The following is a 71,872-nucleotide window of genomic DNA, read 5'->3' as shown; positions in this document are numbered from 1 at the left end:
TTTAATTTATATTCTTATTCCTAAAGTCTCTTTTGAGAGAGAGAGAGAGAGAGAGAGAGACCTGAGGAAACAAGATATAAACACAAAACATGGAGTCCCATTTTGGTCATACGTTCAAAAATAAAACCCAGTGGAAAGCAACAGTCATGCGCCCAAGCCCCCTCAGCTGGTTTCTCCGACTGTGAAATACTCTGAGCTCTGTTTAAATGCATTAGCTGTACTTACTTTAAGGTAAAGCCACCTTTAGGAGGGGAGGAAATGCTTTGTAGCGACTTTTATCAGTGATCTCAGTTTCAGTTACAACCAAAACCTCATGACCATGGGTAAAAGTTATTTAGATCAACTGATAAATCCAGAGTTTTACCCTCTACCTCAGCTCTATCTTCACCACAATGGCCAGGTATACAATGCCAAAATTACAGCTGTTGCAGCACCACCCATCTGTCCTGCCATAATATATCTTGCATCGCCTTTTTGAGTGTGTCATAGCCTTGAATAATAATGATAAATAAATGAACAAAGAGGATTGATTGTACCCTTCCTTTAACCTTGTATTTGTTTCTATGGTAACACTAGACTCTCCACTAATCTCTATGAGATTATTGTTCTTGAAACCAAAAGTCAGCCTTTTTACATGCTAGCTGTCGGCTGCTATAGAGATATTGTGATTGGTACAGGTTATTAATATGCAATGAGAGAATAACATATAAACTTTGACTTTTCTACAGCAGTCTCCTGTTTGAATGTTCTCTACCAAATGTGCTTTTACTGAAAAAAGAAATAACAAAAACAGTGGAAAACCGAATGGGTAATCTAGGAAAAGATAGGTTGCTCTAACATTTGCCACAACATAAACTGCACTAGCTGTCTTGACTAACACACTGTGGTATAGGCGGCAGCATTGTGACCTACCACGTTGGAGGAAAGAGTTACTGTAAGTGGGATTTTTTTATTCCCTTTCATTGATTTTTATCTTTTGTATCCTGTTCAGGGTCAAAGAGTGTGTTGGTGTCACTCCCAGCATGCACTGTGTCATCAGCTCATCACAGTGCCGTCTTTTATTCTTCCTCTAAAGTTCAGGTAGGAAACGGTGCAGATGTGAAAGCTGCTTTCGCTGCCATTGTTAGTCATCCTGCACTCATTTGTTATTGCCCTGTGGCAGTGTGCTGATAGATGAGGTTAAAATACAGTGAATAACCACTGACAGTTGTTTCCTCCATGGGAAGAAGACATACAATGAGCTCCCTGATTCTGTTGTTCCCAGACTTGGTACAGATTGAGGTGATGACTTCCTATGACTCCTCTGACTCACTTCTGTCTGCTTCGGAGATCCACAGTATGTCAATCCAGACCCCATGTGTGTGCCGCAGAAAAACATGGAAGAAAGAAAACCTTTTAGGGTTATTTTTTTAGCGTAACAAAAGGACCACTATACTCTTGTTGCTGCACGTTCACAATATATTTAAAGACAACACAGCCAATTCCATTTTTTATATCCTATTCTTATTTGTCTCATGTTTTTTACTTACCAATATACCTTTGGATACCCTGAGAACCTTTTTTAAGTCTTAATAAAGCCTACCTAATCGATAGATATAGAAAACTGGCTCGTTGTGGCGAGCTCAGAAGCTGTTACGATAGAAACTGTTGTGTTCCAGTTTGCATGTTGCATTGACTGTGTTCATCTGGAAAATTGTTATCATTTAATTTTTACTTAATTGATCATTTAATAGTTAAATATAGTCATATATCAAGATAAAACAAGATCTTTTATGAGCCACAGCTACTGTCAAACAAGGGGATGCTAGCATAAGCCATGTCCATATTTGGCATTTGGTCTTATACACGTTACCAAAGGTAGACAAAAGTTTGTAGCTAGCACTAGTTTTGATAGTTATACTGTAGAATTTACTTTGCTTACTAACGCTAGCTCGGTAGTGTTTTAATGCTAACGATGTTGTCCAGCTTAAATGTTGTCAAACATGTTATTTTGACATGAATATGGCCACGGTTCCCACCTCATTCATTATTGATGGGGTTTTCCCCCCAGAAGACCACGGTAGAACAGCATTATGAGAGCATAGGATCTCTCGTTTCTTTAAAAGGCGGTGTGTAATGATGCTAAATATAAATCATCAATACTTCCCTTTCAATAAATTAAAACAAAAGTTACCAGCATCTTTAGATAAAAAAATACTTATTATATTGAGCTTGTTTATGTATTCCTGTTGTTGTTATTTTAAGAAAAAACAGGAGTATGACATGACAAATATCTACCCAAGTAAAGTTTGTACTATTGTACTTGACAGTTACAAGTGCACAACACAAAAAAGGTGCATTTCATTTTTACAATTAAGAGACATGTCCACATGTAATGTTTGTATGTTAATAATTTTGGAAACAAGACAACTTTATTCATCAGTCCCATAATGCTATTCAGGCTAGTGTGATGAATGCACTTGTAATTGTGTGTTTTTGTCTACATGCACAGGCATGTTGCATGCAGCTGCAGAGTACGAGGCCTGTAATTACCTGCTAATGTGTCACAGGCATTAGACAGAGCCATGACCCCTGATCGTTTTTTAGATTCCCTAGAGAGCAGCCCGAGGCGCTCTCACAAGCTGAACTTTCAGCTCACATCAGTAACACAAAGGATAATGGATACACACACACACACACACACACACACACACACACATAACCATACATATACCCATATAGGTCTACGCATAACAGCATTCACAAAGAGGCTGAAATAGTATGCACACAAGAAGGATTACAACGGTTATTCAATGAAAATGTTGTCATGTTGTCATTTTTTTGATCAAAGCAAGTTTTACACAGCACAAAACGCTGCATTTTACATCAATGGTGAATTTGTTGTCAGACATAAAGCAGTTTCCTTCACTTGGTAAATGCAGTTCAAGTATTGATTCTTCTTTTGGTCTCTATCCTCAGGGAACTCTCTGGCTCATTAGCAGCTAAATGCTCCAGAAAGATCTCAGGCTATAGTCATTAAATCTCTTTGCTTTTTTTAGTGCAAGAATCTAGTGTCTAACTCATCTGAGGTGAAAGGATCTGTAAAAAAAAAAAAACGGTGACTTTTCTGTCATTTCATCACCAGCCGAAATTTTTTCATAACTTTTTTTTCATTTGAAAAAAAGAAAAAGAAATACCAGTTCAATCAAGCTAAAAATGTTTGTTTTGCAATGTTTTTAATGTAACGTAATTCAATTATGCAGTGTCATAGTTAAGTTGAGTCCTGAATCAAAGTTTTGTAGCCATTGATGAATTGCCGTGACAAAAGAACTGAAACAAAAAATCTGGACCTCACAATCATGGTAATGATATACGTCAGTGTCTGAACCCTTAAACCAGTGGTTCCCAAATGGTTTGGCCTCAGGACCCACCATCTAAGAAAAAATCACAACCCAAATGTCTGACATTCTTCAACCAGTCACATTCATTTAATGAAAGATGCCATTTCGACCTCAGCCATTTCCAAAACATGGGACAAAACAAATATACAGAACAAGAAAGAGTGTTTAAAAAGCACTTCATGGACTTTTTGATTGGATTTTCTTTCCAGGCACTCATTTGTGACTCACTGTAAACAGCACAGCAACCCACATGCAGGTCCTGACCCACCTGTTGAGAACAATTGAAATGTCTATGTGGAGTCCAAATAGACATCTTGAAACTTTATCAAATACATCTCAAAATAAGAAGTGTGGATGCAGGCTAATTTTTTTTGTCAACAAGCTTCTCATTTAGATGCATTGACCTGTCCCTCCAAATAATCTATTAATCTATTCGTTATTGCAACCAATACATTTAAATCCTAAACTGTAGTGCACCTGATGTTACACATTCACAGTGCATCCACTGCACAACATTCCTGAAAACCCTCTCAAAATGTTTGGGTAAGCTGCATGTGTGAATCCAAATGGCCAAGATGTTCATCCTGACCTTTTCTGGAATATTTCCACTTTTAAGATTCAAGTCCTCAACTTATTTATGCTTTGACACAAAAACCAGGAAAAGTATGGCCTAATCAAGAAAAATCCAAATGACTAATTGAATATATTAATGGATTTTTAATGTTAATTTACAGCCAGAGCAGATACTTCGCTGTGATTTATGTTGCAATAACTTGTGATGAGCTAATGAAGAAATTCCCCGTTGTCCCTTAAAATGCATCAAACTATAGAAGATCCCTGAGACTGTCCCTGGGGGATTTTGTTCAGAACTCGAGACCAGGATGAACAACCAAAGGGACAGTCTTTGTGGCTCTATATGTTTGGTCACGTTCGTCTGTTTAGAAGTAAACTTTTGTAATAAGAGAATATGTCAGAAATGTGAACAACTCACCAAAAACTGTTTCACTTTTTAACCTTAACTCTCTTATTTCTTTGTATCATACAGAAAAAAAAGTATCTTTGTCTTCAGAATCGACTCCTCATCATTTAGCACCCTTAATCTCTTCAGGCTTGTTTGACCCTCTGTGTTAATTCCAGCTACTCAGCCGTCAGGTGTTGTGTGTCCGACAGCTTTATTCATGCAGTAACACCAGCAGTGAGGTTCACGCAAAGGTAATTAATGTGGAAACCTAAGGCTGCTCCCCATTCACAGCACACTGGGTGGATAATTATAGCTACAGGCATTTGGGGGCACAAGGCCAATGAAAGTGCTGAAAGACCGGCTTAAATGAGAAAATGGGGGAGTGAAAAGATATATAATTATTTTTTTGTTGTCTAGCCTCCAGAGTTTCGTTTGCTCCTTTAGCAAGTTACCCTTAGAGGACATCTAATAATGTTATAATAAAAAGAAAGCACCAAACAAATGTTCCTTCAAAAAACATTAAAAAAATTCACTCTTCAAAGCTGCAATTTAAATCGGGAAATCTGATGGACGTGGACGTAATGGAAAAGTAGAGAAAATATAAACATAGTGAGGCGAAACGGCACATGGACAGCTTGTTCCTAAACAAGTGTGAACCTTGGTTTGGCTTTCACCCCATACCCAAACCTGGCCTGCTTTCTGTTGGACAGGCAAGTGCCAAACACCGTTGTTTAGCTTGGGCTAACGTGTTCTAACTTTTAATGTCGGTACAAACAGTAAACATATGTCCTACAGTGAGTGTGTGCTTCTGGTAGCCCAGGAGAAGGGGCTCGGTTTGTTTACAAGTTGCAACAAACAAAGCTACTGACTCTTCCTTCAATCTGATTCAGCCACACCTGTATATTAAAGTGGATCATGTCACCTGGCATTAAACATTGTTTTTATGTGCCTCCTAACAGAAACAAAGGCCCCTTTTCCCATCAATATTTTTTACATTAAGCAATTAACATAAAGAGAAACAGTGGTTATCAGACAGGACAGTGGATTTTAAAAGCACAGTTTAGAAACAAGTATTTAACTGCCTGTTCTCAAAAAAAAAACAAAAAAAAAAAAAACACAAAATGACTGATTACTTAACTGCTTCCTACTCCTACTGTTTTTGAGTTTTTAGATATTATCTGTGTGTATTCAGGGTGAGTCACACAGTGAAAAACTACGCACCCACAACCTGTTCAAATGAATATTTCCTATTGCAAGGAAACGTCCTCCTTGTGGGTGTTTCTAACATTTCTATTTGAGTTAGCATTCCCATTGTTACATGTCGATCTATATGAGTTGCACATACAACATAAATTAAAGGAAATAATGATGATAAATAAGGAATATACTTTTAAAAAAAAGAGCTTTTGCCAAACCAGAAACAAGAGGCATATTGAACTGTCATGAGCAGCCAGAGTAATAAGACCTCAAACCCTTGAACACGAACAGAAAAAATAATGATCTATTTTGCATCCTAGAAATGCCTGCTTATATATTCTCGCGCACCATGTTAATTATTAAGATTGTCATTGAATATCATATCTCTACATTCATGAAGGAGATTAGTCTTATCACCATTAGTGATAAACCAGCTCTGCAGGGTGTCTTATTGTGAAAGTTCTCCCTCCTTTGGTCCTCTGATGAAAAGCACATCTTGGCGTCCTGCTAATACTCTAATTAAAGCCAACAGCCGCACAGCATGCTCCATCACATAATCAGTCACCCAATCCACCATGGCTCATTTGCACAACGGCATGTATTATCTTCCTTATTCTGTCTCTATATGGAGGTTATCAGTTAAAACAGCAGTGAGATGATGTGCCTCATACTGTAGGAAGGCTTTGCTCAAGAAGGTCAAAGGAAAAGGGTTTTGTGTTTCTGGAAAATAATTCATGTCTTTAATATGATATTGAAGATGATGTTATTAGAATAAGTGTAACAATAATATATTTAACATCTTATAAGGAGCTTTATGACTGAATGTCAGGCCCTTTACACAAAAGGGTTACACTTTAAACATAGGGGAAAATCTGGTGTTGGAACTCTTTTCAAACAAAGAAACTCCACATATGTTGTCTATCTGAATGGGAAAATGCACTTGTTGAATCCAACCAGCTGCAAAAGCAATCAGCGGAGGCTGTTACACGACTCGACAAGACGTGCCAAAATTGTGAAAGCTTTTAACAGGCTTCAGCTGAAAAATGGTTGGAGTAGCAGCAAATTAAACCTGTCCATGCAACTGTATCAGACCAACACATCCTCAACAAAAGCACCGCTAGGTGTGTGCATACATCAGGTTATTGTGTTACTGCTGGGGTCAAGTTATGCCACATTTATACCTTATTATTATAGCAACATAAAAGTCTCCTGCATCTTTCAACGAATGTTATTTATTTGTTTATTACGTCTGATTAAATAACAAGTTAAAATCAATCCAAAAATGTAACTGGTTTATACAAAGTACAGATTCAAGAATTAATTGAAAGAATAACATTTATATTACACAGAGGTCCTATTGCAGGAAAAAAAAAAAAAAAAAGTTTTATATAAAAGGAGCAATAAAAGCTGTGAAAAACACATGTTCAGCTCTCACCATTCTTCCTTTTTCCCACATGTAGGTCACAAAGGCGCTTGTACTTTGGCTTTGCCTCGATTAATTTTGACTCCCTGCGTCCGAAAAAAAAATCACATTAAAAAGGAAGGTTTTAAAATATTAACCTTCTTTCCTCATGGACTTCTCCACAGTTAGAGATGCATGCTTCTTGTATGTTGCAAAAAAAGCAACATAAAAGGGGGGGGGGGCACTTGAAAAGGATTTCTCCAAAAAGTGTATTATAGAACCGTTTTCCTTGGCCTTATATCATCAGCTAACCAGGCAATAAAAAAGTAAACAACATTATTGCAGTGTTGGAATATAAAGTAAAAACCAAAACAAACAAGGCTACATACTTCCATTCAAATCAAAGCAAATCCAATCCTAAACTCTTGAAGAGAGGGAAGAACTCCAATCGTTACAGTTTGCTTGAACGCGTTCTAGTTTGCGGCATCAAAACAAAATGCAGATCTATATAGTTCAGTAAAAGCTTGAGGGACTTTAAGAACAAGCCACCTCAACCGGTAAGTTCCCAAATTCCACTCTTCCACTCCTCTGTGATGTAATGTGGAAGTTTACCAATAAGAGCGTCAAAAATATATAAAGACCAATGTTTGTTGCGCATCCTCAAGAGAAGGCTAACTGACCTTCTCATACAGCTCACAGCGATGAGAGCCAAATCTCAGGGCAGAGTGAAAGACAGTGTCAAGAGGCTTTAGTGTTGAAGCTGCAGCATGTCTATAGATGACGTCACTGTAATCTATCACTGAGAAGAAAACAGCTTCAACAATCCTTTTTCTGCACAATAATGCAAAGTTTGATGTTTGTTTCTGTACAACCAGCCAACTTTCTGTCTCAACTTGGAGAGAAGAGATTTAATATGGAACTTAAAAGTAAATTTGATAACTAATGATTTACTCAGTAAAGAACTTAAGGGGAAGATTTCACCATCATGGGAATTGTGCTTATCCCTTTCTTCCAAAGCATTAGTAAGGCGCTGGTTAGCTTAGTGGGGAGAACGAAAGAAATGCTACCCTGGTTATTTATAACGGTAACACAATCATTTGCAACTTAATTGCAATTTACAATAATCTGGGACATCAAAAGAGGCTGGCTTTAGAAATATAGTTACCTTCTGGTTAAAGTTGCTGATTTCTTGCTTTCTCTGCAAAGATAAGATAGCAATCTGCAAATTGTTAGATGGCTTTCAGTTTTCATCAAACTCATTGCTACAAAGCAGGTGCATAATATGTCTCACTTCCTGCCTCTTTCTAAAAGTAGAGATTCTGTAGCATCAGGCACCAAGCTGTTTCAACCAGTTTCCAGTCTTCATGCTATAGTATAGATCAACAAGTCCACCACTGATAGGAGAACTTTTAATGTACAGACATAAGAGGGATGTTAGTGTTTTCATCCAACTCTCAGACTCAAAGAAGATGTATCAAGGTTTAGATTTTTGCCACTTTTAAGGCCAAGCTAAGCTCCTTTACACACTTCAAGTTTTTATGCTAACTGTGACATGCTTTACTTTACCGAAGTTGAATCAGTTCCATCTGTGCAAATATTGAACTGAAATCCTCTTGTGATCTAATCTATATCTTGAGGCACTTATTGCCATGATACTTAAAGATTGAAAATGTTGATTTTTTTCAATACAATTACAACAAGCTCACAGTGACCAACATATATCCAGTTAGTGTGGGTGACTCGAGGGTGTAAAAAAGCTGATTCATTTAAAGAAGCAAAACATAACATATCTAACGAATGATGCTTCTCTCCTGTGAGCCAATCAATGATCAACTTCCATTTCACAAAGTTGAAATTATCCCAGAGTCAATGAAGCTCCTTACAGTGAAGTTTGGCATGTGCAGACCTCTCCGGGTTGTACAGTACAAAACTCTAAATGTCCTGCATGTTACAAAGTCAGACCCTGACCTGCACGCCTAATCACACAAAAAACATCTCCATCTCCAGATTTATTACCGAACTTCTTTCACAGACTCTCCGAATATAAAGTCTCAAATGGGATATTGTTATTCACAGTTGTACAGATTTGACCGCAATAAACAAATAAAGGAAAGAGAAAAACAACAAGTATACATAAATCAGTACACGATACACAAACAATTCAGAAATGACACAGCCTCCTGTTAATGGAAGTTATGGATGCAGAGATCATGCTTTTCCTGACAACGGCCTTCCTGCACCTCAGCTCTCTTTACGTTCGCCCCAGGAGGCAGAAGTGTGAGGTGCGGATTTGGTCGGTGTGTGATGTCCTGTTCTATTGTGGTTGCAATATGTGTGACGGCTTTACTGTTAAATACAGGCTGAGTGTGAGGAGACCAATTATTTTGGTAATGTGTATGAGTTTGACCCTGTTTGTGACTATCAGCATGTTATAAAAGCAAGTTGTAGGATATATAAAAATGAGCTGAATGATGCTTTGATACACAACAAGAGGTGTGGGGCAACATAGAGACTTCAAGACTGAGTCTTTGGTGGCTCCTTTTGTCCATGTCCTGTGTGTATTGTTCAAAGTTTGTCATAGTGTTATACCAAGACTCAGACTCTACAGACTGTCATAGGTAGGACATAGCAACAAAACCATCTGTAAATCATAGCAGGTGTTTACTTCCTTGCAAGACTAAAGCCCTGTTTCCACTAAGTGGTTCAGTTCGGTTCGTCTCGGTACGGTACGCATTTTGTGGCGTTTCCATAGACTAAAGCCCGGAAAGATTCCCAAATTATCAACGCGTACCGTCCTACTTTTTGGTACCCTTCTGTCGGGGTGCCAAGTGTATTGATCCACACATAGTTCAAGGGAAATAATGAGTCGTTGCACACTGTGCAAACCAGCCTTGATTGCACTTGTGTCTGATTGCATGCTGTTTTTAATTTTTGAAGCAAACCAATAATTTCTCTACCATCCCCCTGCTCAGTATCAAAGTGTTTCAAAGTGTGTCTGAACAGCTGTCTGACTATGTGACTGTTTGCATGCAAGTATTTCCTCTGTGTGTTTGTTTGTGTGTGCCCAATGAAAATGTGTTCATGTGCCAACACTCAGCTGCAGCAGCTTCATTTGTACAGGTGTCATCTTGTCAAGAAAAGCATGTATTAGGTTTCTGGACATTGTCCGAGCAGGTGCAATCATTATCTTGTAGTGCACTTCTTTGTCCAAGTTTTTTTTTTTCCTGTAATCTTCTACAACTCTATTCTTTCTCTACCCTCTTTCCAGCCCCAAGGCAGGATCCTGACTTATCCAAACTGCAACCTGAGACTACACTGAGAGACGCTGAATATGTAGTGATTTGGTAGAACAAGAAGACGACTGTCTTGATTGTCGCGGGACATGGTGGCAGAATAAACGTTAACGAAGAATTCACAGTTTATTAGAAGATTCACAACTGAGCAATGAGTTTATGTCAACATTTCAAAGAAAAGGGAAGTGGACTCACCGCAGTTCTCTGTGTATGTGTTAGGTAGATCAGTCACAGCCACTGGAGAGTAGATTTGTGGTCAGAGTACACATGGTTGCGTGCACTTAAAGTTGGCTTTGACATGGAGGTGTTTTAACACTTTACCCTTATCTTTTGTTGCACTTTTATCCATGCAAATGAGGTTGCTTTCACCAGGAATTTCATGGGGCAGTAAAGCCCAATCACCTTTTTACTATGTAACTCTAGCAGCGGTCCAAGGTCCTCCAACGAGAAGTGCAGAGCTGAGCTTACCCCGTCTCTGTACTGTTTGATACTATGGCTGAGGATACGAGGAAGAGGACAGTGGTGGATCACGCTAAGAAGAGCAAAAGGGAGGCTGACTGAGCAAGCAACACAGTGTACATCCCTGCAGACATTATTCATAACAGATGGATAACGTATAGTTAGGCTGTATGGTTTTCAATGTCATCGCTGTCTCATGTTTAGCAGCTTCAGCAAGTTATGTCTCAGGCTTGCATTCAAATAAATACATAAAAATCCATCTTACGCCTAAAAGTTTTTTCTGTCATGTTGATCTTCATGTTGGCTTTATAAATGTGGAATTTACAAACCAATTTCAATAAGGGTAATAAATTGTCCTCTCCAATCGAGCCATTTTAGCCAAAGCCCAAATATGTTTTATGATGACAGTTGAATACATAGCCTCGAGATACTCAGCATGTAAACAGTTTGCAAACTGCGGGCTGAAGAAGCTTGCAGAGTCATATTTGTATAAAATCCAGTATTATTACTGTACTCTGTCAGTTGACATGGATATATGACTTCTCACAGTGTATTTGCGGGGTTCACACCATCTGTGTGTAAACAAATCCATGTTGTAGAAAAGGGGTAGGTCTGACATCACTGCTGAGCACTCAGAAACCTTCGGTGGGCGCCATAGCAATTCATATTGTTGCTCTAACAAGTAACTTAAAGCTTCCATGCCAGGTACAGTTAGCACAGATACATATTTGCCTGTAAGTGCTGATGAGCCATTTCCAAAATATGTTGATTTTTACCCACTGAAAAGCTATGCACAGACTTCACCCTGTACTGTTTTCTAATAAGAACAACAGGCAGTATGAACAAAACAGACAGCCATGGCTGAGTGTGTGTATAAGCGCGTCAGTTTCTGAGTGTGTGTGCCACTTGTCTAGACGCCGAGCAAGATCCTTCCCGTCATTGTTGTGTGGCATTGAGGGGCTGCAAAACAGGAAATAATCTCTGAGGGAAAATATACAGCTTTGAACATTAAAAAGTCAGACACTAGCTGCAGAGTGCTGCAGTTGAAAATCAGTTCACATAAAATCAGATTTAAATGGATTTTTTTTTTTGTTTATAACCTATGATGTCATTATTTTAAATGATTTTTGGGAAAAACAGGGAATAATGATAAACTTTGTACATTGAGAGCAAATGTACAATTACTGAAGACAAATTGGCCAATAAAGCTGTATAAAGCTAAATTCTGATTCTGCAGTCAACTTCATATGAGGATTTCTCATGTCAGTATAACAGTTTGAATACTTGTGTTACAGAATAACATGAAATACTAATCTACCACCAATATAATAGAAAACATCAACATGTGTCATTCACCAATTTATTTAAAACTATGATTAAATGTTTACATTGAATTGTCTTTTACTGACTCAAGAGTTAAGGTGGCATGTCTTCAGTCAGGAGACGCTCAGGTTCGTTTTCTTTTAATGGCCTCTTGTGCCATCTAGTGGACACAGGTTATATTTAATTTGATTAATGCAGTACTTTATTGGTTATACTTTATTACACTAACTCAAACATCTGCCGTTAGAACATATGTGGTAATTTCCATCTTCAATAGACAATATTAAATAAAACATGAAAGTAAAAAAAATGATTATACGACTCAAGCATACTAGACCAATAGCTTATGTATTGATCGTGTGTTGTAGAGCATACTCAATGTATTGATGTTTGTCAGAATTTTATCAATTTCTTTTTTTTTTTTTGACAATTATTATAATGCTTATGTGGTGGTCTTCGAAATGGTTAGCATAAATTACCTTATAGATGTCCAACCATTAAACCTGTTGTCGTGTTTCCAGGGAGACAGAGTTTACTTAAACAAAATTGTTTAGCTGATCATATTGTACTTGATGTAAGGAATTTAAGGGGACAAAAGATAGCCTAAGAATAAATTAATTAATTAATTAAATGCTTGTAAAATTAAATTAGACATTTTCTGTTTATTACCAAAATTGTTAAAAGTAATGTTAAATTAATATTAACGTATTTTTTTTACAGTTAGTGTCTGTTTATTTAAATTCAAATCCTTTGGATAATAATAAATACAATTTTTAACACAATAGAGTATCAATATAAGGACTACACATTTTGGTGTTATATGTTTGGCATAATCGCTGTGTTGGAGAATCTAACACAAATTTGTGTTAAAACTTTTAACATAGTTTGGTTAAAATTAACACAAAAATCCTTACATTGACACATTACAATGTTGGAAACCGACACAACTTGAGTTGATATTAACATATATATTCCAAGAATGAAAGAAAGAATTTGTTTGTTTGTTTTTTAACAAGGAGTCATTTATTGAATCTTCTGTCAAATACATACATTTTATAATGAACCTTTAATCAAAAGTACCAGAGGTCTTTGATTCTATTATAAAATATATGAAGGCCAAGGTTATGTTGTTTCATATTTCTTGGCCTAGGTTTTTATAAGGCTTAATTTTAGCCTCTAGTTTGCAGGAAGCTGAATAAATATTAAGTATTATAGCATAATATGATACGGATTGTAATATATGATATATGATGTTAAAGTAAGTGGTTTTAATAGTTATTTGTCGCAATAGCCCTGGGGAAAAAAACGAGACTGAAAAAAGATCTGATTTGACCTTTCTCGGCCACCGTTCCTTCGTTGGTCACGTGATCATCCCATTTGTCTCTGCTGGTTAGCGCTCCTTGAAAATCAGCTGCAGCTTTTGTAACTTTTTTTTATATTGAATAATAACACAAAAATGGAAATCGGAACAGAGATCAGCAAGAAGATAAGAGTAAGTAAAATGATGGGCAGCATCTGAGTGAGTTGTGGGAGAAGACTGAAGCGTGTTTATGTGTGGCTTTAGCAGAGACTGTACGAGCTAGCATTAGCATGCTTTAATGCTTCATGTTATAATCACGTTTACAGACCTGTTAACACATGTTTTCATTCACTGTGGGATAGCTTTCTTAGCTAGTATAAGCCTGTGTTTCGTGGTCTGTTTTTTGATAAATGAATCAAACCAGGATGCTGTCTTTATTTGCATATTAATATTAATAGTATTTGTGTTCCCCGTTAGGCTGCTATCAAGGGCAAGCTTCAAGACCTGGGTGCATATATTGGTAAGTGGATAATAAAGTGGTCTCAGCTATTTTAATGTGTTAGTGTCTAACATTACATGTTAAATGTTTTTCCTGTTTTCATGGGTTTAGACGAAGAATTGCCTGACTACATCATGGTGATGGTAGCAAACAAGAAAACCTCTCAACAAATGGCAGATGATCTTTCCCTTTTCCTTGGAAACAACACGATCAAATTCACAGCCTGGTAACTACTTTGAGAAGTCAAAAACACAATGTTTTTTCTCTTTCTAATATAATCTCTTTGTGTGTTTGTATTCGTCTTCTTGTATAAAAAAAAAACAGTGTGTACTTTCTCACAGCTCTAGTCATGACATTGTGTTGTTGTTGATTTCAGGCTGCAGGGTGTCCTTGAGAAGTTAAGAACTGTCGCCGTTGGTAAGTAACTCTGAGCTCGCTTCAGTGATTCTTTTTTTTTTTCTTAAATAAATGATTGATTGAACGATGACCTTTATTGATCCTAAGGGGGTTTATCTTGCACCTAAGAGCATAAAAACACTATACAAAAACATTCACAAGACGGCACAAAAAAATAATAACAGCTCATAAAACACACTAAAACATCACATAACTAAAAGAGGGATTTCAGTGGCAACGGAGCGCTCAGAGAATAGAGGAAGAAATGGTGAGAGAGAGTGGGGGAAAGAAGCCACAGGTCAGAGTTGTAGCCGAACCACCTTCTTGGAGGACTAAAATCTCCTTACATGTGAAGTGACGTATTCACTAAGCCAGCTGCTGCCCATCTTTTTGACTTTGTAGCCTTCTGAAAGAAAAGCTGTTTTATTGTACATTCGGGTTGTTGTTTTTTTTCTTCCCTTAATTGTCTCTCTTGTTTGTTGCAGAACCTGCATCGCAGAATGCCCTCCAGTCTGACATAGGTGCTGTGGCCGGGAGGAGTAGATCATCTGTTAGTGAAGACAGCAGAACAGAGGAGTTGAAGTTGCTGACAGTGTCCAGCTCGCGCTCTGATAGGACTGACGCCCGTGTGTCCAGCTCTGCCCATGACAGCAGGTGCCTCATGCAAAGCGAGAGTTTTTATTTCTTTTATTGTATTATTGTTTTGTTACGGTGACACACACTGACATTCGGTGTTTACATTTCTTAAACAAACAAAAATAATCCTTTGCAATGTTGACTATCAGGAGGAGTACACTGGAGAAGGGTTCCTCTCGTCTTACCTCCACTGTTAAGCCCCTCATGGAGCTGCTCCCCTCCGAGGCTGTGATTGACATCAAACCAGAGATGGATGACGACTTTATCGCTGAAGACCTGGTTGAAACACCTGTCAGCCATGGCAGAACACGTATGGGAGCCAGCAGACCCACTGCTGCAATCTACAGACCTGGTCAGAGCAAGTTTTCATCAGTTAGCTCTGCAGACACTCATCGACATACGGAAGGATCCTCTCATTCCAGGCAACAGGACACCAGAGGAAGTAGAACGTCAAGAGCCGGATCCAGTAAGGTAAAGTGATTTCGGTTAGAGCATTGTTGGTCTTCTTTTAATGTACGGATGTGCTTTACTCATACACCTCTAGAATGATGTTTGTTTATGAGACTCACCGTCGACATACGAGGTCTCTGAGGTTTGAGGTCATTACAATGCTTTGTGTTGTTCATTATCAGGAGGAGTTGTCGCGGAAGCGTAAGGCGCCGGTTGCGAGTTCGGTGGTACGAGTGAACCGAGCTGAAGACGAGGACAGCGATGACGTGGAAGAGGATGACGCCGGCTACGGAGGAAGAGGCATATCGAGCAGAGTGTCCCTACCCTCCAAACCAGAACGCAAGTCCGTGTCCACGCCGAATTCAGCACGATGAAACATCACAGGGTGTAGAACATAAAGTAAAGGGCAAAGCAGGGTCTCTAACATTTCTGTCCTTTCTGTTGCTTCAGACCCACTCTCCCACCGGCAAAGCAAGCCAACAGGAATCTGATACTGAAGGCCATATCTGAGGCTCAGGACTCAATCACCAAAACGACAGCCTTCCCCACCAGTATGTTTATTTGACTTACTGTTTAAATCGCTGTTATTTGTGTTAAAAATGTCTGTTAAGGGAAACAGGGTCCACACGAAGCATCCACACAAACATTTGACCTTTTTTATTTAAGGAAGAATGTGCATATTTTGAATCCAGTCGATGTTGCACTCAAGCTCTGGCACAACCAAAACAAACTGAGGTTTGGCGACACCTTTAAACAGACTACAGTTGGTCTCAGGTCTGACATAACAGCCTGCAGTATTTGTAGAGTGGATTACTTATTACTTAAAATGTCTTATCTGAGTACAAAGTAAAAAAAACCTTCTTTGTTTTTCTAAAAGAGGAGAATTATCCATAAGATTGAAGTCACCGCTGAGCTTTTTGCAAACCTTTCAGCACTTCTGATACTCCGAGGATAATTGATACTGGACCATCTCCGACTCTTTTAAATAAAAATGAAAGACTCCAAATCAGACTATCTGCACATTGGTTTGTTAGGCGTGAGTGTTTCATCTGGAATCGTTGACAGACAGACAGACTGTGGATTATTTGAGGATTTATTCTGCAGAGCTCAGACAGAACAGCAGCAGACTTTCCATGTTGTCAGTCTTGCTTATATTCTGTCAGCAGGTACAGCCTACAAATTCCTTTTCTATCTGGGTATACTCCTAAAAAGATGACCTTACCTTTACTTGTAAATGTCAGACATATACATTTCAGTCTCGGCAAACCCTGTTTCCTTTCAAGCTCACAACATATTCTTGGCCCCTATCCTAATATAGATGTGCTGCTATGAGGGTCTGACACGTACTGTTACATCGACACAGAAGAATTCCCTTCGATGGTCGATACGTTTCAAACAATGTTACCACAAAAAGGGCCAAGAGGAATGAACACATAAAAACACACACTAACATGACGTGTCGTCACAGGTGTATTAAGGTTGTTTCTGTTAAGCTGCTTTATCACAGCGCGCTGAGATTTAGATAGGTAGTGCTATCTGTTATATTTTTAGATAGTATCAAGTGATGAGAATGGGGGGGAAAAAAACAGCTGAATGAAATAACATCCTTCTCCCCCCACAACCAGTCCCCCAGAGGCAGACCGTCCCCGTGGCCCCTCGCACTCGCTTGGCCAGCACTGAAGAGATGACTGCAGCCATCCAGCTGGTCCAGGAGCACCTCCACAGCCTGGCCCCCAGGGTTTCAGCTTACACCTCCTCAGAGCTCCCTCCATCCAGAGCCCCTGGTATGTGAGGATGAACATGTTCATCAGTGTTTTACACACTCACACACACACACCAGTTTGTGATTGTGTTTTATCCGTATACAAACGCTGTTTAAGATCAGTTAAGTTGTGGGCGACCTGCACCTGCTGTGTGCTCGGCACGTATGAGTGGTTACATTCCTCTTTAAAGGCCATGATTGTGATGCACAGTCTCATTGAGTACATATGCGCCGTTGATTTAATCGTGTTGCTGGTTGCTTCGTGCATGACGTTAACCCGTTGCGATAACAGAAATTACATTTTTAAAAATGGGGATGCAGTAGTTTAATCGACTTTATAAAATGTGCTGCAGGTAAAGATTGTGAAAGGAGCAGACTGGCCAAAAAAAAAGCATTCTTTGCCGCTGTATGCATTATCAGGAGGTGATAGTTGCTATTTTGCGAGTTGTTTTGTCTTTTTTGATGATTAAAAAAACCCAAATGTTCCCCAGCTCCAGCAAGATCTCTAGCTTCACGCCTCCAGTTGGACATAGCAGAGAACAATGGCAGAGCAGAGCAGAGTGAATGTGGTCAGTCTTTTTTTTTTTTTTTTTAAACAAACCTTTCATCAGTTTTTAACGTTTTCGTCCAGATATATTTTGTTAATTCACTCTCCGTCCTGTATTTGGCTTTGTTGAATGTGTTTTTTTCTTTCTTTCTTTTTTTTTTGTGGTAATAATGCAGCTGTTGAGGTCGCTGCAGGCAGTGAGGCTAAACCTTTTGACACCCGCTCCTTCATCATGAGTCAACCCCGACTGCAAGAACCTGCAGCAGCCAGAAGCCAGCAGCGCCTCCTGGTCAGAGAGGATGTCCAGTCTGCATTACCACGCAGCGTCCAGCCCAGGTATACACACGTTTTAGAAGATAGTCACTGTCAGTCGTGTGTGTTAGCATCATTTCTGATTCGTCGATGTGCTTCAAATCGACGTCAATGCTCTGGATTTTCTCTCTCATCCAGTAAGGATATCGGAGAGTCTGCCAGCCCAAAGTTCATCGTGACATTAGACGGGGTACCGAGCCCGATGGGGAATTTTGCAGACTGTGAGATGGACCTGGATGAAGTAAGACCACCCACAAGAGTCATGGAGGGGCCCGTCAGTGTGAACAGGGAGCCAAAAGTCAGCGTGCTTCAAAGATTACAGGAAAGAATCACACCAGCAGAAGGTGACCCTCTACTCTATTATGAAATCAGAGTTGAAAAAGCTGTTAGAAAATGCATTCGCAATTTTAGCTCGTGTAGTTACTAAGTGAGACACTGACACTTTATTCTTTTATTGATACTTTATTTCCGGTTACATTTAGTATAGCTGCACTGTTGTTAATTTCCTGCTCTGTGTGCCTTTTGAAGTGTTCCCCCAAATAAAGTGTTTTGTTTTTTTTAATTGAATTGAGTGTGTTTTATCCCATTTACAATCTGGTGTCTTGACAGATGACGGGATGGATGTTGACATGACTGATGACGATGCGGTCCCTTTGAAGAAACAGAAGGTGCTGGAGCGCTGCAAGTTCTGGCCGGTCTGTAAGAGTGGAGATGAGTGCATGTACCATCACCCTACAGCGCAGTGCAAGTGAGTGTGTTTGTGTTGTTTAGTAATAATTAGGGATGTACCGATTCACTCATGATACTGGGTTCATGATACGATTCTCTCACGATTTCTTTTACAAAATGAGACTGAAGACAAATTACTACTGAAAAAGATTCCTTTCTTTACTTTTTTTAATAACAGCTGCTGACGCTCTCCATATTACTGCAATTAATTTTTCACAGCACTGAAGTGAACCCAAACATCTTTGAATCTTTTTTTAACTGCTTCACCATTAATCTTTACATCCCTACTAATAGTGTTTTAATTTCTGAGCTCTGAGGAAATCCTGTTTCCTAACTTTTTTTCTATATTTTTCTTTCCTGCAGGACTTTCCCCAGCTGCAAGTTTGGGGATAAATGTCTTTTTGTCCACCCTAACTGTAAGTATGACGCCAGGTGTACCAAGCCGGACTGCCCATTCACCCACGCCAGCCGCAGGTCTACAGTCGGTCCTCCTTCAAGGCCAGGTACTCTCTCATTATCACTGGAGTAGTACAATTTATGTTTTATTATGCCATAGTCACACTTTATTTTATACATTCAGTTCAGAAATGGTTTAGAATAACCAGATCTCCTTCTTTCATTAGAACTTCTTTATTCAGACGATATTGAGTTGTAGACAAAAGATATAAAACAGTCTCACTAATAACAAATAAACCCTCACAGGTTTAAGGTTAAAGGCCGAGTCTGTTTGCACGCTGAGTTAGTTTTTTTTTGTTTTGATTTTTCTGATGCATTTTTTGGGGGGCGGGGACATTAATCACAGACACCTTACACACTGAGTCAGACGCATTTATCTTTCTGTTATTTGCAAAAATTTGCAGTATGACACTGTCTCATAGTAAAAGAAAAAACACGGTCCGTCCACATGAAAACAGGAGTGAGGACGATGGCTTTCAGGTGTATTTTAGGATGTATGTGTTCCAGTTTAATACGCTGCTTTATACAGTGATCCTGAACAGCAGCTGATAGTTCGGGGGGAATCTACGCACACGGATAAAAGTGAAAAAAGGGATAATGATGTACAAAAGTTTTTTCGGTCAGTGTGCAAACACGATTGACGTAACATGTTTTGTTTTTTGTTTTTTTAACGTTTTTCGTCAATTTCGGATGAAAAAACAGATTTTTTTAAAAGGAGCTGAAGACACATCTTTTTAGATTTGCTTTTGTGCTTTCAAATCATTGAATTGATTGCAATTTCAATTTGTCATATTTCAATGCCTTGTTGTTGATTTGTTATTGTTTTTTACTGATTAATACTTTTAAAACCACTTTGTGACCTTGTGCTGTGAAAGGTGCTATATAAATAAACTTTACTTACTTACATCTGAAGCAGTAATCTGTGGTCTGTGGGAAGTTAAGATCTTCCATTCTGCACCTCTAACTTGACTGTTTGTGTTCACAGCAGTGCAGCCAGTGCAGACTACTTCCGTCTGTCGCTTCTTCCCAGACTGCAAGAAGATGGACTGTCCATTTTATCATCCCAAGGTACATCACAAAACAACTGTGAAAGTCGGTTTCATGTTTTCTCAGTAACTTTCATGAAGGTCACAGGGGGAGGAGCTTGATTTGAAGGTGGCTCTTATATGCGCACACACAGGCCTCCAGTTGATACAAAGTGCTGTCTGACATTTTACGTTTTGTATCCCTCACCTGCAGGCTTGTCGCTTTGCGGCACAGTGTAAAAGAGCCGGCTGTACCTTTTACCACCCAAACATATCTGTGCCACCGAGACACGCTCTGAAGTGGACGAAAGCAACAAGCAGGTAAAGAGAAACAAACTGCTGCTTTAAAAAACTGTAGGTTTGATTGTTAAAGCCTGTTAATAAAATGATATCTGCTTAGTAATTCTCTGCCAAACCACTGAATGTAAGAACAACAGATTCACAAGGGGTTTTTGTTCAGATCTATTATTTAACTTGTCTCAACTTCATTCCCATTTTTCCAGCTTGATGTAGTAAATTAGCTAACTATATTTAATTGTAATACACAGGGATGAAATGTAGCTTGTAACAAAATTCTGTTTTACTTGCTGCTTCTTGTTTCAAACTCTGTTCATCTTTTTTTCTCTGACAGCTAACAAAGTCCTGACAGAAGTCTGACGAGGCTCGACAATGTGAATCTGTGGAAGATGTTCTGGATAACTGATTATAAATGGTCATTCTGAGATTTCAGTATTTCATTCTGTTTAAATGTTTTGTTTGAAAGAATTTTTAAAGAAGTGGTTTTTAAGTTTAAATGTTTTTTTGGGGGGGGTTTTGGGGTTTTTGTTTGGTTGATGCTGTCAGAATATTAAAAAGCTTCACAAAGAACTTTACATTGATCTCATGTGTAACATTTATCTTATATTTTGGTTAATTTAGATACAACCTTCACACTACCTTCACATTAAATCAATACCCTTGCATGGTTAGCAAACCCAAGCTAGGATGAATCCTTTTTGCTGCTCAAATAAATTCCACAGTCCGTGGAAGACTGGGAATATTTTGTGTTGCAGCTGTAATAGCGAGTCCAATTCCCTTAATGCCAAGGAAAGGTGTTTTGGTGCTTCCTTTCACATCTCTATTATGGAAATAAATACTTGAGGTAAATATTGTTATACTCTATTTCAGTATTATAGTGGAGTGGAATCGGTGCTTTTACATCTATTGTGAGGTGTCTGCAGGCTGCTTGAGGGCAGAGTCTGATAAAAAGGAATAGTCGGATGTCTAACCATCGTTAAAAGTCTGAGGCAAATGTCAGTGAAACAGGCTTTTATTTTTATCAGTTATTTCACTTCATTTACCCAATACATGCACAAAGTGTGAATTAAAGTTTTTAGTTTTAGACTGAGTACGGTAAATCGTTTGTGTTTGTCTATGATTTAGGCCGAAATTAAACTTGTGAGAAATAAAACCTACATCAAAAACACTCTTTTATCACTGATGTTACAAGCTCTTCAATATCATTTAGAAATTTATTAATCTGACCTTCATCAGTACAAACTAAAGGTAAACAATCAGCAAAATTACTGTCAGCATCAACAGTCTATGGCAGGGGTGTCCAAAGTGCGGCCCGGGGGCCATTTGTGGCCCTTGAGTGGATTGTTTGTGGCCCTTGACTTCGTTCAAAGAATCAGAAGATTTTGGCCCGAGGCCTCATCAGATGGCATATTTCGTTCTTTTTCTTTTTCATGTTTGCGAGGGAGACCTATAAAAGCCTGACTATTCTTTCCAAAAAATGAGAACACAACAGTTTCCCACTGCAATTAATTATTGTGTATTTACATTATTTTTGAAGTGGTCAAAATACAAAAAGTTCCTTCCAATATTTAAAAAAAACAAACAAACAAAAAAACCCTGTGGCCCGTGAGCGATTCTAACGCGACAATTTTGGCCCGCAAGAAAAAAAGTTTGGACACCACTGGTATCAACCTTCATTACTTCAATTACAATCAAACTTACCGCCACTAGAGGCCGCTGTAGTGTTCGTCCAACGTAATTACGTCACCGTGGTCTAAAATAAAAGCCCTGTGAATGTCTCCGTCTCTCGCCGGGTGCGGTGGCGCGCGCCTGTAATCCAAGTTACTGGGAGGCTGAGGCTGGCGGATCGTTTGAGCTCAGGAGATCTGAGCTGCAGCGGACTATGCCGATCGGGTGTCCGCACTAAGTTCGGTATCGATATGGTGCTCCTGGGGGAGCCCGGGACCACCAGGTCGCCTAAGGAGGGGTGCATCGGCCCAGGCCGGAAACGGAGCAGGTTAAAGCCCCCGTGCCGCTCAGTAGTGGGTTCGCGCCTGTGAATAGACGCTGTAGTGCAGCCTGAGTAATACAGCGAGACCCAGTCTTTTTTACACACAACACCACACCATGTTTCAACACTCACACTTTCTTTTCATACGAACGTCAAACATCAGCTTCATCGCTGCTGCTTCTTCATCTTCTTTAGACCACAAAAACTCAAACACACCTGCAGCTGCGCTGTCTCACACTGCCTCCACCTGGAAGAAACCTGCAACTGCAACAGCACTCAATACTTCTCATCACGGCCTGCAGGTGGAGACAAAATAAAATAATCCTTCATTCATCTCTCAAACGGAGAAATGAACAGTGTTACAGCAGCAAAGCAGGATAACAGAAGAAAATCACAGTGTAAAATTAAATTAGATTAAAAAAAATACAAGAAAGTAAAAAAATATGCATCAAAAAGTAGTTAAAAGAGCCAGTAACTTAAAGCTGTAAGTCTGTATTTCAGTATGAACACTATCATGCACACATCGTGCTTATAAGGATGGAAAGCGAAAGCAAGCATGAAACAGCTGCTGGTATGACTCAGACTTTGGCTTGTGCTAAGTGAACCCGGAATTTGATCGCTCTTGTGATCATCTGCAGAGAGACAAAGGGAATTCCCCAACCTCTGCTCTACAGGCGATTCAATAGAGGTCATGTCCCAAGATGGCTGCCACTTATTCATTACAGGGCCACACACTTCAATTCCAAACATAAGGATAGGTTGAATATTGAATAATTCTTCCAAATCTTAATTGTGGAATTGAGTTTATTTAAAGATGTTCTTGTATGTTCTTTGTGTCTTTGTCTTACCTGTGAGGGAGGTTATTGCTTTGCCAAAGTGCACAAATGATTATGCCTATAGTTATATTTCATTGTATGTTTAAGTGTATAGGAAGTCCTGCAGTGAAACAGTGTTTGGATTTATGACATTTCGCCTTTTTCTGGAATATCATGACTTGTTTTTGGAGGTTAATGTCAAGTGCCCAGTTTTAACAGAAAGTTATCAGTGTGAGATTCTGCTGTAAGCCGTGTTCTGTAGGAGTCAGCAGGACCAGATCACCGGGTTGAGGAGGGTGGAGATAAATTGCATCCCTGATATGCTCTAGACCAGTGTTTTTCAACCAGTGCTCCGCGGCACACTAGTGTGTCGCGAGATATTGTCAGGTGTGTCGTGGGAAATGATCAAATTTCACCTAATTGGTCTAAAAAAGAAGTTGAGTGTCTGTGCTGTCAAGTGCCTGGCAGTTATCATGTAATACTCTTCCATATCAGTAGGTGGCAGCAGGTAGCAAATTGCATTGTACTCTGAGACAAGAGAATTAGTGATGCATTGATGCGACAGGTGGCGGTGACAGTGACATTTTGGCTAGCGAGTATATACGGTAACAGTGATGGAGAAGTTTTTGGAAAGGAAAAATGCTCACTCCGAACTGGACCCTGGACAATATTCGGACCCAGATGAAGGCCCTAGTATAAGTGGAGATCAAAAGAAAGCAAAGACTGTGAGCTCGAGCAAAGTTTTGAGGCAATACAGCGAAAGCTATCTTTCATTTGGATTTACTTAGACCGGGGATGCAACGGCACAAACTCCGCTGTGCTTGGTGTGTGGTGAAAAGCTATCCAACAGTTCTATGGTCCCAAATAAGCTTAAACGCCATCTCCAAACGAAACACCTATCTTGAAAAAGGAGGACTTAAGTGGGAAAACTGCACGAGTGTCTGCACTGATGGAGCGGCAGCTATGGTTGGGCGCACCAAAGGCTTTGTCAGCAGAGTGAAGGAAAGAAACCCAGATGTGATTGTTACGCACTGTTTTTTACACCGGGAGGCCCTCGTAGCCAAGACTTTACCAGCAGACCTAGTTCCTGTGTTGGAAGATGTTGTGCGCATGGTAAACTTTGTAAAGTCACGACCTGTGAAAAGTCGCATATTTGCATCTTTGTGTGAAGAAATGGGAGCGGAGCACAAGGTCTTGCTGTTTCATACGGAGGTCCGATGGTTGTCGCGCGGCAAGGTGCTGGCCCGTGTGTATGAGCTGCGGGAGGAACTTAGAGTTTTTCTCACAAATGAGAGGTCCGATGACGCAAAGCTGCTTGCAAGTGATGAGTGGTGTGCAAGGCTGGCATACCTGGCAGATATTTTTCATCACCTGAATGAACTGAACACACGAATGCAAGGCCGAAATGAAAACCTGCTTACAAGTACAGATAAAATAAATGGATTCCGTTCAAAGGTGCACCTCTGGCAACAACATGTGGAAACTGGCAACCTTGAAATGTTTCCACTCACCAAGAAATGGCAAGATGTAAACACTGCTGCATTGTGTGAGACAATAGTTAAACATTTGAAAACTTTTGAGGAGAAGATGTCATTTTATTTCTCTTCAGCCTTCACTGAATGCCTTGACTGGGTTAGGGACCCTTATAGCTCAGCATCAGTTGTTGGAAAGGACATGACTTTACAGGAGCAGGAGGACCTAACTGAACTGAGACAAAATCGTGGTTTAAAGCTGAGCTTTGCAGATCTACCTTTGGACAGTTTTTGGTTGGCTACTGCCAAGGAGTTCCCTATTCTGGCAAACAAAGCTATTTTGACATTGCTCCCATTTTCCACGACATATCTGTGTGAGGTGAGCTTTTCAAGCTTCACTGCTATAAAAACTAAAAGCAGAGAGAGACTGAGAGCTGTTGAGGAAGAGCTTCGTGTGTGTCTTTCTTCAATTCCTGCCACGATATCAACTTTGTGTTCATCCAAACAAGCCCAGGTTTCACACTGAGTGAGTAGAAATATTTTTATTTGTGTTTATTTGATACCAAATAAACACAAGAATTACTTTATATTGTTAATATGGGCTACATAGTTTCATTTTTTTAACATTATCGACTGGTGGTGTGCCGTGAGATTTTTTCATTGAAAAAAGTGTTCCTTGGCTCAGAAAAGGTTGAAAAACACTGCTCTAGACATTATGTTATTTTTTGTCATATTTTAATCCAGCATTCATTGTAGGAGTATTTGGATTTGATGAAGTCAAATAAAGTGCCACAATAAATGAGTTGAAAGAAAATTCTTGTGTCAAATTGTATCAGTTGCTTTTTAAATATGGGAGAAACAAGACCGTTTTTACAAGTCTGAGGCAAACGTCAGCAAAACAGGCTTTTATTTTTATTAGTTATATAGTTATATTACTAATTTAACCAGTACATGCACAATGTGTGAATTAAAGTTTTTACTTTTCAGATTGAGTAAATCGTTTGTGTTGGATGATGTCGAGTTCTTCAATAACATATGATCATTTCGAAATTCATCAATATGACCCTCATCAGTACAAACTAAAGGAAAACAATCCAGCTCACAATAATCAGTAACCTCCTTCTTAACTTTGTTAACTCAGTTACAATCATACACTCCGCCACTAGAGGCCGCTGTAGTGTGCGTCCAACGTAATGACGTCACTGTGGTCTAAAACAAAAGCCCTATGAACGACTCCGTCTCTCGCCGGGTGCGGTGGCGCGCGCCTGTAATCCAAGTTACTGGGAGGCTGAGGCTGGCGGATCGTTTGAGCTCAGGAGATCTGAGCTGCAGCGGACTATGCCGATCGGGTGTCCGCACTAAGTTCGGTATCGATATGGTGCTCCTGGGGGAGCCCGGGACCACCAGGTCGCCTAAGGAGGGGTGCATCGGCCCAGGCCGGAAACGGAGCAGGTTAAAGCCCCCGTGCCGCTCAGTAGTGGGTTCGCGCCTGTGAATAGACGCTGTAGTGCAGCCTGAGTAATACAGCGAGACCCAGTCTTTTTTACACACTACACCACACCATGTTTCAACACTCACACTTTCTTTTCATACGAACGTCAAACATCAGCTTCATCGCTGCTGCTTCTTCATCTTCTTTAGACCACAAAAACTCAAACACTCCTGCAGCTGCGCTGTCTCACACTGCCTCCACCTGGAAGAAACCTGCAACTGCAACAGCACTCCATTCCAGCAGCCTTCCCCTTCAGAAAGTTGCTATAATGCTTTACTTGTCTCTCTGACAGGTTCTGACAGAAAGGTTTAGTATCTGCAATGTAAGCAAACAATTCAACATATCTTGATTTAATGCAACATGCCAACAAAACTCAGTGATTTAAATATAGATAAACGCAGAGTTTATGTCTCAAGTGAACAACAAGGGTGGGAATTTACCATTGAGTTGTTTCCCAGATCAACACAATTGCTTTTCTTCTTCTCTGACTTTTTCATGATAACCGTTGACATTTGAGGATGACCACAAAACATGCCAGTGGCAGTAAAGTGAAAATTATTTTAGCAATGGGGCTTTTTTTTAAAAATATTCCAAATATTGTTGGGTGCATAAATTAAACTCAGGGTCTTGTAACAACATACACTGTGAAGTCAATATTTAATATGTTCAGTAAAAAATACTGCACTTTTTCCCCCAGTCGTAAACATGCACTCGAATACACTCTCTTTCAATAATTTGTTGCTTATTAGAACCCTCCCACTGTTATTTCCAAGGAGAGAGACCACAAATGAGGGCATTTCAGTTTGCTATCTTATGGCCCTTGAGGGGTTTTCCAAGCATAAGTGAGACCTAAAGCAGAGGAGTATGAATCTTCTCAAGCTGTGAGCTCACACCAAATTTTGGTTTGAATATAACGTGGGAGAAATAACACTTTTTTCGGCAAAAAAAAAAGAAAAGAAAAAAGCCATCTTTGTTTTGATGATACTTTAAATGGATTAGATTAGCTTGAAGATACTGTCTGTTCACTTGGAAAAAAAGCCTTAAATAAAATGACAAACAAATGAGAAAAGGACCACAATCACTTTGACATTTAAAAAGAACCAAATGATGCTTTAGTAAGGACCCAAAGACCCAAACTGAAGGTCATTTGACTTTTCAGATCTATAACCAAACACAGAAATGTAACCACGCTATGCTGAAGATGTAGACTTGTTTACTTTTTCTATATTTGTACTGTTTTGTGTCGTTTGACTATAATCAGCTCTCCTTTCTGTTCTCTCTCCATTTTTTTTACACAGTCTCAACACTCTTGGACAGCGTTAAATGCCAAGCGTTAGAGATGTCTGCCCTTGCCCAAGCTCTTCAAAATTCCTGTGATGGTGGAACATGTTTTTGTGTGGGAGGGCTGTTCTGCCAAGCAAAGCTGTTTTGGTCCTGAATCCTTTTTTTTTTCTCCTCACTACAAAAAAAAACAAAACATTTTTCTTGCATCACCAAATACTACCTTGTGATAAGGGCAATCATACACAAGTTGATGCAAATAGCTGGGTAAAGTTTGACCTGACATAAATGATGATTTTGTTGGATGTTACCTTCAGATTTTAAGTCAATCAGAAATGATTTCTCTATTGTTGTGTTTGTTCACCACCTTATTTACCTCTATTAAGGTTTATTCTCTGATGGGCCCACTGCCCAACAGAAATGTAGTTTTGCTTATGTAAATTATGTAATCTGTATTTTTTTTTGACTTTCTGAAGTCATAGGGTGGAAACACAGACATTTTACTGGTTACCAGCATGCACCTTTCCCAAAACTGTTCACTTTCACAAATCCAGCCTCCTCAAAATGTACATTTTCATGAAGATTCCCCCTGATTCAACTTCTTAACAGAGTCATTTAGACTGAAAAACAACAAGGGAATTCTTGGTGGGGTTTTGGGGAGCCCCTTGAGCTGATTCTCGATGCCCAAGCCCCCTCCTCAATGTTTCGTTTTACAGCAGCTGGTGTGTTGCAGTGAAAAAAATAAGTAAATGACCTTGAAGCGTGTGTTTATTTTTTTCAAGTCAGTCATCCATTTAGATTTTTAGGATGTGCTGTCTCTTGAGGATTTAGTCGAAACATGATATCATGTGTAACGGCAAAAAAAAAAAAGAGGAAGAGGGAATGCCCACAGTGATAGTCAAAAACCTTTTCACCCAGAAACTCCCCCGACCATCACCAAACCTGCAAACACAAACAAATAAGCCAATATGTGTTTTGTTTTGTTTTTGTTGGTTTTTTTAAAAAAGAAGTGAGGCTTTAATTATTATTTACTGGTACCAATAACATAAAAAATACTTTTTAGCATTACATTTGGTGGGACAGATTTTTTTCTAAGGGTGTCAATATCTCTACATTTATTTATTCACAATGTTATTTAGCCTGTCACTGTGTTATTTTTCTGGACTTTACATGATTACCTTAGATGCTAAACTTTCCACCAGACATGTGACTTCCAGTCTAGTGCAACTTACCCTGTTTCTTACCAGAAACCACATCAGACACAGTTAATTAGGCAGACAGTTAGTCTTGCATATAGTCTATGTGTGTGTGAGTGTGTGTGTATGTGTCAATGAGAGAGGGAGAGAGAGAGAGAGAAAGAGAGAGAGAGAGAGAGAGAGAGAGAGAGAGAGAGAGGGAGGAGTGACAGAAAGGGAGAGAAAAGAGGGAAGAAAGAGACTCATTAAGACAAGTTGTTCTCAGCACTCGTTCTGCTACACAGACTCTCTCTTTCTCTCTCACACACACGTATACTCCAAACATTCACTCCAAACACAAAGCAGAAGTGGACAAAGACACAGTTTCAGTCGCGGCGGTTGGCTATGGCTCAGGGCTCTGACAGCAATGACACAAGCTACAAGTCCCCATCACCTGGAAGCAGGCCGGTAAGCATGCTCTACAGTGTACTTTCAAAACTAAGTATTCTATACTGTTTGTTTTTTGTTGAGGATTTTTACATGCTTACAAAAGGACACTTTCAATTCAAAAACATGCAAGTGCTGAATAATTCTGCCAAATCTTTGTGCTTCACACAACTTTGTCAGGCAGAATTCAGCCTATCAAGCCAACAAAGGCAGTTGACTCTTTCACAGTTTCTCAGTGTTTCACTTGCACACATGGGCTGTGGGCATGACTCGACTCCAAGTGTAGGCTTTTGTGAATTACAAAATGTATCACCAAGTAGTGGGAACCCTTTGTTTTTGCATGTCCAAAAACTGAATGATTTGAGAGCTGTCAGGAACACACAGTTTGGTAAATACAGCGTGTTTCTGTGCATGTGACTGCTTTCACGTGTCGGTATGTAGCACATTTTTTGCAACCTGTCTTCTTAGAAACCATTGTGGAAGTCAAACGTTACATGATTGTTTTTAAAAGCTGGGATCCTCAGTTTCTGATTTTCAGCTTCATCTGTAGTTTTTGATCTTCAATGACAGTTCAGAATACGCTGGATTATGAATTTTTGATCTTTGATGAGCAACTGACTCAGCATTTGGAGATGAGATTAGTTATTACGATACCAAGAAAATCGAGTGTGAAACAGGGCGTTTGATTTACCTAACTGATGACTCAGCCCCTCCCCGACCTCGCCCTCCATATTATGTGAAAAGTTAAACCAATGTTCTTCTAAACTGTCAAGAACATTTTCTTGTCAACACTTAAAAGCACCACCAACCACAAGCACCACAAGACTTCTGTTTTAGGGACAGGACAGTGTCTGTTCAATTTGACTCTTGACTCTACATCACCTTAACTGGGATATCTGTACTTCTTTAGAGCTCCTCAGATGATGTAAAAAAGGTGATGCGGAGGGAGAAGAACCGGATCGCTGCTCAGAAGAGCAGGATGAGGCAGACTCAGAAAGCTGACAGCCTACACTTGGTAAGGAGCCTTTTCGATGCAACATCCATTCAACTCATGCAACACAATTTATGTCACATGTACTTCATGTACTTCTGAAAAACACAACCGTAAAGCAACACACAGTTTGGTAAATATAAGGTGTTTTTGTGCATGTGACTGCATTGTATTGAGATTAAAAGCTTTCTTAAAGTTTAGCTCAGTTTTTTAGTTGGGCAATCAAAGATGGAAAACTGAAAAATTGTTTCTCCAAAGAAAAAGCCCTAAATAACATCGCTTTCCACAAGCCATGCTGGTTGCAAGTCTGATTATGTACTATAGGTTCAAGCTCAACGCGGTCATCCTTGTAAAATACTGTGTAGATATTTGTCCGAGTTGTAGTCTGTGTGGCTTTATCTGTGTCTGTGCAGCGCCTTCGAGGCTCTAGGATACAGTTTGTACTATATTTACAAAATGCTACCTGACCATGTGGCGATGTGTCATGGCTTCTGTTGGGCTGCACACTTGGACGCTGCTCTGTGTTTGCAGAAGCTTCAGGAATAAATTAGCACGTGTGGGCAATCACTCCCTTTTGCAGCAAAATCCAAAGCCAGAGACTGCAGCGCTGAATTTCATAACATTGTATGAGGTTGTTTCTTAATCCCCCATCATTTCTTTTCTGCAGCTCCAGGGTTCAATTAAAAAATTCAGCTTTTGTTGTGACTTGGCATAAGAAGATGCTTTACCTTTCTAAGATTAGAAACAGCTAAACATTATTTATGTTCTACCTCCACAAGAAACACCGGATTTGGCTATTTTTAAATCTAAATAAAAAGGATTGCTTTGTGTTTTTGTGATAACTTTATGAATCCTTCATAGTGCAATATGTCTACATGCTGTCACCTTATCAGCAAGCTGTTCTAAGAGGAGCTGTTTCTGTGAACTTTATCAGATTCAAGGAGGAGGTACTGACCTTCAGAAATGAAGCCATTGTGTAGGCAGTAGCAGATCCATAGATTTGAATGTCTCCTGTGAAGTGTACGTTACATATCATTCATCTCTTTAAAACTATGTCACAGTCACAGAGAACACCAGGGGACCACAGACATAGCAGTGTGGTTTTGCTTTCATCGTCTCACTAGATAAACAGGAAGGTGAATTTTCCCTCTCTATGACACTGCTTATTTCCTGTTTCTTCAGTAGTATTTTTTTGTCTTCTGTGTAAACGAGCTTGAAATTGTAATGTCGTGGGCAGCAGGGGAGAAAAAGGCAGTCACTTCTTGTAAAGCCCTGATAGCAGTGGGCTGTATTTGGCTAAATGACGCATGTGCAGGGGTTTGCCCAAAATATTCTATGACAGTAAGGCCCACAGATCGGTGTTATGAACTTCAGGCCATGGTGAGATGACCTTTTGTGTCACCTAAGTGGAAGATTTCTCACCTTCTATTCCCACAAAAAAGAAAAAAAATTACATGCGGCCTGGTTGACTTATTTCATCACAAAACACCTCAGAGAAATTGTTTTGGAAAATTAGATACCAAACTAATGCTCTGTATCTACATTAAAATATGTTTCCTTTCAGTCAATTAAAGCAAAACTGTAGTTTATTTTCCATACCATTCAATATACAACATTCATATTAAAGTAGCGTAGCCTAGCATTGTTTTAATGTAACACTTTTAACCTTGTATACTTAAAGCTAGTTTCAAATAATTAATTACTTATTTAAATGTACTTATCATTATGTTGTAACATTAGAGACATGTAGCTTGTTTGTAGACACTTGTTTAAGATAGCCAGTCACTCATCATAAATAAAGGGCATCATTGTCCCTTATTTTCACTTTTGTTGCGTTAGAGTAGAGTTGAAAGCAAAAGATGCAACCACAAATGAGTCTAGATACAACAAGCTTCAAAATGTCGCAGATTTACAGTCAAACATTAAGTGCTAGCATGCTAACATGCTAATCCTCCTTCAGCACACAGTATTTTAACTACAGAAGAAAGAATATAAAAAGCTGAATACCTTGCATCAAGTGAAGCCAAAAGAGTTAGAGCTCCCACTGTTGACTAGCTGCAGTTTAGGTCATAAAACCCCTCCTCTTCTACGCTAACAGAGAGGAGCTTGGCCAAACTTTAAAATCTAAACGTTTGACACATACAATACATTCTTTTTCTAACCCAGTTTGTCATGATAGTTAGTTATTATCACATCAATTTCTGTTCAAGTCATCTTTTTTTCTGAGAAGTTTCTTCTAAATTTATTATTTGATGCTATTATACAGTATGAAATGCCACGATTGACAGAACTGTTCCTGTGGCACTGTGAGTATTGCATAGAACACCAGAAACGACAACTAGAATCAAATCTAGTCTATGGTTTGCAGGGTCAGATTGCTAACATTTGATAACTAGCATTGCAAAATGAATATGTGCATGTAATTAGTTTCGGCAATATAGGAAAAAGTTGGAGTGAGCAAGGTCATTTGTCGAGAAATATTTATCAAAACCACACTTGTCATCTTTCCATGGTTAGAGATTAAGAGTCGGGGTTTTCCAAAGACTCTATTGTCAAAGCTATTTACACCCTGTTTGAGTAAAAGTAAATTAACATAGCCAAAATGTAATTGTTGCTATAAATCAGTGTGGGCCAGTTGAGGCGCTGCAGGTACACGTTGAAGTCTCTTTGATAAGACACTGAACCTCAAACTACTCCTGCTCCTTCGTCAGTGGTGTCTTAATGAATGAATGGGATAAGTTAATGCTAATAGCCACCTTACATAGCATCCTCTTTCATCAGTGTGTGAATGCTGTGTGAATGGTAGCTTGTGACATATGGTGTAAAAAGCGCTTTGAATAGTCAGAAGACAAGTAAAACCCTTTACAAGTGACTGTCCATTTACCATTTGTTTGGACCAACGTTTTGGACCACCCAACTTAAAGTCTATTGTTGGCAACCATAGTATTATACTTTGGAATAGAATATTCTAATAATTTATTTCAAGGTTGAAGCACCAAAACATGCTAAAGTACATGTATGACAACAGGATGTGATCCTACCAACTTGATTTACCATTGATAAAGTACTACAGTAGACTATCACTTTTATGTAATCTACTTTAACCACATAGGTTAAATGATTGATAGAAAATATTTCTGCTTAACTATCTCTTCCTTTTTGTGTTTTAAGGAAAGTGAGAACCTGGAAAAGGAGAACGCCGCCCTCAGGAAGGAAGTGAAGCAGCTGACAGAGGAAGCCAAGTATCTGTCGTCAGTACTGAGCAGCCATGAGCCTCTGTGCACCGGCCTGGCTAATCACAGCAATTACCATCACCAGCACATCACTGTACCACACTACCAGCACTGATCTGATCAAGCACATGCTGCGGATAGACGAATGACCTCAATGAAGACAGAGACTAAGTGGAGCTGTGTCTAAGAATGTAAATCCTCATTCAGTTGTCAATGTCTGCCAATCAATGACAGTATAGAGTCCACATCCTAACATGCATATTTAGACTATTTATTGTGTTTCTGCTCATCCCTTTGCTTTTCTCTGATAAATATGTGAACTAAGTAAAAGTATCTACCAGTCTATGTTTACATTTCAAGAAAAAAAAACCAACCTATGGTATGTTCAAGGGACCCAAGATTTTATTTTTGTAAATTGCTTGTTTTTGCGTCACTGAGAGCACTTATTCTGTCATGTTTTTTTTGAAATTCTTGTGTTTATTAATGTGTTTTCAATGTGTAAATGTTGATGGTTATGCTCAGGAGCTTTGACAGATTTGATTGTGGACAAAGAGAATGTAACTTAAAGATACCTTTCTTTAAAAAAAAAAAAAAAAAAAAAAAGGCTTAAATTTACATAAAAAGAAAAAAAAAAAAAGGAGAAAGAATGGGCAATTGAGGGAGTCTTGAATCGTGTACTTGTGTAGGCTATTGAAGATGATACTGGTATATGAGAAAAGCCAGAGAAGATATTTATTAAATGTGATGCCTTTTATGTGATTGTGCATGGGCTTATTTGTCATGTATTCTAATGTGTTGATAACATGGGTTCGCTAGATGGCGCCGTCCACCATTATGAGAGATAAGGTTACAGCATGTTGTTGGGGGGCTCTAATAATCATTCATAAACTGCCCTGTTTGGGTAAACACTCTTCATCTTGAAAACTAATAGTGCGTGGGTTTTTGTAACCCTTTATCTATCTCCAGGTTAGTTTAAACAAACAAACAATTAAACATATAGGCTACAATATTGAGAAAACAGGAAGTCAGCAAAGTATGAGTAGCCTATATTTGACTAATCCCAAAGCAGACACATTGTATCCGAACAGAAACCGCAGACTTTATGGACGTTAAAAACGGTATAAACGTGCGATATCGGTCGGCTCCAGTGTGTAGGCCTGCTGATAACATAAAGACAAAGTATAACTCCGCCCTTGAGCCTCAGTTGACCGACTTGTTTCAAGACCTCAAAGCGGTGTCTGGGTCCGAGTGGAGGGTCACAGCAGACGCCCCTACACGTGTTAACAATCTGAAACCTCGACTGACGGAGAAATGAAAGGATATTTGACTTGAATTTATTTCAACTGTAGGCCTACGGGATTTAGGCGCAACTTTGAGTCCTGAAGTTGCCTTAAAACCCGAGGAGGAAATGAATTAACGGGCCCGAGGGGTTTTTTTTAGCCTTTAAAAAGAGACTGGTGAACAGTTTTTGATTCAACTTCTCCTTTTGGCCGACAACATTTATTCGTAGGAGTGTCTGGGGTTGAATGCCGGGTGTGTACTGCCTACATGACACGGAGCGACTCTCTGCTCCGTAAAGTTTCAAGCGTAAAGAAGTTTGGAGCGAAAACTTGACAGCCTACTTCATGAGTATATTGAAAACATTGTTTTAATATGAGCGAGAAAGAAGCTTTAGGAGACACTACACTAAATGGAGAGAAGGCGAAGGGGGACTCTGAGAACCATGTTAAGAATGAGGTGGGTGACTCGGAGGAGCCTCCCGGCGTTCAGTGCGAGCTTGGCGGTCACGAAGGGCAGCGACCCACTCGTCTTTACAAGCGGCGCTGGCTGATCGTCCTCCTGTTCAGCTCCTATTCACTGTGCAACTCTTTCCAATGGATCCAGTACGGCATTATCAACAACATCTTCATGAACTTTTACAACGTGGACGCCTTCACCATAGACTGGATGTCTATGATCTACATGCTGACATACATTCCCTTCATCTTCCCGGTCACCTGGCTGCTGGACAAAAAGGGGCTCCGGGTCATCGCGTTAGTGGCGACAGCGCTGAACTGTGCAGGGACGTGGATCAAGGTGGCCAGCGTCAGACCAAACCTGTTTGCAGTCACTTTTCTGGGACAGTTCTGCTGCTCCTTTGCGCAGGTGTTCATCCTGGGGATGCCATCAAGGATCGCGTCAGTTTGGTTTGGTTCAGAGGAAGTGTCCACCGCCTGCTCCATCGGAGTCTTCGGTAATCAGGTAACATGTAAACACACTGTTCAGTCAGTAACTAGATCAAGTAAAGTCTTTGCCTACTTGATCAACCATTTAAAGTACGTGATAGCAGTCCACTGATCATATGGACATCCTCTCATCTGTTTAGCATTTCTGCGTAATTACGCACGTTCAGGAGACCTCACTGCATCTCAGTTGCGTTCAAGGCACTATAATAATGTGCTGACATTTTAAAAGAACAAATGACAGCAAGCGATCAAGCATGCTTGAAGAAAACTCACTTTACTGTGCTCACTGTGTAAATAACCTACACAGCTAATTGAGATAATGATTTTTTTTTTCAGGCATACAGTCGCTGCAGAGGAGAATTATAGACATTAATCTACATAATTAAATAGAGGAGGGTTAAGGAACATGGACAAGATCAAGCACACTCGGACTGTTTTGATTTTAATCAAGGAAAAAATATTGGTCAATAAGTGTGAACCATTATGATAGGGCCGCTGTTGAAACAGGTGTTGAAGCAGAATGGTTATCTTTATAGTCCTCTGCAAACAGATTTACATCCTGGACCAATGTGAATTTAAATAACAGTATGGAACAGTATGTCCCCGGAACAGTAGCTTGTCTAACAGGTCAATGCCACCAGACTGCAGCTGTGAATACCTTAAAACTGCATTGGAAAGTGTTTGAGAGTTTATTAGGTGTTAACACAAGAGGTGGAAAGACATCTGCTGTCAAGGAGTTTTCTCCATTTTCACTTCAAAGATCTGCATTGTGCCACTGTCGCAGTAACAACAGCTTACAAACGTCAAATTTAGCACTTTAGCACAATAGTTTGCACAAACAACACTTGAGTCAACTTCTGTAAATGTCACTAAAAAGTCATCACTTAGTGCTGGAAATGTTGCCGAGTACAACTGCCTGTCTTCCTGGAGTTTAAATAAGTTGGTACAAACATTTGCTTTTTTTTTTTTTTGATAAACAGTCTGTACATTACTCTTTTTCAACTCATCTCTTATTTTCTTTTACAGTCACTAAGAACATACAAGCTCCGCTCATCCATCATAAATTGAAAGTTTAACTGACTGTTATTTAAAAAGTGTTCATAAAATGACTGGAGTGAGGGAACATTCTATCAACTGTACTAAGAGGTAACAGGGATCTTCAGGTGATCAATAACAAACACTTTGAAAGATTAACCTGTTTTTGCAATCCAAAAATTAAAATGAGTAAGCTTTCACAACAGACTTTATTAAAGTTTAACACAGAAACGGGTTTAGTTTTCTTAGCATACTCATTGCTATTTGGACAGTACAGAGGTCAAAAAAAGGCCTACATTTATAGGAGTGGTTTAGGTGGAATCTGAAGATTCTTTTGTATAAATGTCACATGACGAGTCTGAAGTGAGTTGTGAATGGACTCCTGTAACTCCAGCTGTGCTCAGTCTTTGTACAAAGCATCTTTTCACAACAGGGAGTTTGCAAGCAGGACGGCAAGCTCTTCGGACACGAGCTCTGAAAGTTTAAGAGCTCTCACCTCTCACTTTCTGGGGACCCGCTTAAGGAAGGTTAAAATGCCACAAAACAATACTTTGAAAGACAACCATGCAAATCCTGACCTCAGTGGTGAAGAATGGCCTCGGTCCAAGGCTGCAAAGAATCTCGCTCCAGGCCTCGCATCGCTGCAGTGGAGTCCAGGACCTTTGGGCAGAGCCATCTCCGTTGGTTCACATTCAGATGCTGGGACTTTACACTCTGACCGAACAGAGCTGGTTTCAAAGACTGAGACCAGACTTTACCATCGTCGATGGCTCATGCTGTTTCTCTTTAGTGCTGTCTCAGCAAGTAATTCCTTCATGTGGCTTCAGTACGGCATTATAAGCAACATATTTATGCAATTTTACAACATTGATTCTCTGGCAGTTGACTGGTTGTCCATGATCTACCTCCTCACTTACATCCCGCTCATCTTGCCTGTCCTCTGGCTCCTGGACAACAGGGGGATCCGGGATGTGGTCCTTGTTGGGGCAGCGTTTAATTGCATTGGTGCTTGGATAAAAATCGGTAGTGCTGGTCCAGATTTGTTTCCAGTCACTTTCTTTGGCCAGTTTATTTGCTCAGTAGCTACCGTTTTTATCCTCGGTATTCCTTCTTACCTTGCCTCAGTGTGGTTTGGAGAGAAAGAGGTTTCCACTGCTTGTTCCATCGGAGTTCTAGGGAACCAGGTTTGTCAAAACATCCACACAATAACCATTTCATTTTCTACCTCTTCTGCCTTAAAGTCCTCTAAGCCAGCCTGTCTGAGAGCCGTCTGTAGATTATACAGGGCTGTGCTGAATGCCTAAGTCTTATAAGACTTGTGAAGTCTTAGTGTGAGAAGCCTAAGGAAATCTTTTTAACTGCTGCAAACATTTGCCTGTTTATATATAAACCTCCCTAATTCAATGTAATATGATACATGGGGTTAATGGAGAAAAAAATCGTTTTAAGCCATTTTGATATTTCTTGTAAAACAATACACTTTATTCTATGTGCTCATTTCTTTATAGCTTGGTATTGCCATTGGGTTCCTGGTGCCTCCAATCCTAGTGCCTAATGTGGAAGACAAGGACGAACTGGCTAACCACATCAGAGTGATGTTTTACATGACAGCAGGAGTGGCCACCTTACTCTTCATTCTTGTCGTCTTTGGTAAGATTTGTGTTGTTGCATTGAGTGAAACCAAATTTTTCTTTTTTGGGTTATTTATCTTAAATGTTTGGTTTTGTGACCAGACAAAAGCTGTGGGCAAGTTTTTTTTTTTTTTTTTTTCCAACTGTCCAATTACAGTAGAATGAAATGGATTCAATTTTGCGGTTCCAAGCATTGTATGGCTGCAATCAATGCTCACCAAATGAGAATAGTAGCGAATAGTACCAATGACAGTCCATATCTGAGTCAATTCATTTTTACTTTTATAGAGTTTTTTCCAAATGCAGTTGTTGAATTTCCCTCACCTTCATTATATTGGAGTGGCAATGTGAATTAGTGGTTTGCTAAACTGACCAAATTGCTAAACGTTTATACGTTGGGCCAATAACGTTTAAAAGATAAGGGGCTGGAGCCCCTATGGCATCGATTTCTTGAAACAAAATCAAAACAAAGTAAACGACAATTACAGCCATTAAAACGTTGAGGTTAAAGTCCTTGTGAAAGCCTTTAAAAAAAAAAAAAAGAACAACCTTGTTTAACGTTTAAAAACTAAATACAAAACGAAATAAATAAGAGTGCAAGTCTTTCCTTCAACAGGTAAACGCAGGGACATCGACACTCGCGTCACTCGATGTCACTGTCAGGTGTTTACATTTTAAATGGTTCCCTGGATTCACTGCCTGCGTGCTGTGCAGCTCTTTAAGGATGCTTTGCTGACGTTCACTGAAGAATAGTTGATCTGTGCTTTGTGCAGTGACATGCACATTACCACAAGTTTAAAAATGTAAATAAAATAAATCAGATTTTAACGTTTAGAAGTGCCACCTCTAATAGGGATTCAACTGCACTTTCTGCATGGCTGGAAATTGGAAAGGAAACGTCATGTTTTTGGTCTGTCAGGTCACTGTAGTTTAACCAATGATTTTTGTAGAATACAATGAAATTTAAAAAGTGTTCAATGACTTCATCAGATAATAAAATGAATGAAAGGCTGCATCACATAATTTAACAAGCTCTTCTAATGTCCTGCGTTTTAGTTGTTTCTCAGAAACAATAGTTTGGGTCACAGGCCGGTGGGATTTTCTCATTTAATGGATCTTCCTGCTGATGGTTTTCATTTGCACACTGACAAGAAGGACCATTCAGTAGACAGGAGAAGTGCTGATCCACTGGTTCCCACCAAACACAAAACCCTCTCTGAAGGGGGAGGCCCACAAAAAAGAAACTGTTGTGAAACCAGTAAGGTCAAGAGACAAATCATGGGAATGGGCACTATATAAAGATCTGTTCAGCATACTGAACACAACTGAACTATTTATCAAAGCAATTGTTACCTTATGGGATATGAAAAACCTTTTAACTGCATTTTCTAGTGGAAGCAAGTGGTGTGCAAAGTGGTGGGCATTGACTTGTCAAACAGGATATGATTTGATATGAAACCTCCTTAGGAATAGTCTGTCTTATTTCTGTCACTCTTGGATTTTGACCCATTTTCTCTTTTTAATTTCCTTTACCTATAAGGGTTTAAAGAACGGTTTTAAGCATATGATATGCTTTTTTTTTTAGGGGAGGTAAATGAATCCGAGAAGTGGTTAAATCAGAATTAAGTTGCAGACAATGTTATACGTATGCATTGTTCTAAAGAGAAGCCAGGGCTGGGTAGTTGTCAAAGAGGAGGAACAAGTTTCATGAAGAAGCTGTTGTCCTGTCAGGGCAGAGAGCGGGCGGGGGAGCTCGTAAGTGTGCTGCATCCAGAAATACAAAAGGATGCCTGTGAATGCATTCTGTAGTAACTCCACGTACAACATTCAGACTGACTCCGCTGTCTGTGTCGTATAAAACCTTGACAAGCAGACATTTAGCATCATTCTCTGCTTATATTGCTTCGCTTATGTTTACCGTAAATTCCGTACTATTGAGCGCACCTGGATATAAGCCGCACCGGCTAAAAATAAGTAAATAAATGTATTTGTACATATATAAGCCGCACTTGATTATAAGCCGCAGGTGTCCACGCTATAACAAGAGCTATTTACACAGACGTAGGCTACCGGTAACATCCGCAAATACTGTAGCGTCCGTACGGACGTTAAAGGACGACGAGAGCGTTCAAATAATAACTTTTAATAACCCGATCACTGTCGGCCGTGACCACGCCGTTTACAGCAGAGAGCAACACATAACTTGCCGTAACAATCCAACTCTCTCCCCCAGCGTTCTCTCATACAGCCACTCGACACGTTCTCGCTGGTGCATTCACTGACTCTCCACATAATCGGAATTATGAACACATTATCAACTACTGACTTTACAACATGAACCGTTACAATACGAAGCCTAGCTGACGGTGTCTGTAACACGGCTGATGAAAAAGATGACCGTAATATATTTCACAAGAAAAAGTCCATCCATTCACTGCCTCAGAATGACTTCATTACTCACTTCCTCAGTCTCTGTTGTCGCTGTCAGTGTCATCTTAACGTGCAGCAGCTCTGTTAGCTTCTTTGACAGCCAGGTCGATCGCCTTTAACTTGAAAGCTGCATCATATGTATTTCTCCGTGTGTTTTCCATGATGAGGGTGCGTGCATGAAGCGCAAAATGACTGATATTAAGATCCGACGTGACGAAGTCAAATGTTTTTGCGGCAGAAGCTCATTGTCCCCCATAAAAAATCCATGCATTAGCCGCACCGGAGTAGAAGCCGCAGTGCTCGAAGTGTGAGAAAAAAGTAGCGGCTTATAGTCCGGAATTTACGGTACCTTTATTTTTACATGTGACTGCTGAAAGGAATTTGTAACATTTTGAGAATTATTGGACATGTATCTATCACTTATGTGGTAATCATGAAACCACAGTTAGCTGGTTGGCCTAGCATAGCTTAGCCCTAGAAAGTAGAAACAAGGAATTAGCTAGCCCAGCCTTGTCTAAAGGTTATAAACTTGCCTGTCTGCAATTCTTTAAAAGGATGTCTTGTTGATTAAAAAGCCCTAGAAATTCATGAAGATAGGTTTTCTTGTCGCTTTTTACAGAGCCAAGCTAGCTTTCACACTTTTTTTTTCACTCTTTATGTTAAGCTAAGCTAAAGGTGTTAAAATGTTCCTTCAACACAAAGTTAAGTCATTTTCAGGTGCCTAAAAAGATGCAAGGGGATACAGTTCACATGGATTAAATGTTCATCCTAAAAACTTGAAAGAAAGAACTCTTTAAAGTTAGTTAGATGATTCTGAATCTACACACGCCTATAACTCAATGCTGTCTTAAGATACTTCTGTTTTCAGTCGTACGGTGGATGCTACTAGGCAACAAATGGGACGTATGCTGCTCTAGGCTACACCAGCAAGTAATGACTTCTAGTTGGCCACAGTAGTTTCATGATATAACACGTAAACTCACACACATACTGTAGCACACCCTCACACATACATGCAAGATGCCAAGTGTAAGGTTGTCCTTCTGGCAGGGCCATCTGTAGCCCTGCAACAGGCCTGTGACTCAGCAGGGCATACAAAGCCCAAGGAGATTTGAATAGTGTTTAGAGAGAAGCAAGAGAAGATGTTTAGCTGACAAGCAATTTCAACCAAAAAGGAAGTCTGCATTAGTGTCGGTGAATCAGGTTGACTGGATAAGAGTCCGCAGTGGTGGTGTTAAGATTAGCATGTGCAATCTCAGAACCTAAAAGCTATTGTCTGATGAAGACTATTGAAGCGTTGGTTAACTTTTTTGGGCTCTGGTTGAGCCAATGGACAGCAATAAAAGACATCTTTCCTAGACTTCCTGTGCTGATTTGTTCACAGTCCAACTAGCGACTTGAGATGTGAGAATAAAGCTGGTGTTGTGAAACAGTGTCTAAGAACAGATTTTTAGCTGCCCTTGCCTACAGCTATACTTTTTATAATTTTTTTTTAATTTCTTGAAGTGTATTCATTATTAGCTAGTTGCTAATGGGTCCTTGTATTGCAGATTGCATTCCATTTATTTTCTCTCTGCACAGACTGTTTTCTTGTATAAGATATATTTTTTTAGGATTTATTTTACTGTTTATGAAACAGCCACTGTATGACGCACAATGCAAATAATACCATCAGTATTTTTGCTTAAAACCACTGTTGGTAATGCTAGTTACCTCACTAATGCTAATGCTAATTCAATATTTTGTGTCCTTTGAAAAACAATGACATCGCATGTGGCTATGACTATTTATAGTTGTCGTCAGTCTTGTCAGAGCAGACGTCTTAACAACCAGGCTGGTTTACTGAGAACTGGTTCCTCAACACAAACCTTCAGGTCAGGCAGGCCAATCACAGGGAGAAATAGCTGGCTCAGCTCCAAGAACTACATAGTCAAACATCTGTGTTTTCCCATGGGGCCCTAAGGGTGTGAGCTTTCAACCAGAAACAAATTCGGACAGAAACAGGTCAAAACACGGTTATCACATCAGCCACAAAGATGAAAGTCTTTTGGGTTGAGACTCGATGACGTTCCTTGAGCCAGAGACGCGGAATATGTGTAAGGCCCTCTACATCACGTGTTCTGACATGTCCAACTGGCTTCTTCATAACATGAAAGTGTATGTTTAGGGGTGAGTTTTGCTGTTTCAGCATTATATAACCCCTATACCTGATATCCAAATATCTAATTTATACAATCCCCTCGTACCCTTCCTCCCCTTTGTCAGTCTTCCAGGAGCGTCCCAAACTTCCTCCGACTCAGGCCCAGGCTACAGCTCGTCTTATCCCACCAGAGCAGTACTCTTACACAGCCTCCATCCTCAGGCTGCTCCGCAACAGGCCTTTCATCCTCCTCATCATCACTTATGGTGAGTGATCACTATTCTCCAAAGTTGTACTTTTTAAAGTGTGTTGACGGTCATCTTATAACAGATTCACACCTCATTTTTATGTTGATAATTAAAGTTGTTTTTTTATTGTAAAGCCTGGATTCTCACAGTATAAAATTGAAAAGTTTGCCATTTTCAGGTGTTATCCAACACATCCTCACACTTGCCCTCTTCAAAATCAGTTCGTGATTCAGTGAAGCGTGACAAGGTTTATTGTTTATTTTAAAAATGCACGCAAGTCATAAATTCTGAAGCCCCATATACAGCAGTAGTGAGGGAACTAGTGTTTCCTGAAAAGGTTCAAAGTTTGTTTACAGTCTAACAATGTTTTACAAATACATTGGAATGGTGCCACCAAAAGGTCAAACTTTTTTTTTTTCGAAGTGAAAACACTCTGGGATATAAAGTGAAGTGTGTCACGTAACTCCAGCAACATCAACAGCTGAGAGCAGTTTAAGGAAACTCTTTCTTCCACATTGTCCAACTGACCTTTGTCTGTCATGTGACACGACTCATGTGACTATTATTAGTGGGAACCTATCCTTAGTTCCTGCATATGATCTTTGGGTTGTCAGACAACTATTCATAGCTCACTTTGTCTTAGGTCTACCTGTGACTGTGTCTCTGTCCTGCAGGCCACACCTGTTCCTGTCTCTTCAACTGAGTTGTAGCTGTTTGCCTGATTGTCCAGTTTTAATCATGTGACAGGCTACACATTTATATTTTTCAAACAGTATGAATTATAGACTAATATTCCAAATGTTAATCCACGCGAAACAGTATGGATTATAGACTCAGCAATTATATTATATATTAATCCACGCAAGATATATCCTCTTCGCAGTTTTCCAAATAAATGTTTGTAAATGATTTTATGCAGGTGTGGTCTTCCTGTACAGCTTTTGTCTGAGTGACTAACTTTAAGACCTTTGCTTAAGAAAAACATCTTGTGCTGCTTATCCTTTTATAGAAATCCTTAATTCGGAACAGTGCTGTTTTGGAAACTGGCCTGATGAGGTTCATTTGTCACAACCAGCAACCAGAACTCTGGACACCATGTCTTACTTTGCATAATGGAGATATAATATGTTATTTTTGTCTCATGGTTTGGTCACGCAGGCTTTGTGTAACCCTATTTTCCATAATAACAGGACTGAACGTGGGTTGCTTCTATGCTGTTGGCACTCTGCTGAACCGTATGATCATCATACATTACCCTGTAAGTTTGACCTGCTGTGTCTGTATATGAAGAGACCAAAAAATTAAACTGTGCATAAACATGTCTTGATAAGCGTTTCCTCAGCTGGGACTTCAAATCATTTGTGTTGGCTAATTCTCTTGTTACTTAACCCATTTTCCACTCTGCATTTGTATACAGTTGTTGTATTTTTGCCCTGCACCTCAACCTTAATGGTCCACATATTGGCAGCATTAACGGAAACCTTTTTACAAAGAAATAATCCAACATAACATCAATAAGCAGATTTAATTCTATAATCGTGCTTTTTCTCTGAACGCAGCCTTCAGTGAATACTAATTAGAAGGCATTTTTGTCCTTTCTGATATTTCAATGGAAAAAATCTGGCTCAAGCTGATTATATTTGTAATAATATTATGTACAGAATGGTTTAGAATTGGGATTTAATTCTTTAACATAATGCTGCTTTTTAAAATGTAATGTAACCTAACTTCAAGTTAAAATGTAGATGAGATTCAACTCATCACTTCATGCTCTCTCTAAAAGACTGCCTTGCCTCTTGGATGGTATGTAAGGTCAACATTGTTTCTGTCTTTCTTTGCCCTTTAGGGAGAAGAGGTGAATGCTGGGAGGATTGGACTCACCATAGTCATTGCAGGGATGATCGGCTCTCTCATCTGTGGGATCTGGTTGGACAAAACTAAAACCTACAAGTGAGAGTTCGGATTCAAAAAGAATCACAGAGACTACATTGTCTGTTCGTTGTGATGTCTCACCTTGCTGCTGGTCTTGTTTAGTGTTTATTACTGTTGGGGCTCTGTTAGTGTTTATTCAGGTGCTGTACAGTGATCTCTCTGACATCTGGCTCAGAGTGTCCAGCCAATGGGGCAGTTTCATTTGCCCCCCCCCTCATTTGTTTTGTTCAACAAATGGAGGAATCTGGGTGTGTTTATTGTATACATGAAGGAATACACTCAGCCCCACCTGGCTTTTTTGTTAACCCGCCCCCGATCCCCCAGTGAGAATGAACTGACCACAGCCAATAGCCTGTCCAATTTTAAATGTTTAGAGTTGAGTTAGATTTCCCATGATCTTTCATCTCTAGTCTGTGAATAGCTCTCACCCAGGTTATTGAAACAATGTTTTTTACACAACAAGTCCCCTTTAACTTTGGTGGCATTCTTCAGTGTCATGTGAGATGTCAATAAATGGATACATCTCTGGTAAACTTCTGTTAAAAGCAATGGCTCTCAGTGTTCCCCACAAGCTCCATTTATCATGCAATATTGATAACTGAGTTAATTGTTGCATATTTGTAATGTTTTTCTTCTTCAGGCAGACAACCCTGGCGGTCTACTTCATGTCTCTAGTGGGGATGATAGTGTATGCTGCTACACTCAGTCTGGGACACCTATGGGTGGTCTTCATCACCGCTGGAGCTCTTGGGTATTCTTTTATTCTTGTTCTTTCTTTGGGGTTTTGTTTAGACGTAGATATGAGGATTTATTTAATAATTGAAAGGGTCAAAGCATTATGTTCACTTTCTTGTACTCAAAGCATATTTCCAGGCAGAGAAAACGTACAGAAAAGTGACAGATGTGTTAAAGTCCAGTAATATACTGACTCATGTTTTTTACTGCTGTTGCCACTTTGTCATTGAGTTTCACTTGTTGTCACTTAATTGGAAGCACAAGAAGTTCTTATTGACCGAGAAAATAGTCTTATCCTGTATGCTTTCAAGGCTGTTCTTCCTGTATAACATCCTTTATGATTAGAAAAGTGTGTTCATCAAAAGATCCTGTGAGGTCACTGACATTCAGTAAGTTCTGTTTTGAGAGGTGCTTTTCTTGAAAATGTTCCTCCTACTTATTTTGGCTGAATAACATTTTGAGTGTCTATGTGCTGTTGTCTTTGTGCTTGGGTTCAGGTTTTTCATGACCGGATATCTGCCCCTGGGCTTTGAGTTTGCAGTCGAGCTGACATACCCGGAGTCAGAGGGAACCTCATCCGGACTTCTCAATTGTTCAGCACAGGTACATCTCAGTGAGCACTAAAGTCACAAGTGCTGCTAAAAATCCTCTACTATTGACTTTAAAACTGCAACTCTAGTTATTGCTTTACAATTTGTTAGTTGGATTGTAAACAAATGCAACATGCAGAAAAGAAAGTCTTTGCTAAAAGAGCTTCATCTCTTACTGCTGGCTACACAGGATTCCCAGAAAAGTTGGCTTTCACTCTCAGACACTAAAACATCTATAGACGATAGTTTATGGGTTACCAAATTGCTCAAACACTAATAATTAGAAATAATAAAAACAGTTGCATTGTGCACTGACAAGAAACCTGCAGGTAATGATTTCAAAGGATCTAAATGGAGCTGAAGCAGTGGTCCTTCTGCTCTGCATGCTTTCCTTGAACTCAGAATGCTGCACAGACCCTGTTATTTGTTGAGTGAGGATAAACACATTTGTTTTGCATTTTTTCCATTGTTGTTGAAAATGTGGTTGTGTGTGTGTTTGTGAAAAAAAATGTGTAAACAGTTTTTTTTCCCTAACTGTCTTCTGTTTTGCACACACAGGTGTTTGGCATTATTTTCACCATCTGCCAAGGGAAAATCATTGACAGCTTTGGCACATTGGCAGGAAACATCTTCCTTTGTGTCTTTCTTTTAATCGGAACTATCATGACCGGTAAGACACTTCTGATAGTGAAACAATGTATGGAGTCATTGCAAGCTATTGATTTTGTGTCACAAATTACAAGTGAGAAGAATTGTCTTTGCTGGTCACTTCTTCTGTTGTGAGTTTCTGTGGGAAAAATGTGTGAATTCCAGGAATGCAGATGAAGGACTCGGTTTCAGGGTTGTGTCATGATACAGGTAGAATATATTCCAGAAGGTTGACAAAATGTGCTCTTTGATGCATGTTGTCAACTTTTTTTATTTTACAGGAAAGCTATTTGGCTCAGGGTTTAGATTTCTTTTTTATTATTATTCTCCCTGAAGATGTTTGTCCCTGTGTTTGGGAAACCACAGATAATCTCTCTTTCTGTTCTCCTCACTCAACATGTTTTTCATTTGGTGAGTGAGTTTTCTAAAAAAAAAAAAAAAAAAACTTACTGTTTTGCTGTGAAATGTTGTCCATTGTCAAAGAAATGGAAACATGTTGCCCCTCTTAAACAGTTATTCACTTGTCAGAAATGCTGCACTTTTCCTGCCACTTTTCTTGTTTTTTAGATGCTTAACCTAAAAAAATCTGGCCAGGGTCAATACTAAGCTGCTTAAGTCACTTTTCATGGTCTATTGAGGGATTTATGAGCTAAGTGTAACTCATTAAAAAGACTTTAGCCACTGAAGTGCTTAACTTTGGGCACACTAGGACAAAAAAAAAAAACACAGCGAGAATAATGTACTTAGAGGGGGTTGTCTGCTCACAAAGGTCATCACACTGACTCACTGTTATTGTTACTTAGTTAACATTTAGATAAATGAGTGTACTCAGTTGCTGTGGTCATCATGCCAGCTTTCAAAGAAATGAGTGCCAATGTGCACCTGAGCTTCCTCTTTGTTTTATTTGTGGGAAACGCGTATCTTAAAGTCCCCTTTAAAAATGCACCAACAATACTGCACCATTGTAATATATTCTGTTACAAAGGTGAAACATTTGTGGTGAAACATTTCTTCTTCGGGAGAAATGGAGCTTAATGATTAAGTTGCAACAAATCTGTTTTCATAATTTTCCAGTGCAAAGTTTGAAGGTTAGCTAGGCGCCTGCTTGAGTTAGACACACTGCTTTTTCACAGTCTTGGGAAATAGTAAGTAAACACTAAGTTGATTATGCTCAAACACAGCCACTCTTGATGAATGCAATGTCTGCACACAGGAGCCATCTACTGGAGGATCAGCTGTTACTGCATGCTGCACCTAAAATCCACATTTATTTCAAAAGCATCCGTTTGCTGGGGTCTTTCAGACGTGTTACGTGTAGGATAACATCAAATTATTTGTCTTTTATTTTAATTATTTTTCTTGCTTGCTTATAGAATACCTGTTTTCCCTTATCTCATGCAGGTGTTGTCTGTTCTTTGTCTTTATGTCCCTGCAGGATTGATAAAGTCAGACCTGCGGAGACAGAATGCAAACGCGTTGGCCAAAGCAGCTGTAAGTAAAACATATCATCCATACATGCTGTATTTGGTTTGGACAAAACTTATCCTGTGAGTCGGCAGTAGAACGTGACTCCAGAGTACATTCATCCAAGCAACTTTACTGTGGACTAGAGACTCACACCTTTTATAATAGCTGAATTAAAAATGACCAGCAGCTATTGTTTTAGGCGGAGGGGCAGATGTCGGGACAAGACTATGGAGCCACAGCATTAATCTCCACGCCACAGACTCCTCCTTCTCAAGCCTGATCAATAAACCTTTCTGCTTCCACAAAATCAAATCAAATCTTTGCTCAACGCACAGATACACAAAGGTAGGAGCACCGTGCAATCAGCCCACACCGCTGGCAATCACCTGCTGCACATCCTTTCATCTGTTCCACATTTAAACCTGCTTTTCCTGAATCTCTGTCAGTTGATGATGATTCCACTCATTCATGTTAATGGGAACCATGTTTCAGTTTTCCTTTTCTGTCACATTAATTAATATTTTATCTGAATGTAACACAAAGGTTGATAAAAATGAATACAATTACAGGCTGTGCACATAATATATATTTAAATAACCATCTCATGAGGAGTGTTGCATGAACATGGGTAGAGTTTGCAGAGTTTATGTATCTCTTAAAGAATCCATTTATGGTGTAGATAGGTGACTGATTTCAGATCCTTATTGCCTTACAGACACATGTTCCACCCTGCAGCTGCCATCAACAGCTTTAAATACAAAATAACCCTCTGATTTATGTTGTGATGTGTCCTTACAGGAACCCTCAGACTGTCCCATTGAGAGCCTGGTGGAACCTACTGTTATCAAAGAAGCCAAGTTATAGGCCGCACACACTAACATACAAGCCTGGAAAATGTCCACAAGCTCTTCCCTGTTACCATGTAACATACGGAGATAGAACAACCCAATCAGGAAGTCCTTAGATTCACTTCCCTTCTGAGAAGAGTTAGATGTACATTGTTGTAATAACTATTTATAAAAAAATGAAATCTAAAAAACTGAAATACATTGGATTTGTGATGCACAATGTTGAATGTTATAAGTGACTGTATAGAAATATTTTTGTAAGAGATTTTGAATGACTTAAAGAATCACTAATCACTAAGAATCCTCGCGCGGGCGGCCCGGGTTCGCGTTCGGCCTGTGGCCACTTTCCCGCATGTCTCTCCCCACTCTCTCCCTGTTTCCGACTCTATCCACTGTCCTATCAATAAAGGCATAAAGGCCAAAAATAAACCTTTAAAAAAAAAAAAAGAAGAAGAATCACTAAGTTGACCAGACTAATTTTTGAAATATTTTGCTTGTGGCTCAACAACCTGTCAGTATTTTAAAATCTATGCTTGATGTACCCAGTATAAACCAAGTTTTGCACTATGCAGTTAACCATGTAAACAGTGTTGTTGGTTTTTATGGTTAAAAATTGTACATTAAAATAATTAATGATACAAAATATAAAAGGATTTCTGATCCATTGCAGTCCCAGAAAATGATCAAATATCAATGACACACAGTTGTGTATTTTATTTGTAACAGCCTTCATGTTTACCTATCTAACATGAAATAAAAATAAATGTTTTTGTAAAGTCTCATTTGTTGCCATGCATGATGCATACAGTTTATCATACCAGAACCCAATAAAACGAGAAGCACCACGCCTAGGACAAGTCAGGGATCGCTGACTAATTGATATCATCCTCAATGTGACATGGACTTTTATCCCTTTGTAATCAAGATCGAGATACCATTGATTACAAACCAAGACATAAAAAGGTAGCAACAACAGCTTGAGATATAATCATCTGTCAAGACGATGTGGAGAAACTATCAGTCATTTTGTATGGAGAGCAATAAAACTATGAAAATAAAGTTGGTGAAGACCAATGAAATTAAAGACTGGTTTCATCTCTCTCTGAGGACAAATGACAAGTAGAGTACAAAGCACCACTTTGCCTTAGCCAATCTCCAGCTCATGCACCAACCTGCCCTATGTGGCCTTGGACAAGATACTTAACACTGAATTGCTCCTGCTGCTTCGCCTGGCGGTGACTTTACATTGCAACTTCTTCCATCAGTGTGTGAATGTGTACTGTATGTGTGACATGCAGTGTAAAAGCACTTTAAGTTGTTAGAAGATGACAAAAGTGTGATAAAAGTTTAAGTCAATTTAAAATCTACAGTTCACTGAAGTTTGAAATGATCTTGTAAATAAGTTCTTTACAGATTCTGGGTGTGTTTATTTTAGATTGATCTCACTCTAATAAGAATTTGTCTCAGTGTGTTGCAGACACACTGTTATTATTTCTGTGGGATTCGACTGCACCACTTAATTGGAAATATTTCCACCGAGGTAATTGATCAGGAGAGATTTCTGCTTTCAGATCCATGTATGTTTTGTTTTGGGGGTTTTTTAATCCAATATCTGTGTATAAATCAGCCACTTTAGAAATGCCACTTCTATGCAACGTCTTCCATTTGATTGGCTTCATACCTACAGTTAAAAAAGGATTATTGGAAATGGATACCCATGGAGAGTGTAATACTGCATCCCTGGTAATTTTAGGAATCTTCCTCCAGATGTACAGTTTAAGAAACTCAGACAAGGGTGTTGTACTATGCCTTGCTGTTTAATTTGTATAGCATCTTTCAACTGAGCAGGTAGGATAAAGTGCTGCTCAATATTGGTGATGGATGGCTTGGGATTGGAAGATCTAACTGTCAAATGAAATTAATATATGTGGAAGCCCAATGATATGGTTGGAGATTAGGCAAGTTAAACTCCTCCCTTTTCTTTGGGTGTTTGTAAAGTTGTTGGACTAAATTGTGCCAAGTGTCCATTCCATAAAAAGAGAGATGTTACTTGACTTGTTTGTGTAACTAATCCGAACATGATGTAAAGCCTTAAGATATTATTTAATGAAATGTTTTGGAAAAAGGATTTTTTTACTTGTCATTGACTATTTTTACATTTACAAATTTGACCATTTGATTTATCTGAAGTGGAAGTACTGATCGACCACAGATGAAGTTATTTTACTTGTCAATTCATCCTGGAGGTCTGTGATTACCCCTCATGGCCACTTGATGGTAGTATTGTTACATGCAACCAGAACTGACTCCACCAATGAATCAGACAGACCACAGTTTTCAAATGAGGGACACAAAAGAGTGAAAACACAAAACAACAAATGTTCCAGTGTCCAATTATTTCTTTGAACTGTGATTTTCTAACTCTGAACATATACAATGAATAAAGCAGGGACTTGCATAATGTTCAGCGCAAGAATGAGTTGAACATTTCACTTGCATCAACAGTTAAAAGAGATAAAGCTGCCTACGAGCAGCTCACTTATGAGATCATCCTGACTTCGGTCCAGCGCTCAGTTCCCATTGGACTGATTTTCTGATGAGCTCATTGTTCTCCAGTTAGCTAATGACTGATCCCTGGCATTCATTGGATGTTTCTCTCCTGACTTTTTCCTGGTACAACAGGTTCATTAGCAAATAGGTCTGTGGAAATACTAGCCATTAATGCAGGAACCAGTTAAGACAGTGGCATAACACCACCCCTTTCTGCACTCTTATCGAACTCACCTCATTCTAACTGATCGGTTTTCCAGCTGCAGTTTTAACACTTTGGTTCCTATAAGAATGAAAAAGGAGACAGAATGAAACTTTGTCTTGGGTTGACCTGCAGCCCAAATCCATGCCAACATTGTTGACTCTGTATTACACACAACAACAACAGTTACCTTCTTTTTACTGAGCTTCTGTAACATGAAAATGTGACTCTTAAATGGGAAGTCACTCAAGAAACACAGAACAATTGATCAAGGAAAAAACAAACACATTTGCAAAATCAAAATAGTCAATCTTAACATTGAAAAACCTTTTCTTTCCTTATTGCTAATGACCTCCTGCAGCTTTGGGAATCAGTGGCCTAATGACTTGATTTGACAAAAGCTTTCTACATTTTGAACAGTACAGTGGGGAATTATGTTTTTTTAATTTTCTTGCTGAGAGTTTGGAGAGAAAAGTTTGATAAACTTTTTGGACACTCAGCTAAGTGATTAGGTTTCGCTTTTCTTAGTTTACCTATAAGTACAAAAGCCAAGCCAGCTGTTTCCCCCTTTGGTCTTTGTGCTAAGATAATCACATGGGTGCCCAAGAGCTACTGGTCATCACATCTCCTTCTCATTCTTCTGGTAAGAAATGGACAAGTTGTATACCCTTAAAGGTCAAATTATTCTTTTACAGTTGGACCTTACAGGTGAAGTTTGAGAGGTTGTGCGTAAAATCAAAATTAACCAATCAGGGTTTTTTTTTAACCTAAAAGTTGCTCTTTGCACTAATTTTGGCTTTCAATCCTTATGGATTTGTAACCACATTGCATTTTACCCACCTTCATTCGGCTTTTGGAGTTTTGTGATGGTTTGACTGGATTTTAAATTAGGCGGCAGTAAAATATCTGTTTTAAAAAACACCAAATCTGTATGGTATAATCTAACAGTACTTATCATATCACCCTATGGGTATGAATTGTAATTATGGTATACCAGTTTTATGATCCCCACATGATTGGTTATGGTGTAACTCCTTCTCATGGCATACATCAATCGCACAAATACTGAATAAATCTATGTAGAGACCCATGGCATTAGGACTTGTGCTATAGCATGAATTTTTATAGCATAAAATACGTCATCTCACTGGTTGATCCTTTCTGCCTGCTAGCGCTTCACAGATATTATCAACTCTCTGCACCATGATCCATCCTGCAGCCACAAACCCAAAACCTAAAATACACAGCCGAAATCTCGAACTCTATATTTAGTTTGTCTGGTAAGGTGGGATGAAAAACAGCGTGCTGTTTATGTCAAATGAGGTAAAGGGACTTGATTGTAGGCCTAGTTAGAAACAAGAAATAAACCATCAGTTTGCCAGTGGCATGGCTCAGTGGTGCAGATAGTGCAGATAGGAGTGAGGAGCATAAAGCATGAATTAGAAGGAGAAATGTGAAGGAATGCATGAACACAGCATAGGCAGAGGGAGCTGTGTGCACACGATCTCAGACAATTGGGTGGAAAAGGAGTAAAATAAGAAGCCTTTTTGCATATTGTAGAGATATAAAAGACAGGGAGTATACAAATAAACCTGAAACAAGTTTGTTGCAAAGTGTGTTAACACATACTAGGTTATCTGTCTGGGTGCTTTTTTGTGTGCAGAAAACAAAGAGCATAAAAGTACAATATGCAAATGTAAGCTAGTGAAAGCAAACTTTGCTTGTACAAGATGACGCAGAATGCTGTTTAGTGCTCAAATTAATGTTACAAGAGGTTGTAGCTGAAAATCCGATATCTCATGAGCAAAAATACCTGAAGGGAGGAGTGTATCGTGTAGATCTTAAGTTAAATACCAGAGTGGTGATACAGGCATAGATGGTCACTCGTTGCACTGTCTGTAGACACAAAACAAAGTTGCAGATGGAGTGCAGAGACGGGAGGTGCTGCGATGAAGTCAAACTGAAAGCTGATTGTTGATATTCAACGCTGGCTCCAGAGTAGCTGTGCTTGGTATTTTTTTTTCACCCTCACTACACAGAGAAGATAAAAACTTTGCATCTTTTCTCAGTTCAGATACTCTTTTTTTGTACGTCTGTGTGTGGCCTCTTTCAGTCGTTAGATAATAGAAGCTTGAGAAAATGTATGTTTGGTTTTCTATTTGGAACATGCAAAAAAAAAGAAAAGAAAAAAGAAACATGTTGCTATTGGTGGTCTTGGTATTTTGAAATGATTTGCAGTTTGCCAAAGATTTCAGGAGGGGCAGAAATGAAACAATAATCCTCCAGTGGCGAACAGAATGAAGCCATATCTCATCTGCTTTGCTGACATATTAGATCTTAGTCACATTAAGATAATTTAGACTTCATGCACACCCTCGTCAAATCTACTAAGACACTCATTAAATCCTTTTTTTACTCAGCAGAACCAGCAACATTCAAACAATCTCATTAAACATACTCCCTCTTAAATTATCTTACGTTTTAGATAACTTGATGTTATGGCGAGTTGCATGTGGTTTACCAAGATTACAGCACCCAAACTGAGGTTGCCACATGAGGCATTAGCCTGATATTCTGTCACCCAAGAAGGGCTTCCGGTTGTGTTTTGTGGCTGAATTGAGTGGCTACTGCAGTTGTGGACTCATTTTTTCCAGAAATCCCCAAGGCTTATGTTGTTTTTATTTTATTGTTCATGGGGAAAAAAATGTCTCAGACTGTAAAAATGGAAAAAATCACTTAGTTTTTCCTCTAATACACAGCTACCGTTTTGGCCTCAAGAGTTAGTTCTGTGCTTACACAAAGACTGTATCGTTATCAAATGTGTTTGTATCCTAAAAGTTAGAATTTATGAAATAGTTTGCAGAAATAAAATGTCTCTTTCACCTTTTTTTTCTTAGACCCGAACAGGCCAGAGCTAAAGCCTCAGGAGGGGGAGGTTTCTCTGGCCTCCTCAGATTTCAAAGCTGGCAGGCAGAGTGCACAAGGTTTGTGAGCTGCACACTCACCCATGCACACACACACACTTGCGCGCGCGCACACACACACACACACACACACACACACACACACCCTTTGTGGACCCAGATTAACCTTCAAGGTGGTTAAATAAACTCATGAGTGGCTGCATGAACAAATGTTTCATCGCAGCTTTCAACATTTCCGTGATCATGCTGGATTGACATCCTGTGGAACTCCATGATGCAACTACAGAGAAGTATTATGTGGAATATAGCTGAAAACTGTAGTTATGAGTTTAGTGTTTGAAAATAACTGTAACCGTCTTCTCTAGTTTGCTTATAGGGCTTTTTCATAACTGTTTATTGCTTTTCAAGTTTGTCAGTTGTTAAGAGCTTCCTGTGCTCACTGTTCAAACCTTGCATTGTGCACATTGGTCCCAGTAAACTTTCCTCAGGGCCACACTGGCTTGATCCCAGGGAAAGTGCATAATTCTGTGCTGGGTTGGGGACCAACTTCTAAATAACTGCAGCACGGGAGCTTAGTGTGGTGTGGGGTGAGCCCCCATGGCGAGGAATCGTGTTAAAACAGCAGAGGCAAGAGGGGGTGCAGGGCTTGTGTTTGTACACAGGGAACCCCAGGCAGCTCAGTAAAAAGAGCTTTATTATTTAGGCTCCTGCCAAGCAGAGATCAGGGTGGAAAATACACAGGATCCCAGGCGCCAAGTCCCTTGCTCTCGGAAAATCCGCCCCAGCAGCGTCCAAGCAGAGGGCCTGGATTTAATCACCCACTGCGGCATTTGTCCTCAGTCTGAAGGGAGAGAGCTACAATCAATCTACATCAGCGTGACTCCAGCTACAATCATGTTTAAAATACACGTTTTGTATTATTGGAGTAACACACAAATTGTCATTCTGAACACACATCCAGAAATGACTGATATCTGTTAACACAAACTGTCATAATATGCTTTTGTTCTGGCATAGAAAGAAGCCCTTTTTTAACTTCACGTCCATCAAAAATACACACATCCGTGCACTCACTCATGCATAATATTCACTGCAAACAGAATGTTTTGGTGAAAAGAATATGTGTCATGCACTGTAAAGTTTACACAATAATTGCCAATTAATCTGGCCTTCCCAGTTAAGCAATGGAAATGACAGAGGCAGAGGCTATTTTTTGATACTTTTTTTTGAACTGGGGTCTGAATCCATTGAACCAGAAGGATGTGTCATGTTAAAAACAGCCTGAATGGATGGGGCTTTTAGTCACGGTGGTTCTGTGACTGTTCCCATTTGTTTTTGGACAAATCCAATAGCTCAGCTTTCACTCAGTGCCAAAGTAGTCATTAGTGCACAGAGATGTTTGATATTTCAAACTACAAAGTTCAATATAATGGCACAGTAACTGAATAGCTTGGAAACCAGCCATATCTTTTGCATTTTGTACAGTTGTGGTTTCATAATGGAAACTTCAACCCCAGTCTGACATCTGACAGACATTTTGCCAATTTATACCACTTGTCATATGCATGAAAAACTCACAAATTAAACAATAAACATGATAAATATTATCTGACATCCATGAAAGCCATTTCAAAGCTCAGTTAGCTTTCATAATTCAGTTTGACAAGTGAAGAGCTGATACAGTGCCGCTCATTTTACCAACCTACCAGTAAACACAAGAACGTTCATGCTTTAAAATAACCCAAATTCTACACATTTTCTGACGTGGGGACAGGTGGAAGGCCTAACAGCTGGAATACCTCACACTGTGTGCTGTCCAGCTGTTTCTGTTGTTTTCTTGCATCTTCCCCGACACCCTGTTCGCTGGTAGAGTCCTATCTGTTACTAATCATCTATCGCCTGTCCTCTGCCCAGAACAGACACGGCTGCCTGCCTCCCTGAATACAAGCCAGAGACAATGAGCTCAGCCCACATGAAGACCAGGAGGTGACTGGTTCCGTCTGTCAGCGTGAGTCCACTCACAACCATCCCCTACTTTACTTCTTTCACCGTGCCTTGTGACATTTAAATAGATCTTACCTATAAACCTGAGACCTTTAACGCCTGCATAAAAAATGCAGAGTTTAGACACTTCATTTTGTTATGGGTTTAACAACCAGCCTTGGTTTCTATTACACTGCTATTTTAAATGGCTTTACCTGCTCAAAAGTTATCACATTTCAGGGCAAAGATGGCCTAAAGGGGTTATGTTGTGCTCCATATGTGGAGGCTATATTTTTCAAAGCAGGCAGCTCAGGTTTAAATCTGACCTGTGGCAACTTTGCTGCGTGTCATTCCACACTCTAACTCCCTGATTTTGTACTAATTCCACTGTCTTATCCAAACAAAGGCTCCCACTCTTTCACCTCAGCTCCAACTCCACTTATCCAGCTTCCTTCATGGTACCGCAGAGCTCACTGGTGTATCTGGATGTAGGTTTGACCATTTTGGATACAGACGTGGATGTAGGCAGAAACAACATTTGTTTCATTTTATTTTTTATATCCACATAATCTAAAGACACAGACTCTTTGACACATTCAAAAAAATACAAATTAAAAAATGAGCTCTTTATATCCAATTGGCCTTGTACATCACGTCAACAAACCCAAATAATCAAATCTCATTTTCCTTTTTATTGTCAGTTTTAGTACATCATGCACAGTGTTTTAGAGCACCGCTAGACTAACAAACATGCTAACAAACATGTATCCAACAAATAATCCTGAGATCAATCCTCGGACCTAAAGATGAAAAATGTGATCATTCAGACAGGCTCTGAGATCACAATTAATCAGGATTCTGCATCTGACAATCATTATCTGGACAAAGATGTTAGAAAGTTAAGGCAAAGAGATTTGCAGCCAAAACAAAACACACCCTGTTTGTGATTCACCAAACTAACACAGCTGCTGCTGGCAGGAAGCACACACACACACACACACACACACGCGCGCACACACACTAACACACACGTTAGAGCTCATCTCATTAATTTATGTATTCACAGGTCCAATACTTTTTGGTTCAGTCTCGTCCTGCTCCTTGTGCCAGTGTTCAGAAAAAAAGTCAAACCAGATCAAACCAAATGAGTTGCTCAAGAACAAAAAAAAAAGTGTTGATATCTAATCAAGGCAATGCCATTTTATTTATAAAACAAATGTCATTAACAAAGGCAACTCAATGTGCAAAGCTTAAATATTCAATGGGAGTAAGCTTTAATGCACTTTTTTTTTTTTTAACCTTGATTTAAAAACGTTTACGTTTGGAGCACATCTAATCTCTGAGAACAATCTGTGTTTCAGAATAAAACCTTAATATTGGATCATTGGATGTTTTTAATGTCTTTACTTAGATCCATACATTTAGCATTATGTCATTAATATAAATATAAATGTGTGTTTTGCTCTAGACTTGTCAAACTGTTACTGATAATCATGTATGTCCTACAAGACACAAAGACTGCCAAGTAAGGTTTTAAAAAATACATTTTACATATGTAACCACGTTTAGAAAACCTAATATTAAAAATATCGTGAAAGATCACGAGCCAATGTCATGTTAGTTTGAAAAAACATGGCACAAAAAAAAAAAAAAAAATTAACATGGTCTTGATTTAAAAGAAATTTCAACTCTAAAAATGACGGGTCAACTCCAACAGGATCAGCGGCATCGACCGTCTTCACCCCCCACGTGGTTCCATCCATTTCATTTCCGAGGTCTCGCGGTAAATCTTAAAATATATTAATGACAGAAAGTTGGACACAAATAAAAGATAAGAACAGAGGAAAGAAAAAGGTCTTAGGGAAACGCTGCAAATCTCACGGCTACAGCTGCAGCTGCAGTGTGTCTTCATGTGAAGGCCTACCTTCACCTACCACATCTAAAAACATTTAGCTTTGATTATGCAGGAGACGGGTTTCTCTAAACTGGAGCAGTAATAATTAGACTACTTTAATTTTGACCGTCCGCCATCAGCATACGGAATACTCAACGTTATCTTATTCTGGACAGACGAGTAACAGCAAAGTATTTCCTGTTGACGACAGGGACAGGAGAAAGCCGCTGTGCAGACTTCCTTGCAGGTGAAACACTTAGGCATACACCAGTAAGTTGATTTTCTGACAGTGCTCCGTTTTGTGTTATAAAGCGTGCTGTTTTATCTGCTGAATCACGTGTTGTTGATGTGGCTCTGCTGTTGGTATGAGGATATTTTGTGAACTGCAAACCCCGTTGAGAAGTAGGTTATCCTTGTATCTTATTGATGCAGCAGTAGCCTATATATGCTGAATTGTATGCCTCGCAAGTCATGTTGAAGTGCAGGTGAGTGAAGATACTTCAGGTCAGACTGCTGTCAGACCACAAGATGCGAGAACAGAAAGATCAAAGATCATAACACCTGGGTTTATATGAAAATGATTAAATAAGGACTACTTTTAATGACTTTTTAAGTGCCAACAATGTGCTGATATTCAGTGATATTTTACACAATTTGAAGCAGCATATGATGGTAACTCATTTAGAAGTTGCATCAAATGATGGACACATTAATGCATCAATAATTATAATCCAGTAATACAAAAAAATCTGAAATGGCCAATTCTATGTTACACTGAAAAAAAAAAATACTTTGATTCAAACCACTGTAACTCCAAAGCTTAAAATCTGTGTCATCCCCCATTAGTCTATATGTCTTAACAGGCTAATAACTACTAGCCAGCTGAAAGTCTACCTTTTATTATAAGATCTGCTGCCACAAGTGATCAGTTTAAGACATTTTTTAAAAACCCATTTTACCTCTAGTTTAGTGTTTTTATCCCAACAGCATTGTCCACTAGAAGTTTTACTATTGTTTAGCGTTTGAACTTATTTTCACATTTGTTTTCATGATGTTTGAACGAAATGTATTCTGCTAAACTTAACGTACAGCACTTTGGTCTGCCTTGGCTGTTATACATGTGCTACACAAATAAAGTTGACTTGACTTGAATAATAAACAAATGCAGCATGCAAATGAAGAAGATAACCAATGAAGAGATTTCGCTGCTAAAATGATCATTGTTTAATGTTGGCATGTTAGTGTTAGCTGCGGTTAGCTTGAACTGAGCCGGATTACAGAACTCCATTTATGAACTTTTCTTGCAAAGTTTTTCCAAAGAAGTGAGACCAAGATCAGCAGCAACGGATTACTTGAAAGAAACCTGCTTTTCTCAGAGCGTTGAGGTTGTTTGTTTAGTGTTTGATGAGCTCCTTGAGATGAGTGCTTCTACTTCAACATTTCTGCCCGTACTATTCAGCAAATTACCATAACCATTCCTATCATAGACTTGTGAGAATCATGATAGAATTGAATCTGGAACAAAAGCACATCGTCCCTTTATTTGTATGTACTATAGCGTCTTTGGAATCAGCGGCTACAGATACACAGGAATAAATATTCCAAGCACGTGCTCATACGATCCTAGGTGCACTGTCTCTGTCCTTTTTGATTTGCTCTGCTATGATAAACATGCTGTTGAGTCATTGTCTGGCCCCATCGGGCTAATCCTGATCCAGGATCCTCTGGCTGGCTCTCGTGTGTTCGTCTCACTATTGGACAGAGCAGGTGTATGAATCACCATGCAGATTTCTGATTTGCTGCATCTGCTGTCTGTCCCCCATGCCCTTTTGCACTTCTGGCTGACTATCAGGTAAAGTCGTCTTGTTTGGATTTTAAGTGAGGTAAGAAACCAGCATTCCTCTGCAAACGATCCCCTGGCAAGAAACAGATCAACTGTGAATGTGATCACTGAGACTGAAATGGGAAGTTACGTCATCCCTTTGATAAGCCAGGTTAGTGAGTTATGATCAATCACATGTCTGAGGCTACCACAAGGGTTTGATGAATGTGAAGCAACGTCAGAAGATGGCTTTGGCTCGGTTCAGTCAACTACTGAACTCAGCGCCTTCACAGTCTGAGATTTATTCAGACAGTCTGCCTAAGAGACATTTTGCTAACACACCCAATATTTATCTATAGCTGCATGCACACTGTTACCCGTGCTTAACTTACCAGCATTATACTTTGGTTTGAGTGAGACTTTCTTTCTGCTTTCTCAAGGTCAAACGTGCCCCTGGGAGTCTAAATGCTGCTAAAGTCCATTACTCAAAGTTGTAATCCCACTTTATCCCAGTTTACCTTCAGCATCAGTGTAAGGGAAGTTACTGGTTATTATTCTAATCCCACACTGCAATTAGCCTCTTTTTTTGTATTCCTTTCAAAACATCAGTCATTACACAAAAATGTCTGAGTGATGCAACTGATATCCTTCTCAGAGAAATACATGCTGCTGCTGATGTGTGGGTTTTCCCCCCACACACACTGATGAGCTTGCTGGAAGCCAAACTGAACTCAATCGCAAGCTGAAATGAATCTTTAATGATCCATGAGGGGGACTTTGGTTGCTCAGTCAGAAAATCGTAAAACACACTATAGAGAAAAAGGTTGATGTGACGTCACCGGGCACAGTCAGGTCATCGTCCTGCTAGCTGCGCAGCTGACTGGGGACTGTACCTGGAGGAAGCTATGGACCTCTGTTCTGTTGTAACTGTCGCTCGCTCACTTTGCCCAGGGCAGAGCTCCAGGCAGAGGGAGAAAAGGAGCTTTGAACCAGGAGGTTGGAATTAGTAGGCCTGAGGGGGAGGGGAGACATCTCTATACAAATACATTATAGTCCTAGAGACCATATGAGTCCAGGGGCTACTACCACTGTACACCCATTCAGGTCTTTGCCAACATCCATTGCTCTCCTTTTCCATCTCCATCATGTCTGAGTCACCTCCAGTGTCCAGGAGGAAGTTGCAGTAAAAATCTCTTGATTGTAGTTTAACATTACTCCATCTCATCATACAATGCCACTTTTCCCCCAACAAGAACCCCCGCTGGGCAAAGAGCTAAGTGGCGAATTTAGCAGAGTGGTGGTCGGTCCATCACAAGATTCAAACTCCAGTGTGAAAAATGAATGCCAATGCAGAAGTGCCTGTTGTAAGTGGGAGACGGCATTTCCAGCATGGTGACAGCCATATGGGACTCCAAAGCTCCCTGCAGTAATAGATGAGTGACATCACTCAGGCTTTGTCAATTAATATTTGCATTCTACATTGTACATCCCTTAAAGTTGTGTTTTTTCACAGTAAACAGTCGGGTGTGGTCCCAGTGAGACTGTATAGGACAAGTGTTTATCGTTGTTAGGTCTGATTATAAATTATCTCTATCCTGCATAAGTGACCATCTCCAGAGATATGAGAATCTAAATCAGAATAAGTTTTATTGCCAAGTACATTTACATATACAAGGAATTTGTCTTGGTGTATTGGTGCGAAAATAACAAGTACTTAAGTAATATTTGAGATGCAATTACCAATATACAAAATAGAATTGAAAACATGTAAAATATAAAGAAAAAAAACACAAAATGTACAAAGGGTGCATGAGAGAAATTGAATTTAAAGTCCATTATGCGTTGATATAACATATAAACAAGCAGTGTCAGCCTTCACATTACTGTGATGTTTTCTGACTGTGGGGCTGATGACAGTCTGTGTTAAATTCTGAATATATTTAAAATCTAAACCACCAGTTATATGAGAGGAAACAAGAAGTCAGCAGAAATTGTCTTTAAACTCTGATGATCCTGAATCTGAAGAATGGAATATGAAACTCATTATGTATTTAGGAGTTTTTGTTTTATGGCTGATATATAGTCAGATGTGGGAAAAGTGTGCACAACAGAATTCAAAGCACACTGTTAAATATTTTTACATGAACTTATTCAGGTTCTATAGTCACCTCAGTCCTTTTGCACACGTGTAAAATCCTTTCTGTGACTCTAGTTCCTTTTCTTTCCTTCTGGCCACCATCACTCTCTTGAGGTGACGTCAAATGCTTTGCTGGTTTAAAACTAATATTGTTGTATGGGATTTGCAAGGAAATTAGGGTTTCGCTTAAAGCCTATAGGGCCCTTCAGCAAGCGGTTCCCAGTGAAAAGTGATCTTATGAAGCTCCGGTCACCTTTACGTCATTTTTAAGTTAACTCTTCTTTGTTGTGCATGAAGAAGGGATTTATATATACATAAACAGAACAAAAAAAAGTCTCCTTTATTTTAAAAATATTTTCATTTTAATTATGTTTGCTAAAAACACAACTTCCCAACCATATATGTATACAATAGATGTAAATCACACATAGCAGATTGTTGTGGTTTTATGTAGCAGGGGCATTTAAAGTCACTAGTAGTTATATTCCTCATTTGCTTCTCGAAGCACACATTATGAAGTGGCTGCTACTCACATCGTGTCCTGGTGTCTGCTTTTGCAACAGCACAAGAAAAACAGTGAGCTGCCATGATCTCTCACTCTGCTCTCCACATCAATCCACACTGTGGACTGCAGATGCCTGTTTCCCTCCATATGCCTGTTATTAGTCTGATATGAAAACCCAGCTCCTTTTTGATTCTCATGGTCCAGAGCAATTCTTACTGTGTGTGATTTTTAAACCTCACGTATGTAGTCTCTGCTGCCTCACATCAGTCCCCGGCCACCCGGCCACAGAAATCCTTATTTTCTTTGGATGTACAGTGGAGCAGTTTCACACAACCCTGGAGTTCAAATAAAGCCAGTTTGATAGTTACAGCGGGACTCCCGGATCTGATTTTGTCTCTAATTGCAACACTGAATGGAGATGTTGGAGGTTATTTTACATTCAGCCGTTGCCCTTTTTCTTCTAGGTCAAAATTAAAATTGCATTATAGCGTGCAGTCAATGTTTAGTTTTTTTTATAGTGCTTCCATTAAACCGACTGACCCACAGCTCTTTTGAAGTCAGTGTAGCATTGGGAGCTTCTCAAGAAGCCGCGGGGAGGGAGGTTTCTGGATCAGGTGTCCTTACACTGTCAACACTTTAAGAAATAAAAGCCTCCTCGCTCCTTCCTCTGAGAAAACGCCCTCATGTTTTCAATTTCCCGGCGAGCGGTGGACTTTTGACTCCTTTTTTCAATACTTTTCACCCTAAAAGAAAATCCCCTTATGCTGGAGTGTCTTGCACTATGTTAAAGCCTGTAGAGCTGCTGACATATGCACCAGTTTTAGCTTCAGCAGCTAACGTCATCCCTACATTGCTGGTGATTATAAAGCAGCAGGAGTGAAAGACCACTGCGGTGAGCTGCTATGTGGTGTGTAATCTGCCAGTAATTTCATGCTCATGCTGTGTCATTTAAAATATGAAACCATTGGGGAAAGAAAAACTGTTTTTTGTTAAAGTCATTGTGCAGTTACAAAAAAGTGGACGCTTGTTAGGGGATCACATGATACTTTTTCAAAAATTCCTAGAAAGACTGCTGTTATCCACATTCCGTGGTAACCTATGATGACATACATGTGAAAGTATGTTGGTTTCAAGGTAGAGCTGTGCAAAACTGACGATTTCCTGAACATTTACATGTTTTGCCAAAAAAACGAAGAGGGGGGGGGGGTGTTAAAGTATTTATCAATTTATCAGCCATTTGACATCTATTTCTTAAAACTAAATCAAAAGTCCCACCTTGGCATGGTGTCGATATAGTTTATAGTAACTCAAAATATCGCGTCAAGATAACGATAATAATAAGGATAAAGATTGTGGGATGTGGCACTGCAATCTTATGAATTATACTTCATGATATCTGACTAGGGCTCGTTGAAAATACCGATTCGTCAACGCATTGCGATTATTATTTTTCCAATTCAATATAAATTCAAGAAAATCCTGAGAATTATGGTTTTCTTTTAATGACTCTCCTCTCCACTGGGGGCACTGTGAGTGCTTTGAATCAATGTGACAAACTTTTTGCCAATAGTGATCAGCTATATGAGCTGAGATTTTATTCTAAAAGGAAAGGGAACAAAGTTTTCAACGATGAGTTGTTTCTTGTAACTGAAGCTGTGTAGTTTTTATTGTCTTTATGAAATCGACACATATGGCTCTAAGAACATGCAGCATTATAACAATGGACATTAATTGTTAAAGATTTTTTGAAAATAGAATGTGGTTTTATTAACTTAGCAGAGAGTTTTAACAACACTTTAGGGAGTTAGGGTATTTACAGCCCCTGGACTGTACATTTGGCAACAAGTCATAGCCATAGTCCAATCCTATTATCATCTTGGACTTAAAGGTCACATATTAGGGAAATATAATTTACCATGGTTTTCAAATAGTAATATGTATCCCTTGCCTGTCTACAAACCCCCCTAATTATGAAAAAAGTCAACAGTGTCTGCTCCACTTTTCATAAAATGTGCTCAAACCAGCCGTTTGGCAATTTTCCCCTAATGACATCACAAAGGGCAGTAACCCCTCCCCAAGGTAGGTTACACCATTGCGTGGTATTTGTTCTGCCCTCTGAGTCTGCCTTCTCACTGTAACAATAACACATGGAGCGACAAAAGCCACCCAGGCCCTTTTAGAAGGGCATGGTCAGAAACATTTTATTATCATTTAAAGCTGCAGACACATAACCTGTTCTGAGCAGGGCTGAAATAGAGGGGTTTATGAGCATGATAACATATATTATATAAATATTAATCACACTGCAAAATTAGAAAGTTTGGCCTTTCAACTGTTTTTAAGATACTCTTTCTTACTGTAATTATTCCCAATGGTTTAATTAAAGAAACACATTTAGTCAAGAGGGCATGTAGGGCCCAATGAAATGTGTTTGAATGTTTTTTAGGACTCTTTTTATCAGTATGTGTTAGTTAGCAGTGCCAGGGCCACCCCTGCCCACCTCTGGAACCACCCCTACAAGTGAAAAGGGAAGCCTGCATTTAGCTGCACTGTAACCTAAGTGTTTGGATAAAATGCAGCACTGTTTAACAAAGTCTGTGTGGATTAGTTTACAGACTGTATATTCTACTTTCATTGTCAAATTCTTTGATTGGCTGTGTGTTCAGTATGGCCTTTATTAGAGGCCTGGGCATGCTAAAGTTTGGTGTTCCTTTGTGTGCACACGCAAAAGCCAATTAAAAGTTAGGTCAATGTTCATCTGCAGTCTCTGGCAGGTGGATGACAAAGAAAAAGAGAGAAAATATAAAACAGCCCATTCAAATGTAAATGGAGTTGTAGTTGTGCCTCATTCAAGACTTAACGTATAAGCTGTAAGTTTCTCCCTCTTTGGCAGTTTTAAATCTGTCATATATTAAATTAATTTTTCCTTGACATGAGCAGTGTGATCTTCCCAAGACTCCTGCACACTTTAATATCTCGTTCGTACCGCGCCCCAGCTCCAATCACCATGTGTCGGCTGTGAGATCTGAGTTAAAGCTGAGGCTGACCATTTGAAGTTGCCCGTATATATCTGTACCAGATGGATACAGACTTCACTTGCAGGCAATTTGCAATTGAGACATTTTAGACAGAGAATGATGGATGAGTTTCTCTGCTGATGCTTAATTTGACATAACTGCAACCCTCCCCCCCTCCAAAAAAAAAAAAAAAAAAAAAAAAAAAAACGAGTACAGCCCTGGACTCACATCAGTTTACTGGTGAACTTGTGTCATTTTACTTTATTTATTGAAGACGAAATTGTTGTCATTTGGAGCAAAAAGGTGACTCCATGTGTGAGGTCTTTCCGTATCAAATGCTCTATAGGAGGACATGCATGCACCCTGTTGATATTTAAAAGCCTTGGGTGTTTGTTTAAAGTGAGTAATTGATACTTGCCACTAGAAGAATTTCCCTTAATTTGGCACTGAGTGTGAGAACAAGGGGAGTCCAGTTTGCCATGTCTGCCTGCTGTCGGCGTGTGTTATGCTACGGGAAATAGGCTGGCCCCGGTCCTCCTCCTGATGCTTTGGAGTTCTCTGCAGCAGCACTACCAGACCACACATACTGCCACTTTTATGGTTTTCAGACAAGGATTCCTACTGTTGCTGCCAAATTGCCTATTATTGAAACTTTCAATAAACAAGCAAAGACATGTAATGCCTTTGTTTTGTTTGGAAGCACGGTTGAAACATTTTAAAGTCAGTTTTTTAGGACCACAAAGAATGAAGTATTTGAGACATCTTGAATTGAAGATATACGCTGTAACTGGGAGCCTGGAAGATTGGTTGCATTCCCAGGAAAAGCTCTCTAACAGTATCACTTTCTGAATTTATCTCTTAAATAACTCATTGCTGCTTCTCCATGTGTCAGCCCACTAGAGTTGTTCCGACACAAAAATCTGAATAGACCTACAGTAGCTGTCGCTAACATTAGCTTAGCTTCTTAAGTTGACACTCTGCATGTTTTGGAGGTTAGGGTTCCTTCATCATTCATGAGGGACGTAATAATTACAATTTCACGATACAATGCAAGCCCATAGCACAATATTTAATGGTATGTGTATTAAAAAAATTTAAAATTCCAAACTTGGACATAAATGTCATTTCTTAAACAGTGACTGCATTGAAACAACGTGTGGGAGAAATCAAATGACCCTGCTACCTATACCTCTCAGGTCACTTCCAGACTGCTCTGACTTCTCGATGGCCCTTACAAATCACCAGACAGCTGCAAGTCACACGGATTGAGCGGATTTTGCGGTAAAGTCGTTTTGTCATATCAATCTATTTTTAAAGGAAAAATGTGAAGCCTTACAACATTCAACTAAAACAAACAAACTGCTGTTTGACGACGCCTCCGCTAAACTGAAGCCTCTGCTCTCCTCCAGCCGCATGCCTCCAACCCCCTCCACTTATGTAAACACAAAGAGGTTATCAATTAGAAAGCACCATAAAGTGCAAGCTGTGAACAAACTTGTCCTTTGCTTGATCTCCAATTGCCTGTGACCTTCATTGTAGTGTTAGCCGGCTAATGTTAGCACACTTTGGTTAACTCATTGTTTCGTATTGCATATACATTTACACAGAATGACCGAGATTTAAAAGCGCTTGCCATCCGAATAAGAAGTGAACTGAGGCAGCGAGGGGAGCACAAAGGATGATGGTCTTTGTAGTTCCAACTTCCCTCAGCCATGCCCCACTACAGTTGATAAAAACTTCACTTTCCACGGCAGACCTATTGTTCATACCGTCACAGGCCCAGGATGGACTCAATACACTTTTGTTCTCAAAATTAACAATACCATTACATGCCTATCACTCGGGGATCCTGTGGTTAGTATCTGGCGCTGAATAATCCAGATGTCACACTGACCCAATGATTAATAAGAGTTAAAAAAAAAAACTGAATAAAGCAGCTTCATGTTCAAATCTGTTTTTCAACTGAGAGCAAAAGTCTCTGGATCATGATTTATCACTAACGTTAAAAGAAAGTAATTTGTTCTCTGACCCAGATGTTACAGAAAGCAATGATAACATTTTGCATGGGATTAATAGTTCACAGCTGTTTGTTGTTTTTTTTAACTCTGACATTAGTATCAACATGTTAAATGGTTTCTGGTCATTTGCAATAGTCAGTTATCAGCATCTTAAAAAATGGTATTAAACATCTCTACCTTCCAACCTTTAGAGAATCTGTAGCTCACTGCATGCTTCATATAAATGAACTACAAACTGGACGTGGCCCCTTTGATCTCAGGCTGTTTGACACTTTAAAACACACCGTGAAAAAGTGGTCTAAAGAGGATTAACCAAGGCAGGATTCCTCCACTGCTGTTATCTTTGTCAGCATGGCGCTGCCTCAGAAGAGTGAGGATCTTTGCACTTTGTTTTCATTGTCGCTACTTACACCGCTGGCATCTCCTCTCATGCGCAAAATGATGCTTGAATATCATTTCGATCATTTCATGCTTCTCCTTTCAACTGCCCTCATTCTTGTGTCAGTACAAAGTGTGGGCCCTAATCCTTTAATGAATGTCTTCATCCGGGCCTTCACATGGCAGCACATTCCCACCTCGGCATGGTGAACAGCTGGAAGAGAGCGGCACAGGATGTTTGATCCTGTATTGTCAGATGTTCATGATTGCAGAGCAGCGATTTATCTTTGTATATTTCAGTGCTGACAGATTACCCGGGATGAATGGAGAGGCACACGGAAGCAGCTCAGGGAAGAAAAATCAGTAGCTGGACAGACATCAGTGCATAAGCTCACTTATTTATAATCACTGGAAATGACTTTTTTGATGTTTTCAGCTGAATGACGAGATGGTTGGCTGTTTGAGAATGGAGAGGCCATCATTCCATGTTGAACAAACTTCATCTTGCTTCCTTCTGACATTCTCAAGTATTACTTATTAGTGGTGCAATAGATCTCACTGTTCGAATTGGTTAATGGATTTATGTCACAGATTGGACCATTTTTTGCATCCGACTACAAAAATACAAAGATTTTAAATCTCACTTAGCTGTTACTCTTATTGTGCATTTTAAACTGCACTAATCAATTTACAATCCTTCTCAGTGTGACCCCCACTTTGGGAAGCACCGCTCTAGCTGATGGTCTGCTATGCTCTTGTAGTTATTACTTAACATTCAGACATTGGTATTCTATTGGATGTGTTTCAAAACCAGTTTGAAACTCTTTTAGGTATGTTTAACAAATAGCCCTTAAAATGAGAATCTGACGAGAACCCTTATCCGCTTGTTGCTTTAACATTTTGTTTGCTGCCATTCTGCAAAGCTGATTACAGGTTTTTCATGATTTTTCACATAGGTGCAAAAACCCCCAACATTTTTTATCATAACCCTCAGGGAGGATTCATTCCTTTCATTCTTCTGAACGCTGCAGACCAGAAATTAGTGGCCCTCGAGGTCATCTTATTTATTAAAATCAGCTATTGTCTCTCCATGGCTTAGCTCCCCATTTTTCCAACCATCTTTAAAGTTACAGTATAATACAGTGGCATTTCAGATACTTTCACTGCAGCTGCTCAAAAGCAGAGGTCAAGGCTCAAACAACAATAATTACATCAACCTCAGAGGCTAAAAAGGCCAGATAATTGTTTTTTAAGTGCACAACATCAGCTTTATAATAGCTCCCGAGGAAGTGTTTGTAAAGCCAAATAACACAATCACAGTTTCTCACAGTCCTGAGGGGCACACATTCTGTGTGTGTTCAGTTTCACTTGCAGATAAGATGGTGGGAAATTTCACTGCGCTTGGAAGGGATTAGAAGTACAGCAGATTGCTTGTGGCATTTATCCCCAGTGTTTAATAACACCTCATTAGACATTCAAGAGGCTCAGTCAGGATTTCCAAACACTGCTGATCTCTGTGACTCAGGAAATCCTGTTGAGGACATGTCATGTCACAGAATTTATTACAACTTGTCAAACATGACCAAAATACATAATAGAGCACTCTTAAGTAAATACTGTTAAGTAGAAGTGTGAAATATGGGAACAATATCTCACCATTTTAGAAACACAATTTTATCACAATTCTTTTTCATATTGATATGTTTGACTCTGTTACAAGTTACCAATCCTGGAACCCATTGGCAATAATTGTCTAATACCGTCTGTCAGCCTCTGGGATAGGATGGTAATTTCTCTGCAACTCTGGAAAAAGTCAGCAGTTATTGTAAGTTGACTTTCAGGCAGGACTTCGTTTTCAGTGTGGCATTTTCATCTGCAATGTAAACGCCATTATTCCTCTGTCCAGAACACAGAGGAACCAAAGCCTGTTCATCTGTTTCGGTCTCAGTTCAGCAGTCGAATAGACTGCCGCTTCACTCTGGCTCACTTGAGCTCTATTAGCCCCAAAGCAAAACTGCAACTATCATCCAACATGTGAACTTCATGTATGCAAACGTTCTCGGGGGGGACACAAAAATCAAAGAACCTGCCTACAGTTTGCTATATGTGGTTTATGAGTGTGTCCGTAGGAAAGGCATGGAACGGATTAGCAGTGTGATTTGGCTCAGAAAAAAAGACGGCTTTTGATGTATGAGCATAGAACTGCTACAGATAGAATAGATTTGCATGTGGCCTACGGGATCATGTTGTGTGTAGTGTTTCTCACCTAGTTGGGCCACCGAGGTATATTAGCAGCCAATCCCAGTGATTGACTATGCGTAGCATTTCATATCCATTTAAACTTCATTTGGACAAGTTTCTCATCGCAAAATGAGAAACTTATTTTCTTTTTTCTTTGTGTTGTAATTAAAAAAACTTCAGTCTTCTTTTCCTTGTCCTTTGTTAATTCCATAACTGTAAACACTAGCTATCTGTGACCAACTGGAACCCTAAGTGAGTTTTCTTTTTTTGACCCACCGACCTATTGACAAATGGGCCCAGGGTAGGATGTCATTCTACGGGAGTTTCTTTTAACTCACTCAAAATATTACATGTTCCATTTCCACAATAATACCAGCACAACATATGCCTTTAAATGATGTTTCACCTGCACTATTGGTGACATAAAAAAGTAGATAATAACCATGAGACCAGTGAATCGCCATTAATTTGAGCTCTTCATTTTCAGAACCACAATCAATCCACACCAGCCAGACACTCAAGCTTCTGTCATAGTCTGTGGTCTGAATGTGCTTTATCAAAATACAGTATGGCTTCAGACATACCTCAGCATGTATCTGTAGTAAAAGGATAATGGAAAGAACAGAAGTACATGCTCAGTCTCTTTTGTTATCAATCTGTCATCCAATGCTCATTGTCCTTTAGTTCGACCGTGTCTTTAGCATTTACCCGTGCAGTCATTTTTTCCTCCAGTGAATTATCATTTTACATTTACTGTGTGGTAGCTCAGAGGCTCCGGAGAGTCAGGAAGGCATTGCGATCTCATGGAAACTTTACATGGAAGCCAACAGGAAGAAGGAGTTGGAGGAGAGGGGGATACAAAGACGATTTTATAGCTGGTTGGGGGAAGATTGCCTGTAGAAGTAAGACATTATAAGAGCCATGTCTATTCTTATACCCCCAGTCTACATTG

General features: G+C 39.4%; 3 protein-coding genes across 6 annotated transcripts; all 3 read left to right on the top strand.

Moving 5' to 3' along the window:
* The first annotated feature begins 13,347 nt into the window (after positions 1-13,347).
* Positions 13,348-20,999, top strand: zc3h14 (zinc finger CCCH-type containing 14). 2 transcript variants are annotated; one of them, XM_079342850.1, is made up of 17 exons: positions 13,348-13,507; positions 13,793-13,835; positions 13,926-14,040; positions 14,191-14,231; positions 14,696-14,864; positions 14,999-15,317; positions 15,479-15,639; positions 15,747-15,847; positions 16,922-17,080; positions 17,550-17,627; positions 17,782-17,941; positions 18,056-18,261; positions 18,527-18,665; positions 19,010-19,149; positions 20,088-20,170; positions 20,342-20,448; positions 20,759-20,999. In XM_079342850.1, exons 1-17 carry the CDS (start codon positions 13,472-13,474, stop codon positions 20,760-20,762), a joined length of 2,061 nt encoding a protein of 686 aa, XP_079198976.1. In that variant the 5' UTR covers positions 13,348-13,471; the 3' UTR covers positions 20,763-20,999. The 2 variants fall into 2 exon arrangements, with proteins under 2 accessions (XP_079198976.1, XP_079198975.1); XM_079342849.1 differs by having other exon boundaries at positions 13,349-13,507; positions 14,996-15,317.
* A 7,887-nt stretch (positions 21,000-28,886) lies between these two features.
* Positions 28,887-33,933, top strand: batf (basic leucine zipper transcription factor, ATF-like). The gene is made up of 3 exons (XM_079361755.1): positions 28,887-29,117; positions 30,007-30,111; positions 33,259-33,933. The coding sequence occupies exons 1-3, from the start codon at positions 29,055-29,057 to the stop codon at positions 33,433-33,435; spliced, it is 345 nt and encodes a 114-aa protein (XP_079217881.1). The 5' UTR covers positions 28,887-29,054; the 3' UTR covers positions 33,436-33,933.
* An 86-nt stretch (positions 33,934-34,019) lies between these two features.
* flvcr2b (FLVCR choline and putative heme transporter 2b) lies at positions 34,020-49,469 on the top strand. Of its 3 annotated transcripts, none has more exons than XM_079361737.1 (11): positions 34,020-35,561; positions 38,089-38,230; positions 42,907-43,047; positions 44,220-44,287; positions 44,876-44,979; positions 45,602-45,712; positions 46,194-46,299; positions 46,845-46,956; positions 48,370-48,425; positions 48,601-48,746; positions 49,200-49,469. In XM_079361737.1, the coding sequence occupies exons 1-10, from the start codon at positions 34,974-34,976 to the stop codon at positions 48,679-48,681; spliced, it is 1,509 nt and encodes a 502-aa protein (XP_079217863.1). In that variant the 5' UTR covers positions 34,020-34,973; the 3' UTR covers positions 48,682-48,746; positions 49,200-49,469. The 3 variants fall into 3 exon arrangements, with proteins under 3 accessions (XP_079217863.1, XP_079217862.1, XP_079217861.1); XM_079361735.1 differs by lacking the exon at positions 34,020-35,561 and adding an exon at positions 35,579-37,764; XM_079361736.1 differs by lacking the exons at positions 34,020-35,561; positions 48,601-48,746 and adding an exon at positions 35,577-37,764.
* Positions 49,470-71,872: the final 22,403 nt, after the last annotated feature.

The sequence above is a fragment of the Symphodus melops genome (genome assembly GCF_947650265.1).
Source record: "Symphodus melops genome assembly, chromosome: 1".
NCBI classification, from domain to species: Eukaryota; Metazoa; Chordata; class Actinopteri; order Labriformes; family Labridae; genus Symphodus; species Symphodus melops.
Note: the sequence above shows the minus strand (reverse complement) of the source record. Positions and strands in the feature narration are given on the sequence as shown.

Excerpts from the sequence above, each read along its gene's own strand:
- zc3h14 (XM_079342849.1), top strand. The coding sequence starts at position 13,472 with ATGGAAATCGGAACAGAGATCAGCAAGAAGATAAGA. Across the intron at positions 13,836-13,925 it reads AGACCTGGGTGCATATATTG|ACGAAGAATTGCCTGACTAC; the intron begins GTAAGTGGATAA and ends TCATGGGTTTAG. Across the intron at positions 18,262-18,526 it reads AAGAATCACACCAGCAGAAG|ATGACGGGATGGATGTTGAC; the intron begins GTGACCCTCTAC and ends GTGTCTTGACAG.
- flvcr2b (XM_079361735.1), top strand. The coding sequence starts at position 36,955 with ATGGACTCCTGTAACTCCAGCTGTGCTCAGTCTTTGTACAAAGCATCT. Across the intron at positions 44,980-45,601 it reads GACAAAACTAAAACCTACAA|GCAGACAACCCTGGCGGTCT; the intron begins GTGAGAGTTCGG and ends TTTCTTCTTCAG. Across the intron at positions 45,713-46,193 it reads ATCACCGCTGGAGCTCTTGG|GTTTTTCATGACCGGATATC; the intron begins GTATTCTTTTAT and ends GCTTGGGTTCAG.
- batf (XM_079361755.1), top strand. The coding sequence starts at position 29,055 with ATGGCTCAGGGCTCTGACAGCAATGACACAAGCTACAAGTCCCCATCA. Across the intron at positions 29,118-30,006 it reads CATCACCTGGAAGCAGGCCG|AGCTCCTCAGATGATGTAAA; the intron begins GTAAGCATGCTC and ends GTACTTCTTTAG. Across the intron at positions 30,112-33,258 it reads AAGCTGACAGCCTACACTTG|GAAAGTGAGAACCTGGAAAA; the intron begins GTAAGGAGCCTT and ends TTGTGTTTTAAG.